This window comes from Equus caballus, chromosome 3, assembly GCF_041296265.1.
Source record: "Equus caballus isolate H_3958 breed thoroughbred chromosome 3, TB-T2T, whole genome shotgun sequence".
NCBI classification, from domain to species: Eukaryota; Metazoa; Chordata; class Mammalia; order Perissodactyla; family Equidae; genus Equus; species Equus caballus.
The window spans coordinates 46,296,938-46,369,026 of record NC_091686.1 but is presented as its reverse complement, the minus strand read 5'-3'; the positions used below and the strand labels follow the sequence as shown (position 1 = coordinate 46,369,026).

At 37.3% G+C, this 72,089-nt stretch overlaps 1 protein-coding gene across 3 annotated transcripts; it reads right to left on the bottom strand.

The window, feature by feature from the left end:
- Positions 1-32,917: 32,917 nt before the first annotated feature.
- On the bottom strand, positions 32,918-71,280 carry EIF4E (eukaryotic translation initiation factor 4E). Of its 3 annotated transcripts, none has more exons than XM_070263396.1 (8): positions 70,773-71,280; positions 69,765-69,811; positions 47,676-47,782; positions 40,644-40,739; positions 37,467-37,530; positions 36,641-36,754; positions 35,274-35,413; positions 32,918-34,004 (listed from the first exon to the last, which is right to left on the bottom strand). In XM_070263396.1, the coding sequence occupies exons 2-8, from the start codon at positions 69,780-69,782 to the stop codon at positions 33,890-33,892; spliced, it is 654 nt and encodes a 217-aa protein (XP_070119497.1). In that variant the 5' UTR covers positions 69,783-69,811; positions 70,773-71,280; the 3' UTR covers positions 32,918-33,889. The 3 variants fall into 3 exon arrangements, with proteins under 3 accessions (XP_070119497.1, XP_070119496.1, XP_023493442.1); XM_070263395.1 differs by lacking the exon at positions 70,773-71,280 and adding an exon at positions 70,070-70,679; XM_023637674.1 differs by lacking the exon at positions 70,773-71,280 and having other exon boundaries at positions 69,765-69,890.
- Between the last annotated feature and the right edge of the window lie 809 nt (positions 71,281-72,089).

The following is a 72,089-nucleotide window of genomic DNA, read 5'->3' as shown; positions in this document are numbered from 1 at the left end:
ACACAACATGACCAGTGAACACCTGCCCAGCGCCCGGGGCTCACCCGAGGTGGGCGAACACCCTCATGGATGCTGGGGGTGAAGAGCTCGTGTTGACCAACATTTACCATGTTAGAGAATGTCTTTTTCATGTTCTCCTCACCTTGCCAACTGGGATTGGTCAGTTATAGTGTGTCTGCCCATGCAAACACAAATGGACTGAGGCTGGTCCCCATTTCGTGCCTCTTCGGGTTAACTCTTGAACACCGACCACTGAGAAATGGAGATACAGCTCGGGAGCTCCCACCTGGACTCTGCTATTTGGGGTGAGAGAGGTCTAGGTTTTAAGACTACTCCCATATGTAAAAATCTATATGGGTTTGTTTATTTTCAGGTTAGTTTTCATACCGTTTTCTACTCATGTATTTCTCATAGACTCTGAAGTGTCAAACCAGGCATATTTTTAAAACAGGTACTATAAATAGGTCATGAGAGGCAGCCAAGGAAAATGTCACCAACTCACAGTGACACTGAAAGTAATGTTTCAAAGAATAATTGACTCCAAGTGGTTCCTTGCTGGGCATGCAAAGGCTGAGGCAATGGTGAAAAAACGTTACCATACCAAATTCAAAAAGTACGTTTAGGACACCCATTACACTGTGCCCTCGCTCTCGTCTCTGACTTCCTGCCATGGAGAAATCCGCGTCCAAATTGCTTTGCTGTATTGGAAGGGGTATCATGTAATTTTGGTTCTGAGTTTTCCAGTTAGGATAAAGGAAGCAAAGGAATAAACTATGTGTCAATGAAAAAGGGCAAAGGGGAAGGAAAGGGGTGGTGAGAGAAAGTGTGAAAGAAATAACGAGGGATGTTAAAAAAAAAACCAGAAACCCAAACCCCCTCTTCTCTCAAACACTGCAGGGTAGAAGTGGCCTCTAAAGCACTGGGTGGCAAAGCGCTGCCTGGGGGTCACGTCCCTGCCAGGACCTCAGCCTCCTGGCCAAGGAAGCCCCTCGCGCTCCATTGGAAGGAGGCTGGTCCCTGGACAAAAGGAGTTTTGTTACAAATTTTCCCTCGTCCGTGTGAAACTAGGGGAAAAGGGAGTGATGCAGTTGACTTTTTATGAAGCTAAAACTGAGGTAACTCTTTTATTCTAAAGTTATGTCCCTTCTAAATTTGTGATATTAAGATGTTCTGTTTTTGCCTTATGGAGATAGTAGATGCTAGTTACTTTGTTTGTTTTGGGTGTTTTGTTTGTTTGTTTTTGTTTTTGTTTTTTGCTGGTTGGCTTTTAAATTTCCAAGCAGGAAATACATTATTCTGGACTTTCTCAACTTGCCTGACTATACAACTCTTTTACTGAAAAACGCTTAATAGAAACTATTTTTCTATTGGCTATTTTTGCTAGTTGCTTTTATTTTGCCCCACTTGGCAAAATAAAAAGATTGGGGAACTCCCCTCCCCGATTTTAGAAATACATATCTTACTGACCCATGAACTGTAATGACCTGGGAAACATTGGTCTAAAATGTCTGCCAAAGGGTCACCAGAGGAAGTTAAATCCTGTCAATAAAGTATGTTCAAAACAGATATCATTGTGGTTAAAATGCACCTCAAAGGAATACTAAAAATAGCTTGACAGTGGAACAGCTTAACGGGGTAAAGATAATTCTTTTAAATTGCAAATGATTTGCAAAGATGTCACTCCTCAAAAAATTAGACAAGAATGAAAAGTCTATTTGTTATTAAAAAAATCTCTTTGTTGTTAAAAACTACTGGCTTCATAAATCTTTCTTTTTGCTTTAATAGTTTTAACAATTACCCTTTAAAAAACCAAAATAGCAATTACTTTTATTTCAACAACTTCAGTAAAAAGTCAGAGCAAAATATTACTGCAAAGTCTAAAACTTTTCATTCTTGTGGTTGAAAAAATTGTGTTTTACCCACAAGTGGTAAAAATATCAGCAGTGGCATAAGTCTCTATTTTTCTCTTCTGATACATTTTAGGATTTAAGTCTGCATTACTGAAAATTTTGTAAACCCATTTACCTGCATCTCTTGCTTCCTGGACAAGTTTCTAAGACAGTAGACCTAAAGTCTGATACCCTAAGACGTTGAGTGTGGTGCCTAAAGAATCGTGGCCTGGACTTCATTAAAGAATCATGCTACTGGATGGTAATTCAGAAATTTCTCGGTTCAGCGTTTCTCAATAGTGTTTCTATTAAGTGCTTTTCAGTAAAAAAGTTGTATAGTCAGCCAACTTTAGAAGATCCTGAATAATGTATTTCCCCCGTGGAAATTTACGACACATGTTGGCACATTAAAGTTTCTGAGAAGTCCTGCGCTAAAAAAAAACCTCTTTAACTTGGTTTAATCTGATTTTCCCAAACTTTCTTTAGCATTTAAAATTCATGAATGAAATGCATTTCAGGAAACTAATGCAACCTAATTTATTGGCTGAAAAACTGGGACCAGAAAAATGTTAAGAGACTTTTTCAAGATTACCCAAGTAGGTATCAGCAATCAGAACCAGAACCCAGACTCTCTGGATTCCAATACAGGGCGCTTCTATTATGATACACAGCCTTTCTTTCACCTTATAAAAACTCGGGAAATTGTTAAGGAAAGCCACTTAAGAAAAGGAGATAGAGAAAATCCAAGTGGATACGAAGTGTGTTCTTACCAATTTCCATGCCTTTCCCGTTGGTGTTCCCCGAACATTTTTAAAAACTTGGAGGTATGTGCATAACCAAGGAAGAAGGGAGGCTTGTACTTGGTGGATGGTGGGGAAGTTACTTTTTCCTCAGGCTACTGTTATTCAAATTATGTGTTTGTACCTATGAAAACTTGAGACAAAGACGTTACCTTCTAATGATCAAGTGATAAAGGGCTGGGCTAGTGCAGACTCGGGTACTCTGTGTCAGAGAGCATTTCGGGCACGTGTCTGACAACTGATCCCTAGAATGCAGAATAATGCACTACGCAGCATCAGCTCCCCACAAAACGTGTTCTTGTTTATTTAGTAATCCCTAATACTTTACAACAGATTTTTTCATTTAGAAATTTCTAAACCTGAATAAACCCCAATTTAAAAAAAAGATTCTTTAGAAATTTTTAAAAATAATTGTCAAATAGCATTAGTGTCCCATATCAGAATAGAATTAGTCACACACTTCCTGTTAGTTTGGAATTGTGAGATGGCTAATTATAGTGTACCTGAATGATTTCCATGGGTCCCTTGAAAAATGTTTTAACTCATTTTGTACCAATAGGTTAAGAGAAAGAAAAACAAACATATTCCCAATTTGATAGTTCTTTGTATTGTGTAGAAACCACTTCTGTGAGATAGTTACTAAGAAAGTTTTGTAAAAGTTTTTAGGAAATACATCTCCAGATTATCCCACATAAAAATCTTGTGATGGTGAGAGAATAGAATTTCAGAATAGTCTTCATATAAATCATATACTTAATGATACAAGTGGTTAGGGACACTTTGTTAAAAAACTGTCAATCTAATATTTTTAACTTAGCCTTCACTTTTTTTAGTCTTTTAGCTCTTTTTCTTCGTGAGAACAACTTTTTCCTACTTAGCCTATTTTGAAATTACAGAGGAAGAATCACGTCATTAAAATTTCTCAATAGCCTCCTGTTATTTCTCTGTTTACTTATACACTCCATCTTCAGAATCCTGTCCTTGTTCCTCTAAACTTCCATTGCACACAGAATTCCAATGGTCTCCATGGTCTCTGCCCCCTAATGTTTCTCCCGGGATTATATCAATGACATGGCAAAAAGATTTTTCAGATGTAACTAAGGGTACTAATCAGTGACCTCAAGATAGAGTATGCAAGTGGGCCTAACCTAATCACATGAGCCATATAAAGCATAGAGTTTTCTCCAGCTGGTGGTAGAAGTGGGAGTCAGAGAGATCCCAAGAGTAGGGAGGATTTGACATGCCATTCCTGCCTTTGAAGACAGAGCAGGCCATGTGGTGAGGAATACAAACAGCCTCCAGGAGCTGAGAGCTGCCCCCACTGACAGTCAGCAAGGAAATGAGAACCACAGTCCAACATCCACAAGGAACTGAATGCCTCCAACAACCTGAAGGAGCTTGGAAGAGGCTTCTTCCCCAGACCTTCCAGATTAGAGCCCAGTTCAGCCTCCACGTGTGTTCTAAAAAATATGTTACGGAAATCTCTACCAATTCTTATGTTATAGGCATTTTTTCTTTAAGTCAAGAATAGATGTCAAATTTTATAAATGCCTGTATGCATCTACAGAGATACTCCTATCATTTCTCTTCTTTTATTAATCTGGTGCGTTATTACTGTTTCTTAGTGACTGTCCTTTATTCCTGGTATGAATCCAATGCAGGCGTAGACTATAACTGCATTAATGTGCTACTGGATTCTAATTGTCAATATTTTATTTAAGATTTTTGCATTAACATGTGAGATTGCCCTCTAGCCTTCCTTTGTGATGCTAGTTTTGTGAGGTATATTAACTGATATTAATATACCTGTTCCAACCTGCTTGTGCTTATTGTTTGCATGGTATATCTCCTTCTATCCATTTGTTTTCAACCTTTCTGTTTCTTTATACTTAAAAGTTTATCTCCTGTAGATAGTATACAGTTGAGTAAGTCTTGCTTTTTTAATCCATTCTGATAATCTCTGCCTTTTAATTGGAATATTTAGTCCATTAGTATTTAATGCAATTATTAATATGATAGGATTTAAATCTACCAATGTATTATTTTTCATACATAGATTCTTCTCTTTTTTGCTGGACTTTTAAATTTTGGGGGACTCTCTGTTGATCTGGTGAGTGTATGCTGCTATCTCGTTATTGTTTTACTTGGCATTTTCCTAATTGCTAAGTAGATTCACCACTTTTTCATAGTTTATTAACTATGTAGATATCCTTTTTGTGAAGTTGATCAGGACTTTTGCCCATTTTTCTATTGGGTTATCCTTTTTTTCCTTATTGATTTTGTAGGGTTTTTTTACAAATTGTGGTTACAAGTTCTTGGTTGGTTGTGTTTTTTCTCGCTTTCTTCTTCCACTCTATACTTGCCTTTTTACTATCTTAATAGCCTTTTTTGATAAACAGAGACTCTTAATTTTAATGTAGTCAGATTAACCCTTTCTTAACATCGGTGCTTTTATGTCGTGTTTAAGAAATCTTTCCCCATTGCCAGAGGCCGTGAAGATATTATCTTCCAAAAGCTTCATTGTTTGGCCTTTCATTTAGGTCTTTATCCCATCTGCAGTTATTTTTTGTGTGTATGATATGAGTATGGGTCTAAATTTCTCTTTTTCCACAGCAATATCCAATTTTCCCTGCACACTTATTGCAAGACTATTTTTCCCCCACTGATATTCAGTGTCAACTTTGTCATGAATCAAGTGTTCATACATGTATGAGTCTATTCTGGGTTTTCTATTCTATTCCACTGGTTTATTTTCTGATCCTTGTAACAAAAGACCATATTTTTTAAGTTCCTAATACTTAAAAATGTCTTGCTACTTGGTAGATAAAATTCTCTCAATAAATTCTTCTATATGAGTGTCTAATGTATTCTTAGTCTTTTATTTCCATATCAATTTAAATCACTTTGTCAATTTACGTGCATAATTTCTGTTCCACTTTAACTAAAATTACATTGAATTCTTAAATCTATGGACCAATTTTGGTTAATCAATAGCTTTACAGTATTTGATCTTCCATTCCATGAACACAGAATATCTCTCCACTTATTTAGGTCTGTTAAAATTTCTCTCAGTAGTGTTTTTAAGTTTTTTGCATAAAGGTCTTTCAAATTTTTTTCATTATATCTGTTTTATTAGATTTTTTTATGCTAATGCAAATATTTCCTATTTTAATTTAACTTTCTGCTTGTTAATGATATATGAAAATATAATATTTATAAACTGCTTATGAATCTAAGAACTTTGCCAAACTCTAAGTTCACAATACCAATATCTGCAAATAACGACAATTTTATTTTTCTTATCTCCTACTCCTATGCATTTCTCTTTCCAGACTTACTGCTGTTGCTAGGACCTCTAGTACTGTGTTGAAAAGAAGTGTGCTATTTTTCATGCTCCCATTCATAGAGGGAGATCTTCTCAGTTTTTCTGGTTAAGCATAAAATAGGGTAGAAATTTAAGTAGATGCTTTCTATCAGATTAAGGGAGCTTCCAGCTATCCCTAATTTACTAAGAGAACTTTTTAAATCATAGATATTGAATTTAATCAAATTCTTTTTCTGCATCTATTGAGATAACCTTATGATTTTTCTCCTTTTAATCTACTAATTGGTGAGTGATGATGATAAATTTTATGATCTTAAACCGACCTTGAAATTCCCACATAAATCCAATTTGGCTGTGATATAATGTCCTTTTTACATATTGCTGAATTTGTTTTGAAATTATTTTGTTTAGGATATTTGCATCCATGTTCATAAATGAAACTCCTCTTTTCTTTTCTCATTTTGTCCCTGTTGGGTTTTTGTATCAAAATTTTGCTAGACTTATAAAATGAGTTGGAACATTTTTCCTCATTTTCTATTCTCTGGAAGCCTTTACAAGATTTGGATTGTTTCTACATAATTGGTAGAAACTCATATTTGATACCATCTGAGCCTGGATATTTTTGTTTGTGTATAATAGATTTTTAATGATGGACTCAGTTACTTTAATAGTAATATGACTCTTCCAGGTTTCCTTTTTCTTCCATAAGTTTAGTAAGTTGCATTTCTATGGAAATTTGTCCATTTCAATCAAAGTTTCAAACTTTCTGGCATGAAGTTGTCAAAAATATCCACTTTTATCTTTTTAGTGTTTATAGAATCTAAAGTGATACCCTCTAAATTCCTGATTTTGATTATTTGTGCTTTCTTTCTTAATCTTATTGAGCAGATAATCAATTTTACCAATCTTTAAAGAACCAATTTTTAACTTTGTCCATCTTATCTTTTGTGTATTTGCTTTCTGTTTCATTAATTTTTGCTCTTATCTTTAACACTTCTTTTCTAACTTCTCAAGATAGATACTTAGCTTATTAATTTTCAGCCTTTTTCTTTTCTAAAATGAAGTTTCCTCTAATTAGTGTTTTAGCTGCATCCCACAAATTTAAAAAATATAGTATTTCCGTAATCAATTTGAAACATTTTCTAACTTGCATTATGATTTCTTCTTTAGCCCAAGGATTATTTTAAAGTATGTATCTTAATTTGCAAATATATGGGAATATTTTCGGTGTTTTTGTGACTTACTTCTAGCATACTTATGATTAAGGAAGATATTCTGTAGGATTTTAATTCTTCAAAATTCAGTTGACACTTTTTTTAATGTATCTTTTAGAGTTCCTTTAGAGCAGGTCTCCCAATGGTAAACTCTCTCAATTCTTGCCTGCAAATGTCTTTTCAGAGCTGTAACAGAGGACCCAGACTTGTTTCTTCTATCTTTTTATTCTGCGTGCTTAGTATGTAGCGTCCAAACTCAGGATCACTCATAGTCCTAGAAGACTGCTGGAGTTCCAGCCATCCTGTTTGAATTCCAAAAAGCATGAAGAAGGAAAGACGGAAAGAGCAAAAGAGCACAACCAAGTTATCTGTCCCTCTTTTAAAATACTTTTCTAGAAGTTTCCACCAAACAACCTCTGCTTATATCTCACCAACTAGAATTTAGTTACATGATCACACTGAGGAAGGTGGGTTACAAATTGTGGTCTTTAAGCTCAGCATTTGCTGTTTGGAATGAATAAGTTTTGTTACTAAGGGAAGGGAAGAACGATCTTGAGTAAGCAGAGAAAACAGTGTTTGAAAAATTCATGGTTTGGGCTTTATGTAGCAATGAACTACATGCTGTATGTGTACAATGAGGTCATACACTGGGGAGACTGTCAGGTAGGAAGCACAGTAGAGAATTTTCTCTCTGCACTTTCCCATAGTGAGTAAGTCGGAATGGAAACTCATGGGAGGAAACACAGCAGACAACTCACGGCCTGGCTTCTGGAACCATTTATACAAAAGCCCACCTCTAATATACCTGTTGCCAGTTTGTAGACTTCTTTTCTTGAACAGGTCATAGCCGAATACTTTCAGTGTGTAGTTTACTCTATCTTCCTTTATTTCAAGTGTCGAGAAAACAGTAGCCAGAGTATGAGTTTTGCTTAGTTTTAAAGAATCGGCTATGTTCCTGTTTGAATAATCTCTTAATTTTTCTGGACCCTGAATAGAACAACTTGGGTAAACCCAGTGAGAAGAGAAGGCTAATTTCACTCTTGTCTCCTGTAGGAAAGCTCTTGGGTCACAGGCAAGTTGCTAAGGTTATTTTATTATCCTCTTGTGTAGAATAACTTATAACATTGTGTTGACTACAGATGTGGAAAAGTAACCTCATCAACCAACAGGGGCAGGCCATAATGACGACATCCCAAGTGTGGTAGCCAGTCTCCAAGATGGCCCCCAATGACCCCTGCTTCCTTGTGTTCATGACCTTGGGTAGCCCCCTCTCATATTGGGTAGCCAGAGGATATAGCAAAATAATAGAGTGTGACTTCTGAGCTTAAGTCATAAAAGATATTGCGGCTTCTATCTTGCTCTCTCTTGGATCACTTGCTCTGGGGAAGCCAGCTGCCATATTGTAAGGTCATGCAAGCGGCCCTATGGAACGGTGAGGAACTAAGGCCTCCTGCCAACAGCATGTGCCTGAACCATCTTGGCAATGGATCCTCCAATCCCAGTGAAGTTTTCAGACAACCACAGCCCCTGTCAATGTTTTGTCTGTAACCTCGTGAGACATCCCAAGCTAAGCCATCCAGCTAAGCTACTCCTTTATTTCTGACCCACAGCACTTATACAATAATTAATGTTTGTTTTTTAAGTCACTAAGTTTTGGAGTCATTTTTTCCCTCAGTAGCTAACTAATACACCAAGTGTCATATGCTTTTGTCCCAACAGAGTTGCTGAGAGGTAGCTGTCCAAAACCTCTCTCCATAATGGATCTTTTCTCATTACTTTAACTGTAGGATTGTTGCCTCTCACCCAGATTCTGAAAGTGAGAGCTCCTCTTCCTGAATGAGGGTCTACTCTCACTTTACCTCATGACTGTTTTTCCAAATGATGCCCACTCAGTGGGAAAAGGCTGGCCCAGAAAAAAAATCATCCAAAAACCTAAATCTTAGAATATTTATCTCCCTATGATCATCTCTTTTTTCTTCTCTGTCAGGATATATGTATAATGTGAATAAATTATTAGAGAAAGAAGCAAATCCACCATTTCCCTTGGTTCTGAGACATAATTACCCTTTAATGTAGTTATTCCCATTTGGTTGTTTTAGAATAACCTGGAATTTTATAAAATACAGACCCTGGGCCTAGGCCTTACTCTAATGGCTCTGATTCAATAAGTCTGAAGTGAGGTCCAGGTATCAGTGTTTTTTTAAAAAGTGCTAAATCATTTTGATGATCATCCACTGTTAATTTGTTTTTGCTACTAAAACTATATGATTTCCTCATTATATTTATCTGCCTCTTCCCTCTAGAAAATAAGCTTTATGAAGGCAGAATCTTTTTTAAAGATTGGCACCTGGGCTAACAACTGTTGCCAATCTTTTTTTTTTTTTTACCTCCCCTGTACACAGTTGTATATCTTAGTTGCAGGTCCTTCTAGTTGTGGGATGTGGGACACCGCCTCAATGTAGCCTGACGAGCGGTGCCATGTCCGCGCCCAGGATCCAAACCCTGGGCCGCTGCAGCAGAGCGCGCGAACTTAACCACTCAGCCACGGAGCCGGCCCCTATGAAGGCAGATATTTTTGTCTATGTGGTTCATGATGTATCTCTAACAACTAGTAGTGTGCCTGGCACACAGCAGGTGATCAATAAATCTTAACTAAGCGAACAACAATTCTAGAAGTTGATAAGCACTTTGGAAAGAAATAGAGCTGGGTTGAGGAAGTGCAACAGGGGCATTTACAACTTAAAGAGCCATAGTAGGTAGACTCCACTGAGGTTAAGGAATGTGCCCTACGGATATCTGGAGGAAGAGTGTTCCAGGCAGATGAAAAAGCAGTGCAAAGGCCTTGAGGCTGGAATATTCCAGAAACATCAAGGAAACCAGAGGGGCTGGAGTGGAATAAGCAAGGAGAGCACTAGGAGATCGGAAATCAGAGAGGTGAAGGGGTGAATCAGATCATGTGTGGCCGTATAGATATGAAAGAACTTTTGCTTTCAGTTTAAGAAATGAAGAGCTACTGCAGTGTTTTGCACAGAGGCATTGCACGTTTAAGCATCGCTCTGGATGTTTGCGCTGCGAACAGAGGATAGAGGAGCAAGGATGGAAGCAGGGAGACAAGTTGGCGGCAGGCTAAGGCCTTACTGAAGTGACTTTAAGCGAAACTCAGAAGAAAGAAATTAGATACAATGAGCAAACACAACCTTTTTGAGCTTTGCTGAAAAGGGGAACAGAGAAATTATTCAAGCAAAGGTTTTACTTTTTAAGATGGTAGATGTAACAGTGTATTTGTATACTAACGGAAATGATGCAATAGAGAGAAAAGCATGGGTAGTTCTCAAAACCTGAGATTCTAAACTCTGGAAGAGACAAGGAACCAGTGAAGGAGAGGGAGGGGAAGACCAGGAAAGATAGAAGGATGTATTGAAGAACAAGTCGCAGAGAAGACTTACGTAGACACTAGCTCCAAATTGTAGCCACCAAAAAACCACTTCCCTGTGCGAAGTGTGAGAGTAGGGCGGGGGGTGTGTCTCCATCCCATTCCACATAATAAATGCTGCAACTGCATGTCAGGAGTGAATGGCTTCCCAGAGGAGAGAAGCAGTTTGTCGTTTCTCCAATCTCCATGGGGGAGGTGCTGTTGACCCCCTTGTTCACATTACCACCATTTTCTCCTTCAGTTCTTCATTTTATCCTCTTGTAAACTGGATGTGGTTTATCTTAACGTTAAATCCTACCTCTCCACACCCCACCCCTGCACCATATTCACTCAGCAAGGTACATGCTGGCTGCACTCTTTAGTTTGATTTTGCAAATACCGTAGCAGAATAAAATGGGTGGGTTATTTGCCTGATGGTCTTTCTGTTGGAGAAAGTTGTCATCATCTAGGTCAGGGTTTCTTAACTTCTGAAGTATGACATTTTGGGCTGGAAAATTCTTTGCTGTCGTGAATGCTGTCTGGTGTGTGGTAGGGTGTTGAGCGCTTGGCCTTTACCTGCCTGAAATCAGCAGCACCTTCCTCTTTCCCCCACCTCCTGCCCCAATGGTGACCAAAAAAAATGTCTCCTGACATGGCCAGATGTCCCTCAGCAGGTAAAAATCATCTCCAGTTAGGGAACACTGATGCAAATGTAAAATTTCTCAATATATGAATAGATCCTGTTGGTGTCGATGATGATACATGGGATAAAGCTGGGGACTTATGACGTATATCTTTATTCTGTGCTTTTGTCACAGATATCATGGTTCACCCTCCACTTCTTACCAATGTTCTCAAAATGAACATTACGGATCTAGCATAAAGCACTAATTTCCCTCTCATTTTAAAAACCAGCACCTTTTCACATGTGATTGGACTGGGGAAAATGAAGGAATAAGAATAGTTGGACTACGGAAATTTAAAACACTGTTGGTGAGATTTTGCCCTCTGAGTCTTTTAAAAATATTTTCTTCAAGCATCATATAGGGACTTTTTTTCTATCAACTGATTGCTGATAACCTAAAATTGGTCTTATCTGCATTGGGTCCATAAATATGTATTACTTTGACTTTGAGGTTATCAAGAAAACAGGACCAGAAGAGCCCAGTCAAGCTTGAAAAGGAACATATTTGAATTCGAGATTGAGTGCAGTTACGGCAGTTAAGACAATGTGGGATTGGCAGAAGGGTATACAAACAGATCAATGGAACAGAATAGTCTGAAAAAAGTCTCAGTTTATGAGAGATATCAATGCAAGCCTATAAGGGAATAAATGGTGTTCCAGTTGGTATTGGAACATTTGGATATTTTATGGAATAAAATGAAACTTGACCCCTACCAAACATGATATACGAAACTTAATTTGAGATATAGCACAGTTTTAAATGTGTAAAATAATAAAGCTTTTGCATAAAACGAGAAAATTTCTTCAAGATGGTCTTAAACAGATCACAAGACACGCTAAAGACTGACTTCATTAAAATTAAGAACTAAACTCATCAAAAGACTCATTTCGATCTCTTTTAATTAAGCATGTAAAAAGGCAAATCACATGGGGGCCGGCCCAGTGGCGTAGTGGTTAAGTTCATGTACTCCGCTTCAGCAGCCCAGGGTTCACAGGTTCAGATCCTGGGTGCAGATCTACACACTGCTCATCAGGCCATGCTGTGGCGGCATCCCACTTACAAAACAGAAGAAGACTGGCACAGATGTTAGCTCAGCGACAATCTTCCTCAAGCAAAAAGAGGAAGATTGGCAATGGATGTCAGCTCAGGGTCAATCTTCCTCACCAGAAAAAAAAAAAAAAAGGCAAATCACAGACTGAGAGATTTTCATGATACATATTCCCAACAAAAGACTCACACCTAAATCAGTAAAAAGAAAAGAGCAAATAATCTGATTTTTTTAATGGGCAAAAGACCTGAAGAGGTCTGTCACAAGAGGCTATGCAAATGGCCAACAGCATATGAAAAGCTGTTTAATATAATTATTTGTCACAGAAATAATTAAAATATAATAAAATAACACGCCTACTAGAATGGCTAAAATTAAAAATACTGACAATATCAAATATTAACAAAGATATGAAACAACAGTTGGAACTCTCATTTATTACTGATCAGAAGGTAAATTAGTTCAACCACTTTGGCAATAGGGAAACTGATGGCACTATGTGTCAAAATGAAACACACACCTACCCTATGACCCAGCAGTCTTACTCCTAGCTGCATACCCACAAGAAATGACTGCACGTGTCCACCAAAATATATGTTTTAAGAATGTTCACAGCAGCATTATTCATAATAGTCAAAAGTAGAAGCCACCCAAACGTCCATTGGTAGAAGATTGAATCAATTAAGGTATAGTCTCACAATGGAATACTACACAGTAATTTTAAAAAAACACAAAAACCTGTTAATAGTTGCAACAAAATAGATGAATGCTACAGACATATCAAGTGAAAGCAGTCACAACAGTACATCCTGATGATGCATTTATATGACGTTTAAGATCAGGCAAAACTAATGCAGAGCGATAGAAGTCAGAAGAGTGATTATGTTTTGAGGGTGGTATTGACTAGGAAGGGGCATGAGGAAGACTTCTGCAGAGAGAGAATGTTCTACAAATTTATATGGATGATGGTTTCATGGGTCCTACAGAAAACACAGATAACTCATTTGAGGAGTTTTGCTACAAAAAAGAGAATCAGGGTATTAGCTGGTAAAGAAAGTGGGGTTAGGAGAAGTTTCCTAGAAGATGGGGAAATAACACATTTATATGCTGATAGGAATAATTAAGTAGTGAGGGACAACGGATCATGATGGAGAAAGAGAAAGATGGAGTGATATCGCTGAGCAGAGTGGGAGGGGATGAGATGTTCTGCTCACGTGGAGGAAAGAGAGGTTCTAGAGCAGCGGATGAGAAGCCAGAATACATGAGGAATTGTAAGGTGGGTAGATGTGGTGATGGGAGCCTAGGAAGTTCTTTTCTGGTTGTTTCCATTTTCTCAGAGAATTGGGGGGCAAAACCATCAAAGTGAGGATAGAGGCAGTGACTGGAAAGTGTGAGGAAAGAGGAGTGTGAAATCATCACGAGCGCAGCACAGAGAACGGGCCAGGGATCTGCCCCTCTGAGGTAGCGCTGAGGCCCACTCAGGGTCGGGTGATGAACTCAGTTAATGTGCTTGTAGTCTTTCTCCAGTTACAACTAGCTGCACAGGTGCAGGCATCTGAGAGGCGGGGCACTGGATTTAATCAGCTTGACAGTTTTGCCATAAAGTAAGTATAAATTTTGAGAGTGAGATCATATATACCTGGGAATCTTATTTTTACCACTTGGGGCATCATTAGCTTTAGGCTTTTTCCATGGGCAAAACTAGAAAATATTCTTAAATTTTTATTTTTACTTTTTAAATTTTTGCTGAGGAAGATTAGCCCTGAGCTAGCATCTGTGCCAATCTTCCTCCACTTTCTATGTGGGTCACCACCATAGCATGGCTGATGAGTGGTGTAGGTCTGTGCTCAGGATCTGAACCTGCCAACCCGGGCCACCAAAGCAGAGTGCACTGAACTTAATCACTGCACCGCATGCCGTGCCCCTCTTAAATATTTTTAATTGAGTCCATATTAGCATTCATAATTCATATTTAATATTACAGGGATCTTTCTGAACTTTTGGTTTTATACTTGTATTTCTTTTCTCTGGCAGTGAAAATCTTGGGTGCTGATCATTCTAATACCAATATTCTTATTGGCAATAAAATTGCCTGGTGAAGTTTTAAGATTTCTTTGCAGCTCTTTTTGTTCCTAGAATATATCCCATTAAGGATGTACAGATGGAGTATTACATTCAACATTCACTTCGAATAATTATTTTCTCTGTATGAATCCTTACCAATATGAAATAAAAGTCGGCTTTTTAATTGTTGGAGTTACATTTGGATACTTACATTTTACACTCCTTCTAAGTTAATTTTTTTAGATATATAAAACACATTGGTAAAAGAAAATCAAAACCATACAAAAGGTTAAACTCAGAGGAGTCTTGCTTCCATCCTTCTCCTCTCCCCAAGCCCTCTTCATCCCTTATAAGTAACCATTTCTTTACTCTGTTTAGGAAAACATTAAACACTTTTCTTGCCCTTGGGGAAGAACTAAAATTTATCTCCTACTGATAAGGAAAAATTCTTCTTTATAGAGAAACGTCTGCTAATAAATGTAGAAGAAATTATTTAATTGGAAAAATCTTTCTGCAAATCTTAGTGAAATAATTAATTGACAAGGATGTTAACCTTTGGGTAAAAGGCTGTTGAAGAAGATGATCTCGGCACAGAACCAAAGTATCACCTCACGAGATTAGCTGCTTATCACAAAGGAAAAGCCTGTCTTAGAGTTAAGAGAGCCGGTATTATGATCTTAGCCGAGTGGTCAAATTTAACATTATGTGCTCCCTGATGGGATGCAATATGAAACACACAGCATTAACCAGGAAACACTCTTGCTAAAAAGGTTTAACATAATTCTTGCCGAACTTTTGGGCTAAAGCCCCAGTCAGTGGGAATTTCGGAGATAGAAGAACAAGTTAAAGCAGTCAGACAAATCCAGAGCGTGGCCATCCCACAAGACAATCCATCTGGTTTCTTCTAATAGGCAACGTCCAGGGGGAAAAGTGGCAGTGTTCTAAAACAGACTAATGAGAGCAGATTTTTAAAAGACTGACTCACAAATAGTAAGGTATTCACACCAGGTACACAAAGTGGAACACTTCGTGATATTATGCAACTCATTATTGCGCTTACGTTTGTGCATAAATAGTTGTAGAATTAACATGTTGAGTGTGTTACTGATTCTTTACATTAGCAACAAGACGGACATTGAACATTAGAATTGCAAAGAGTTTTATTTACATAAACCACTTAATAACATTTCGTTAAAGTTTCAAAAAATTAAGTTGTATTTAAGTTTTTATTTAAAATTTAGACATTAATTATATTTGTATTTTGCCGTTTATATGATCACATCAGATCTCATGACTATTCCCTTTCACATCTCCAGCCCTTGTGGATACGTAGGGAACTGACAAGTTGACTGAACCCTTCTTGCCTCAGAATCTGAGGAGTCAAGGGAGCAGAGAGTTCTCAGTAGGGGATAAACCACCTCTGGCTTGAGTACCAGAGGCCACAGGACAGAAAACGCCAGTGCCTCTCAGAACTCGTGGAGGGACGCTGGAGGGACCAGCAGCAGGACCCGAGTCCTGAGCAAGGGTGGAGCCCTGAGGAGCAAAGGAAAACAATGAAGTCCCTAAGCTAGCAGCCAGAGAGAGGGAGAACCAGCAGAACCCCCAGACCAAGATGACCTCCTGAAACAGAACTCCTGAAGGGCAGAGGTCTCCCCACAAAGAGAAAATGAAAGCGCTTAAGGAGACGTGATTACATATCATAAAGCATGAATTTACCATTTTAAAAGTAAGTGGAGAAATCAGAGCAGAGAAAGGTCACTATTTAGACCTCGATTAATTAAAGGTCAAGTCCGAGGCCTCCCTCCAGTCATTCAGCAAGCATGCAGAAGAACAGGACCCAGAGACAAGACGACAACGGACCTGGACAGAGCCACGGGCAGCACTCATAGAAATCATGGGAGCGCCAGGAGATTCTATAACCAATATAGATTCTCTATTCATTCTATAACAAAATATAGATGAGGGAAAGGCAATAAACAAACTAAGAAAAGAAAAGTTAAGTCTATACATTGAAGGGCTTGGAAGTCCCAGTCAGGATTGTTTGAGAAAATATGCACACCTGGGTTCGCTTCACGAAACTATTTCAGGGATAAAATCATATGAGCTTCCAGACTGAAAGAAAAAAGAATGAGAGAGAATGAGGAAGAGAGAAAAAGTATCGTCTCTCCGCCCAACCCCTCAAAAAGACCAGTATTGGATTTTTTTTAATCTCATAAGAATGTAAGGTAAAATCAGTTTAGCTTATTTCTTAATCAAGTTTGAGTCCTTTCTTGTGTATTCTGCTAAGATGGTGTAGGCGGCTGGTATAGTCTCTGAATAGGTCCCTATCTGGGAATATTTTTTTTCACTCGGCAAGTGAAGGATACCTTGGCTGGGTGACAGACACTTGTATAATATGTACTGTGCCAGGCACTGTTCTAAGCACTTCAGAAGTATTAACTCTTATCCTCATAGCAACTCCATGAGGCAGAAGTCGTATAATCACTGCTTTACAGATGAGGAATGTAAGTACAGAGAGGTTAAAAAACTTGCCCAGAGTCACAAGTTGGTTAAGCGGCAAAACATTTTCTTCCTGCCAATATCAGCCAATGTGCAATATAATATTAAAAGCCATAAGCAGAATAAAAGGAGACATTATATAAAAAGTAGGAATTCATGCAGATATAATGGTCATAAATCTGAAAGCACTAACAATATATGTAGATAGATTTGACTTCAAAAAAATTCAATTTGTGGATGAGAAAAAAATACCATAACTCAAGTCATTAAATGATATACTTCCAGAAGTATTTATAATGTGAAACAAATAGTTAAATAGCTCTTAGAAAACAATAGTAAAAATCAACTTCCAGAAAAAATGGACTAAAGCTATAAATACACAGAAGAGTAAATATCAATAGGCAGAAGAGTAAATTCAAATACATATACAAAAATATTTTCAAAACACTACTATACAGAGAAATACAAAGTAACAATGACCTATCACTTGACATCCATCATATCATCAAGAATTAAGAGCATCAGTTAACACCTTACCAAAGTTCTTACTATGTCTGACAAAGCTGTTGTAATCTTGCCCTAGACTGTCCCTTTTGACGTCATTTCCTTCCACTCTTCCCCTATGACTCCACCCCAGCCACACTGTCCAGCTAGTGATCCTCAAACACAGAAATACTGTCCCCTCTGCCTGAAACAGTCTCTCCTTGGATATTATCATGCTTGTTCCTTCATTTAAATCGGGTCTTTGCCCAAAAGTCAATGCTCAGAATGCTGCCCTCATCACCTAACCTAATTTAACAACCCCTCCTGTAATGCTCCATCTGCATTATTTTCCTTTACAACATTTATCAATTACCTAGTACAACTGATTGTTTTATTGTATTTGTACAATATTTATTTTTCTGGATCGTATTAGTTTTGTTGTATTTGTTTATAACCTGTCTGCCTCAGTAAACTCTAGTCTCTGTGAGGGCAGGAAGTTTTTCATTCTCGTGCCTGCAACAGTACCAGCCACATGGCAGAGGTACTCAGTAAAGATTTGTTGACTGCATGAACAAACATACAATGAGCAAAAATCTACCACTAGTAAAGGTACTAATAAAGTGGGACGCTTCTACACTGTGGGGGATATGTGGATTTATAAAAGCATTTTTGAATTTATGTAAAACTATGCAAGTGCATGACAACATTCCTTTTAACCCAGCAATATATGTCATCAATCCCATAATCTAAATAAAACTCCGAAATGCAAGGACATATGCATAAGAAAGATGTCTATAATGGCAGTACTTGTAGAGGAAAAGAACTAGAAACAAGCATGAATGCTCATCAATAAGAATATGGTTAAATAAAATGTGGTACATACACAGTATAAATTATGCATGTTTTAAAATAACTGACATTAGATCTGTGCCTGTTGACTTCGAAAGACTTGTACTACATAGGAAGCAAGAAAAGCTAGATTCAAATAAATGTATATAAAGAGAGCCAATTTTATAGAACAATGACTAAACCTTCACTCTATACGTGTGTGCATAGATAAGCGTGGTGAAAGGTGAAGTAACAGACTTTTAATAATGGCTATGTGGGGTTTGGGTATGGTAAGGAAAAAAAGAACTCTATTTTGAAAAATGTCCACATCAAAATAAACACAAGATATGGCCCCTTATATAAATTACACGTGGCAGATACTGTAGGTTGTCTATCTAACAGCCATTCCTCATCATTCCTTCTTGCTATCAAAGTCTACTTCTCAATATAGAAGCAGAAAATGCCAGAAGCCCTCTTTCCCAGCCTCCCTTGCAGGGGAGGCATATAACCATGTAACCTGGCCAATAGAAAGTAAAAATCTGCTAGGGTCTCCAAGGAAAGATTTCTTTTCTCCTTGAAAAGAGAGACACAAGGAGAAGCAGCTTATTCCCTTGCTTCTTGTTTTTGAACATAGCTATCTGAGGAAGTTATGGCAGGAACTGTGAGAGCCATTTTGCGACTATGAGAGGAAAGCCAAGAAAACCAAGAGAAGCCAGTCCAGACCCTGACTTTGCTAAGCTGCTGTGAATTCCACAACTGTTGACTTCTAGCCTTCTTATTATATGTTACAGAATTAATTAACAAACCTCTATTGTTGATAGTACTTTTAGTCAAATATTTGGGTCAATTGCAGCCCAACATCTTAACTAGCCCTTTGTTTATGTGGATATTATGTATGCATGAAAGCTTGACCACCAAAATATTAACAATAGTCCTCATACTTTTATAAATTGTTTGAATTTTTAATGAGCAAATATCATTTATATAGTCAAATCAAAATAATAAAGATGATTTCATTGTTTTAAAAAGATGATGAATTCAGGTTCAGGCAGTAAATAAGACAAAATAGAGGTAAATTTACATGCTGTAAATGTGATTATAAAACAGTGCAAATTGTCAAAATTACTACTCAATGAGAAAACAGATGTTGTAAAAAAAGAAAAAGTATTAAAAATAATCTAGCCTTTAAAAAAGACCAAGAATTGTAAGAGTTGAAGCATTTTCTTACACAAGAGGGGCTAAAAATATTATGTCATGAAATAGCTAACACTGACAAATAACACAAGTTAAAGAATGCTTTGAAGACTTAAAATACTACAAGAATCAAAAATAAAATACACATTTTAGAAAAAGAAAAGCAAAGAAATAGCTTAAAGCAACACACTAAAAAAAGCAGCAATAAAGCATTTAAAAAACCCAAAAAGACAACTATCACCAAAGATATAAAGTTTAACAATAAATTAATCTTCTGTATTAAAGATAGATGATCTCAGAAAAGACTAAAAATGACCAAAATCTGGTTTCCAATTGAAAATAATAGAGTGAGGACAAATTTACCTCCCTTCCTTCCCATAATCACAATGAAATAACAGTGAAGAAGAATAAGGACTTCTGAAGTGAAACAGCTGTGTGAATCAGCACCTTTCTGTATCTCCTCCTGGAAACTGGAGAAAAACAATATAGGAAGGAGGAAGACCTTGTGACCTTTCTCAATGAAATATAGGGAAAGTATAATCCACAGACACCAACACATAGATAAATATGGCCAAGAGCACCTGAGATTGCGCAGAAGAAATGAACAGAGATGGTCCAGGAGTGGCAGATCTCAGAGAGCATCAGCAACAATATACTTGCACCCTAAAATGCATGACCTTCTTTACAACAACCAGTGCAAGAACTAGAGTGAGGGCTCTCCCAGGCAAAGGGCAGTGGAAAGCTCAGATGGTATCAAGAAAGCCCAGCAACAGAAAATGTGAAAAATGTCAGAAAAGTACACTTAAATTGCAATTTACTAAGTAACTTTTTTAAAGCAGGCACATCAAAGATACTATCAGAAATAAAATGAAAAAACAGCAAAACTGACCAACAGGGGCCAGCCCTGTGGCCAAGCGTTCACACATTCCACTTTGGCAGCCCAGGATTTTGCCAGTTTGGATCCTGGGCACGGACATGGCACTGCTCATCAGGCCATGCTGAGACAGCGTCCCACATAGCAGAGCCAGAAAGACCTACAACTGGAATAGTCAACTACACACTGGGAGGCTGAGGGAAGAAGGAAAAAAAAAGATTGGCAACATATGTTAGCACAGGTGCCAATCTTAAAAAGAAACAACTAACCAACAGAGGAAGAACATACTTCCAGAGAATATGAAAAATTATAGTAGAAAAGAATAAAATGGTTATATTCTTCAGGCTATTCTGGTAGCAACCTAAATACAATTAACTTGAGTAAAAAAAAGGGAGCAAATAAGACCTATTTGCTCACAGAATGCAGAAATCATCAAACAAAAAACAGGAAGAGTAGGGAAATATATGAGCTTTAGGAACAAGTGGAACTAGGAACCCCAAAACATCAGTTCTCACACTCTCTTTATTGTTCTTGGATGTGCGCACGCATACCTCCCCCTCCCCCTCCTTGGGAAAGGACTATGTGGCCACAGTGGAGAAGTTTCATAAGGACAAAGAAACAATTTTCCATCCTGACTGCACATTTAATTACCTGGCGACTACCTGAAGACCTGTCAAAAATATTAGAATGGAAAAATTTAACAATAAAACAGGTAAAAGATATGAACAATTTTTAAGTGCACACACACACACACACACACACACACCCCAGCCCTTAAAATATATTCAACGTCACTCAAAATAAGAGAACATTAAAAGTATACCAAAATACCATTTCTCTTCTTTCCATTGGCAAACATTAAAATATTAAAAACATATTCTGTTGGTAGCAATGCACATTGATGTAAATCTTAAGGAGAAGACTAATAAAACTACATACACACTTACCTTTCAATCAAACAATACCATTTCTAGGAGTTTAAGCCAAAGATACATGAAAATTTAACTGCACAAGATTATTCATTTCGGTATTGCTTGCGATTGCTTCTATTGGAATGCACATGGTCATACACAGGAAAGTGGCTGAATAAACTATGGGACAGACAACAGAGTACTCTGTAACTGTAAATAAGAATAAGATCTCTGTGCAATGATGTGGACAAATTTCCAGGATACACTGTCAGGTGAAATAAGCAAAGTGCAAAAGATATCCATAGCATGTTACCCTTTGTGTTAGAAAGAAGAGGAAATAAGAAAATATACATGTATCTAACTCCTCTACACAAAAAGAAATGAAGGAAAGATATCCCCAAGATGCATGAGTTTGGTTACCTACAGGAGCCGGGTTGGAATGAGGCAGAAAGGACAAAATGAATTAGGGTGGAGGGGATGATGTCATTTTTTTGAGTATAACTTTATAAACCATTCTGACTTTTGGAACCATGTTAACGTTTTACACATGCAAGGAAGAACAGAGGGAAGTACGAGTGGGGAAAAGGGAGGGAGGAGAGTGGAGGGAAAGGGAAAGGAAGAAAAGAAGGAAGGGGGAAGAGAAAAACGGAAAGGAAAGGAAAAAGAAAAGAAATGGAAGGGAGGAAAGGAACAAGGAGCGATGTGGACGGGGGATCTAAAATGGGATACAAACAGAAACAAACGAACAAAACAATATTTCAAATGAGAACCTAGTTACACAGAAGGGATGGGTGGGAGGGACAAATGAAGTTTTGAACACAGTATTTGAACTAAATGCCCTAAATCTAAAGTAAACTGTAAACATATGTTGAATTCTTAGGTTTCTTCTTTGCACAGGCATACACTGGCAATTGTGAAACTATTTTGTTTATTCTAGGATTTTGAAAAAATATATTGAGAATGATATCCTGCTTTCTCACTGTACATAGAAAAGAATTACACACGTGGAAAGAGAGAACAGAGGCTCCTGAGATGTTGGGTTGGAATTAGAGATACCAGTGCGAACTTATGGATTCAAGGTATACACGTATAAAGGATTACAGAAATAGAGATGCATGTATACATACATATTTCTGTTTCCTAGCTCTGTCTGCTCTGAGAACTTAGAAGCAATGACATCTGGTAGCAATAAGTATACCAACTGCCCTGATCTTGTTTACTAAATTCCACTTTCCACTAAAGGAATCAGGGCTCCATGGAGAAATCACCAATTTCAGGGCTGAAGTTAAGAAAGTACAAGACAAATCAAGATAAGCCGGGACATCCTTTTGTACCCAAAAATAAATTCCACTCAAAGAATGATATGAACATGTCAAAAGGATAAGGAGCCAGCTTGAAGGGTCAATCTGTGTCAATCTGAGCACCAAGATAATGACAGTAAAGGATTATCAATTGAATAAAATAGAAACCATCAAACTGCATTGAAATAAATAATTTAAACAAACAAATAAGGGAAAGCTCTTTCTTACAACAGGAAGCCAACGAACAAATACAGAAGGATGATGGAAGTAGAAAAATCACCGTTTGGTAATCATATAACTGAAGGTGAGACCATCAATGGGCACTAAAACTTTGTGGGTAAAATTTGTGGAGAAACAGGAAGTTCTACTACAAGATACTTAATTACAGAGGGAAAATTACTAAGTTTATAGTGGAGAAAGCTACAGACATCACCTTGATCAAAGTTAACATCACCACTAATAGAACAAATTGCTATCATGTGCTCCCTGGTATGATGCTCTGAGGAAAATATGTGACTTCTGTTGTATACTTGCCAAAAGTTCATAACTTGATTCTAATCATGAGGAAACATGATTCAAACTCAAATTGAGAAATATTGTACAAAATAACTGGCATGTACCCTTCCAAAGTGTTAATGTCATTAAACAAAAAGGACTGAGGACCGGTTCCAGAGGAAAGGAGACTAAAGGGATGTGACAACAATGCAAGGTATAAACGGAGGTTTTTATTTGCTATCAAGGAAACTAGTGGGACAGACGTTAAAATCTCAGTAAGATCTATAAATTATACTAATGTATTAATGCTTATTTCCTGGTTTTGATCATTGTATTATGATTATCTAAGACAGTGTCCCGGCTTTTAGGAAATATGCACTATTTTAGGAAACACATTGAAGTATTTAGGGCAAAAGAAATGTTGGCTTACTCTCAACTGGTTTAAAAAAATTAGAATAAAGTAAATATGGTAAAATGCTAACATTTAATGAATCTGGGTGAAGTATATGTGGTAATTCTTTGTATTATTCTTACAACTCTTCTGTAACTTTGAAATTATGTCAAAATAAAAAGTTAAACAAATCCTAATCTGGAGTTGACACAGAGAACTCCAGTTACTGGTGTGGAGTGAAAGCTGACCACTGAAGGTTCTAACCTGCACTAGAGCCATCTGGACTTGAGGGAGTGTGGCAAAGTGTAAGTCCCTAGGGGGCAAGGTTCAAGGCAGGTCACACCAGTGCCACTACTGCAATGGAGAAATGTTAGCCACCTCTCTGTGATAAAGCATGCAAGTAACAATGAGAACTGTCATCTTTTAGCATCAAATAACTTTGTGTTGAATTGTGTAAGGCAAAAACTGTTAGAAATGCAAGGGGAAAATGAACATATCTACTAATCTGTTAGAACGAAAGCTTGACTAGGTAAGAGATCTTTGCTCTGCTTTGTTATTAATATAAACTATCTTGGCACATAGTAACCACTTAATAAATGCATTTTCACACAATCACATTATATAAACTCACAATATAATCACCATGAGGGTGGAACCACGTCTGTTTTGTTCTCCACTAGCAATGGCCAGCACACAATAGGTGCTCAACAAATACTTGTTGAATGGCTAAATCTTGAGTCTGCTCTTCTCCACTTGCAGGCAATTGAGTATAAAGAAACATCTTTAATAGATCAGAATTCCAGTGGGATAAAAAATTAATGTGCATATTCTCTCCACCTTCTTTTTAATTTGCAACTTACTAAGTTGACACGACACTTGGAAAAAACGAATGTAGGCTCTTTTGCTATACAAGGATAAGTATTCATGTCATCAAAGATGACACAGGTGGGTGGCCCGCCCCATGGCCGAGTGGTTAAGTTCACGTGCTCTGCTTCAGCAGCCCAGGGTTTTGCTGTTTTGGATCCTGGGCGCGGACATGGCACCATTCATTAGGCCATGCTGAGGCGGAGTCCCACATGCCACAACTAGGACCCACAACTAAAAATACACAACTATGTACTGGGGGGATTTGGGGAGAAAAAGCAGGAAAAAAAAGATGGGCAACAGTTGTTAGCTCAGGTACCAATTTTTTTTTTCAAATGATACAGGCGTATTATCATGAACTGCGTGACTTTAAATAGACAGCTAGTTGTGTAATGTTATTATTGCTCCTCCTCTCCCCCCAAAAAACATTCCACAGATTACCTACCTAAAGCCAGCATTGCCACTTTCAGCAATGTCTTAACTATTTAACTCATCAAGAGTTAACAGTGCCATGTGGCAAGATAACTCATTCATTTATCTAGGAACATGTTTTGTATTTATGTGTTAGAGTCTAGTTAAAAATTAAATTAACCAAGTGTAAACAATGAAGGCTTTAAGACGAACTTTTTTATGGCCAATGTGGCCAACTGGTATAAACTGCTTTATAATTTCAATAGGCTCACATTACTGGGGATACTTTTTATGGTATTTTTTCAAACTGCAGATTGTGAAGGACTAGATGAAAAGGATTGAGACCAGCATAAAATAGAAACTGACTAGCACAGAAAAATCTGAGCGCATTCCCTATGGTAAAGTTGAGTACACTTTAGTGAAACTTTTGTTTTAGTATAACATATATATACATACATATACACACACATAAACTGAACCACAATACAAAATATTTTTCTTCTTGTAGGTTGCAATAAAAAATATTTTGAAAAATGCTGTGTTATGCTTTAGAACTCTGAGTAGAACCTAGACCCATCTCTGAAGATCTGGTGACATCCCATTCTGGTACGTCTTTCTCAAACTCAACTTTCACAAAAAGAATGGCAACCTTATTCTAAACTCTGTTCCTAAAGCCTATGATTGCACACATAACTAGTTCTTCAGATACTTGTCCACAAGTGAAACTGCTATTTGAAACTTATTAAAAAGCTCACTTCCAAAACTATGTACACAGCACAGCTGCCTAATAGAACTTTCTGTAATGACAGAAATGTCTGATTTCTGAGGTACCACTTTGGACAATGCAGATACAGAGCATTAGGCCTTACAGTGTGGTCCATGGATCACAATAATCATCTCAATCATTTGGGAGCTTCTTAGAAATGCAGAATCACAGGCTTGACTCCAGGCATAATCAAGCAGAATGACCAGCTGATTCATGTGCACAGTGAAATCTGTAAAGTACTGTCTGAAGCACTGTTTCTCAGTGGGTACAGTACTACTGAGTACCACCACACTAGTGGACATTTATGGGATACTCTGGTTAAAACAATTACAGAAGGAGCACTTCTGGCATTATTAGGGAGGAGTAATACACATCTACACACCTAAGAGCAGGTAGCCCAATGACAGTCAAATATCCTGCCAGACGTTCATGCAATTTTTTAAAAAACCTATTTATAATACTGAAGTTTTGAATCTAACACCAAGTAATTTCTGCACTTTAACACACTGAATATTCCAGAAATACATGTAAATTGAGAAAAGATACTCTTTTCATTCAGAAATTTTACTAAGTATTGTTCACCATGTCAGAGTAACTTAATAGCTTGCATTTTGAGTTGCCACATTCACACTGATACTAGGTACAGGTTCAATTATCAGACTACTTCATTATGTAGTTATGCTTTGGCTAAAATAACTTTACTATTTCCCTCTAATTTCCCCTTCTTATTATTCTATTTTTATCTCTATTATTCTCTAGTTAGGGAATTTATTGATTTTCCCTAAAAAGTGGGTAACTACAAATTTCACTTCAGTATATTAAGAACGTGCGATGATCTATTTGTTTTTACATAGGGAGTGCTGTGTCTGACAGATTTAAGCAGCACTGATTTAAGAATTTATGCACCCATTACCATACTCTAAGATCAAGGGCCCTTAATTTGGGAACATAAGGACACTCAGCCCAAGGAACCCATGGAGTGGCTCCAGATCAACAGAACTCCCAAACAGCACATACAATTTGTACAGCCACCCTATGGAAAAACACATCACTTTGTTTCATCAAAAACTGTTAGATTTAGAACCATTACATTACACCCTGAGACTGTACACATTGGGCTGGCTTATAAACTTGTATCTCAAAATGTGGTCGAGCCCCCATCCCCCAATTACATTTATGGAATTGCAATTTGCATCACTTCATCAGCCTACAGTGATGAGCTATTTTTAAAAAACTCCCATAAAAGTTTAGAATTACTACAGAATGTCAGTCATTGCATTATGGACAGAACAGGTGTTCTTTGTAAGACCCACAGAAGGCAGCTAACATTCATCACACACTTGCTACCTACCAGGCACTGTGCTATGCTCTGTCCAACACGACCTCATTTAAGTCTCACAACCGCCTTCTGGTATAGGTATCACTCTTTGTTTCACAAATAAAAAAACTGGCATAGAGAGCTGAACTAGCTTGACTAAGTTTATATATCTAATAGACGGCAGAACCAGAATCTGAGCTCAGGCTGGCCGACTCCAAAGTGTGTGCGCTTTTCCGGAGCAGATGGCTATCTTTTCTTTAATCTTACTGTGGAATATCTACCAGATCCTGTCTTCCTTTGGCATATAGATTACTTACAGCAAAAACTGGGGTCCACAAATGGCAGTTGCACAAGCATGACATTAGCATCTTGGAATGCCTTGCTTTTTCTCTTTCATTTGGTCACTAGATTGGCTTTAGGCAAAGCATTGTGCACGCTAACCTTACTTTTGGCCTAATCTTTTCTCACGTTTTCCCCCTTTCTTCATTTTTTTCCTTCCTGTAATAAAACAAGGAACAAATAAATGCACACCCCATGCTGCTTTAGGTAATACAGGAATTAGTAAGATGGTCCTACAGAGTGAGTACAAGCTTTGTTGGATGATTCAGAAACCACTTTGCAATCATCTTTATCATTAAGAACACCAACTATCACTTTGATAACAAGTACTTAATATCCAGTATTTTCCAGTTTGAGAGAACTCTGGTTACCTTGGCTGCTTTCTAAACAGCAGTGAAAGAAGTCTTAATACGATAAACAATGAACATCTGAGGGCATGGACAAAAAGTAGGAAGGTCAATTGTGGTATCTTTGAGTATAGGAACTGAGAAGGTAAGAGGGACGATCAGGAGAAATTGCAGAGGACTCAAAGGCATTATCTAAGTGGAAGGTGACAAGAAGTAAACAATGTTGCAAATCACTCTGTTTCTACTGATATAAAGCCATCTGGTGGGAATGGGGTTAGGGGTTTGCTGGAAGTAAAAAGGAAGTGTAAAGAGGATAAGATATTTGGTTTTTGCCAACAACACCGTCACTAAAAAACGAGTAAGAGTCACCAAAGTTTTTCTATAAAGGACCAGACAGTAAATATCTCAGGCTTTGCAAGCCAGATAGTCTCTATCACAACTAGCCAACTCTGCCAGTATAGCACAAAAAAAGCTATAGACATATGTAAACAAATGGGTGAGGCCATGTTTTAATAAAACTTTATTTACAAAACAGATTGCAGGCCAAATACGGCCTATGAGCTGTAGTCTGCTGACCCGACAGACGTCCAGTAGGCAGGGAGAAACATGGATCTGAAGCACAAAAAGGTGGTTAAGGCTAAGAACACAGATTTGGAAGTCACTGTCACAAAGCGACAGGATGGATAACCTAAGGATAGCATAGAAATATATGAACATTTAAAGACAGAATCCTTATCAATAGCAGCACTTTAAAAAAAAAAAGCATGAAAAGGAGGCAAATAATTAATTGTTTCCTGAAAGGAGAAAAAGTGTGTGGAGTAGAAACCTTATGATTCCCTTAAACATCATTCTGGCTCAGTTACAAACCCCTTATGCTTGAAGAAGTGGACACTGCAGTATTTAACCACAGTTATTATCTAAAAGGCAGTGCTGCAACACAGAAAATGCCCCAAATGTGTATATAATACATTTAATTAACACTTTGACATAACGAGACAATGCAGAGCAGGGTCAAGGTGGGACAAATCTTATATGCTACATATCTTACGGAGTATCTTACAACAAAACAAAATGTCAGGCATCACACATAAACCATTCACCCAAAATGGAGTGAAAGTTGAAGACAAAAATAAAGCAAAAAATAATACCCTTCAAAACAAAACAAACGCCAAGAGAAACTAGTTGTGACAATAGAAAGATGTGTTTAGGAAATGCTCTCATTTCAAAAGTTGTGAAGTTAAATTCATTACAAGGCTTAAAAACAAAACTAGGTCCAGTACCAATGTGTTTGATTGAAGCTTCTCCAACGTTTACTAGCTTACTGCTTGTCTTTGGGGAAAAGTACATCTAGCAAATAAACTATTTTACTTGTATTTCTAACAATGTTGGCTCATTAGAAGAAAATAAAGCAATCAAAAACCAATCAGAAAAATATTACGAGAACAAAACCATAAAACTCGCAAAGCAGCACTGTAGAACACAACTACAAAACTGATGATGATTCATCTACGTAGATCAGAATGGCCTAGGTTTGCAAGTGGTAGAGAATGAGTGCCACTTCAGTACTGCTAAAGAAAAGCAAATTTTGTTCTTTGCATGTACCAAAGAACTACAGTGTACAAAGATTACAACTTACACTGGGGGACCGTAAAGGCAAAAATATATAAGGCAGGCAGGCAGACAGGCAGTCTTCCAATAAGCCATTCATTCATATAATGGATCACTACACAATTAAGAAAAATAACGTTTTACATGTGCTAGAACATGTAACAATGTCCAACATTATTAAATGAGAAAACAATGCTAGCAAAATGATTTGTGCCCAAAGAAAAAGGATAGACACTATATATCTGATGTATGCACAGAAAACTTACAGACATTTACAAGAAACTTGAGTGGTACCTTGAAAAAGAAGAGTGGGATTGAAGAAGACAGGAAATTTTCACCTCTACCTTTCTGTAGTGAAAATAAAGTATGCATTATGTTAGGTCAAACTTTAAAGAAAAAAAACACGATCAGTAGTTTGGGAAGGTGGCTGGACACGGGACTACTAGCTGTAAAGCCACGTCAATGAAGACACAATCGCATTTAAAAAGTTCCATCACATAACCAAAAGAGAGCCAAAGAACTTTACTTGAACAATCAATAGAGTTCAGTAATGTAAAGTAAAAATTAAGTCTTGCAAAAGCTGTAATCTGCATGTGAGAGTTTGGTCCAGTCCTTTTATAGTTATCTGTTTAGACTCAGTGCTAGAGCTGCATCTTTAGAGCAAACCACCTCATTTTATATTTACCTCTACACTACTAATCCCTAGAAACCCTAGGAGTTCTATTTCAGTTAGAAAAATGATTTGTAGAACCTTATGGAACGACTTGTTTTGAATATATGCCTGCTTTTAAAAGTCTAGAGCAGGGGCCAGTCCATCTTGTTTTCTGCCATATGCCCAGCACCTACAACATAGTAAATAGAGGTATTCGATGCATATTTTTTGGAGGAAAGGCAGGGAAATAATTTTGGTGTAAAACTGGGGAATTACAAGTTCTGGAGTAAAATTTTGAAAAAGGAGCAAGACTAAATCATGAAAATCGCTTCCTCTCAATTGGAAGACATGGTGCCACATGTGATCACATGCCCACAATTTCACTTTTTGCTTCTAGCAGTGAACAGTCCCAGTAATATTAAAACCTAAACTACCCGAGGTACTAGGAAGGCTGCCTAATGTCTACTTTGGAGTTCACAGTAAGCAGAATACCACAGAGTACTACTGAAAGATGTTACAGATTAGAACTGAAATTTGGACACCAAGTCCATCAGCTGTGAGACGAGGAGTGGAGAGAATAAACCTAGTCATTTCAGGGATTGACAGGCAAATAAGTAGGCTGGGCTACCAAGTAAAACAATTTAAGAGTAGGTTTTTCAAACTGTATGTGCCAAAGGACCAGTTTTAACCCCTAAAGTGCACTCCATCAAGAACATACTTTTGTAAAATATATTTTTAAAAATTACTAGAAAAATGATCACATACTTTAACATCAAATTGCTGTAGAAGTTTCTAGACACTCTCAATTTCTATACTGGTCCAGACAGACACTGGATAGCACTGACCTAGAGTTGTGTTTTTTAATGTCAATCTAACCTAACATCTTGCATTTGTCTACAGGGTCTGACTCAGTGAGAAAATATACTAGTTTTTTCCCCACTACTCAATAATGAAGACAATCTTTAACAATTAGAGATAAAGAGTAGCACAGAGACTTGTCATTAACTTGTTTTAATTTTAAAATGTAAAACATCGCATTATCACACTGCCTTAGTAAATTGAAATTATCCTTTTAAATGCAAACTTCACCATTTAAGAATCTCAACTCCTACCAAGTCGAAAATTTGCTATATTTTGCCTTTTATCTTAGAAGATAACAGGATATAGACATTCACAATTGTATATGAAAATATTTATTTAACTTATACATCTATAAACTCCTGTACCTTGGTCTCCATGTGCTCAAAATCCTCCAAATGCTTAGTTTAGGTGACTGCGAACAGAGTGAGCCTAGGGGGACTCTCCATCTAGTGTAAGTTTTGTTACCAAAGAAAGTAAAATGAAATGCTTATATGCCTGGCCTATAAACTGACTACAGTCTGATGCACTTTACTACAGCCTGTCAGACAGGCTTTACATTATTCAGAGTATAATGTGATTTACAGAGTCTCTGCAACCAAATTTCTAGGATTCAAATCCACATTTTGCAACTTACAAGGTGTAAAGTGACTTAATAAAATCTTCACTGCTTCTTGTTTCTTCATCTATAAAATGGGGAAAACAGCACTTATGTCAAAGGATTACTGTACAGGGTAAAGTGCAGTAAAGCCCTCGGAACATTGCCTGGCACATAGTAAGTACTACAGAAGTATTGTAATTATTTAATTCTTACATAATATGCCTCAAATCCTTCTGCAGAATTGGGGTTATTAACAATTAAAGTGGTTAAATGAAATATGTCACATCCCTACAATGAACTACTATTCATCTGTTAAACGTTATTTTAATTCTCTATTATGAAAATATATTCATTTATAATATCCTGTTGGACAGGGAGGAAAAAGTAAGAGAATTATATACAGTCTAATTTTTTATTTAGAAAAGATGCTAATGAAGTCATGAAAAGCTGCAAGTCACTGTAACATTTAAGTGGCATTTGCCAACAGTGACTCAGTAATTTATCATTCCTCCCCATCCACTGGGAAAAAAGACTTAAAACTGACTGTGATTCTAAAATGGTAATGACAGGATAATCAAATGCTATAAATTTGGTTTTTAAAAAATTTAGAACTGTGTATATTTAATGCATTATTCCTCCTCCACTCAGGAAAACTAATGCTTCTTAAAATGGACTGCATCTTAGAAATAAGGAAATAGAGCATTAATTTCTAATAGATACACTACTCTAAACCCACCCATTACCAACACCATCACTTTCAAGCAAGCTCTTGAAGTGCTCACAACTACACATATCAACACTGACAATAAATCACCTTAACCAATCACCAAGCTTAAACAGCAGATATTAGGTACAGTAAATTGAGACTATAAACACAAAAGATTCTGTATTTCTAAAATACTGAACAAGAGGTGTTTGTGTTATTCAAAGTACTCAGCTGGTAGCCTGAGGTACTCTTCAAATTGCTGTAAAATTCTTCAGTAAAATAAATACTACTAAGTTCCTGTTTATTTTACATAGGATTTTTGTCAAGCTGATCAGTTCTGAAATGATTAATTCATGACCATTTAAAAACAACTAATGATTTTCATTTTATCCATAGTTCAGCTTACCCTTTGGTCTATGATAGCCATTTCACTGGATCTGAAATACACAATTACGTATTACAGACAAAATGCTTTCAAATTTGCTTTCAAATGAAGCCTACAAAATGTAGATTAAGTTTTCAAACTTACTAAAACCATACTACACCAAATTACCAACATAAATATAAATCTTCATATCTGTTTATAACATTCTATTTAGACAGCAATACTAAAAATTTTTAATGCATGTCCCACCTCCTATATTCTTTCCCTATGCTATCACTTGATACGTACAAAAGAACACCTCTATTCAGCAACCAAGTCTTACAACTATTCCTACCAATCAAATGGTGATGCAACGAGATTGCAATTCTCATGAGTCTTAACATATGAAGAGTACATTATTTACCTAAGACTGTAGGACTGTGCCTTAGTTTATAAAAAACAAAGATAGCCATATCAATTTAATTCCATATATATGATGCTACCTATTGAATTTATTAAAAATCGTAATAAACACAATAATCAAACTAGTGCTCCAAACTTATGCTGTTCACGTGGAAGACACTACAAGAGAACACAATAGAGACTGCCCTGCAAATAAGAGGTACAAATTCCTTCTATAGAAATGGAGAAATAAAAGGACAAATCTAGTTGTCTAAAAGACAATTCACTGTACACATTTTATTTACAGTTTTGTACACTGTCTTAATATGAATGGGACCGCTTTTCTACTTGAGCCATTTTTTAACCAAAGCAAAATAACCTAAGTAATACAAAGTGTTAAAATACAGCATAAAGATACAAAAACAGACATACTAATTCTAATTAGGAATGTAATTATGATGTTACATTTTTTATAATCCACAATTATGTTTAGGAAATCACACAAACATAGATCACTGATTTGAATGAAATGCATAAATTTGTAGCAAAGCGTTGTAGTTACAAAAAAACAAAAAAATTACCAAAGAATGCACAAAATTAATGTTTATTCCACCTTTGTGTCATATTCCTGGATCCTTCACCAATGTTACATGAGGAAAAAAACAAAAGCAAAACAAATGAAAAACTGAAATCAGAATCACTAATGTTATCAAGTAGGGAAACAAATAAATTAAAATCTAGCAGCCATCAGCAAGAGTACAGCAAAGACAATGCTGTAAAAAGAAACAAAGAAAATTGCCAGAAAACTCTATGCTCTTTCAAACCAGCAAAATATGCTCCTGCATACAATGGAACATAAACAGAATTTTTTTCCTGTAAGGTATAGAAATGCAAGTTCTTTTTTTAACATTGTGGATGGGTAAAATGTGTTTGTAATGGTAATTCTACTAAGCTATTACAGAGTGGGCCAGGAACACATTTATGGATTCTGGGGACAATGTGTACTGTAATTCTTTGATTGGGATAGTGTGGACACTCTAGCCAAAATTCAAAAAAAAAAAAAAAATGAACACAGAAGTACAAGACAAAGGCGAATGAGACTTCTCTTATATCTTAGCAACATTTAGATGGAAATCAAATTTAAATGCAGTCCACTCTGCTTTGAAGAGGCTTTGGTTCAGCTCCCAAATCTCGATTGCTTGACGCAGTCTCCTATGAGAATACTCAGAAGGTGTCTTCTTAAACAACAAACCTATTTTTAGTGGTGGAGCCGCTCTTAGTAGCTGTGTCTGCATGGGACTGATAACCAATCACTATCTTTGGAGGAAGTCCTAACCTTTCCTTGTATACCCTCCTAGAAGAAGAAAAAGAAGAAAAGTAGTCATTAATTTTTACTCACATACACACACACCAAATTCCGTATTATTATTCTTTAAATAAAAAAATATCTAGAGAGTGAAATAGAAAAAAATTGCATACCCCTTCCTTTTAGCAAAAGTTACTCTTCATTTTCACAACAATCTTGGTTAATCACTTAGCCAATATCTGAGAGTCTACTATGTATGAGGCACTGTAATAATTACTAATAAAGTGAGAATAAAGCAGGGACGGTCCCTGGGCTCAGTGTTTATAGTATCTGATTATTTACAAACAATCACAAATACCATGAGGTGGAGCTGTAACACATGCATAGTTAATTTACATAAAAATAACACGCAAATGTATATTTTAATTCTCTAATCCAAAATCCTAGTTATATTTTACATATAAATCACAATGCCGTATGTTACGGCACATTTACATTTATCATACCTACTACTGACAAGAGTGTACACTGAAAAATTAAACACTTAAGGGGCTGGCCCCATGGCCGAGTGGTTAAGTTCGCACGCTCCGCTGCAGGTGGCCCAGTGTTTCATTGGTTCGAATCCTGGGCGCCGACATGGCACTGCTCATCAAACCACACTGAGGCAGCGTCCCACATGCCACAACTAGAAGGACCCACAACAAACAATATACAACTATGTACCGGGGGGCTTTGGGGAGAAAAAGGAAAAAAATGAAATCTTTAAAAAGAAAATCCTAGCTAACACTGACCAATGCTGGGGGACGGGGTGGACAAAATAGGCAATTTTTGCAAAGAATAATTACAAAAAAAAGTTCAAAAACTCACAGGTGGGTATAAATACGAACAAAACCAACATAATGTCACCTAAATTTCAAAGAAAAATTTATGTACAGGGTACACACATGCACAAAATACACATAGACTATTTGCCAATACTCACTGAATTATGATGAGTATTATATATTAGCACTATGATTTTAAAGAAGGAAAAAAGACTTATATTCTCATTTGATAAAAGAATAAAATGCTATATGCCAAAATAGAGTGCTCTAGTGATTATATACTCCATTACTGGGAAGAAATTTTACAGGCATGAAAAAAATATGTACAAGGCACACTGAATACCGACAGAGCAGTCCAAGATTATAAAAGTGTTCCTGAAACAAAACAAGGAAAATAATGATCTACAAATCCCAGTATTTCTAAAGTTATAAATAATAGTACTTCTGCTGTTAGTTAACTCAATATTTTAAAAGTACTGCAAACAAAACTTACCCTATATGTGTAACAGCATCTCTGTTTTCACATTCAGTAGTCCATATTGCTATCTTATCACCTTTAGCTCTAACATTAACAACAGCTCCACATACATCATCACTGTAGTCATCAAAAGATTCTCCAATAAGGCACAGCAGCTTTAAAAGAAACCCAATCCCAAATTACATACAATAGATTATACACAACTTATTAAAGAGCAAATGTCTCTCATATATTTGTATACATACAAAACTGAAAAATAGTTTTTGAATCAAGGGTGACTTTTTGAATGTCTAAATTATATTTATGCATATAGTTCTTTGTCCTGACTTTTTAAAAAATTCATTTGTTTGTTTAATATCAAGAACATGACAGTTGTTTTAACTTTTTCAGCAAATTGGGCAATTGATGTCAGGGTACATAAAAAACATGAATTATTTTATTAATATTCATTTGGTCTGCTGCTACTTAACCTTGCCAAGCAAAGAAACACTTATGGAATAACTGAAATAGTTGTTCATGGTTAGATTAACTGCCTCTTGTTCTTGCTGTTTCTCATTAACACCCTCTAATGTTTTTTTTTCAATTGAGTAAATATACATAAAAATGGTTAAAACGGTAAATTTTATATTGAGTGTAGAGTTCAGTGGCATTAAGTATATTCACAATGTTCATCTCCAGAACTTTTGTCATCTTGCAAAACTGAAATGGCTTTCTAATGTGCAATTCTAAAGTGGTATTCACTGATAATCTCTGCCTAAAGGAAAATTAAGTCTTTTCTCTTAAAAGAAAAAAAAAATTCATTCAAATGTTTATTAACTGCTTAATTTAATAAGTGCTAACTATAAACCAGACACTGTGCCAAGTGCTGGGGATACAAGAGACTGTGATCCCTGCTCCTAAAAGCTTGAAGTTTAGAAACTCTCACTATAGAAAACGCCTATTATCTCATATTTAATATATGTCTTAAGCCAAAAGTTCTAGGGTGCAACACAACATAAAAGCTGAATGATATCAAGTTACAATTTCATTGATCTAAAAAGCTTACGATGGAAAGCAATACTCTAAGAGGGTTGTAAAAACTTACATCATACAAAATGTGAAGTTCTATAATTTTGAAGTTAATGAAATGACCAGGATGAGCTTATTGTGGGAGGTGAGTCAACTGTCAATCACTTTATACTTGATTTGCAATGTAGTAGGGGGGTTTCACTACGCTAGTATGTAAAATACACAGGATTCACCTGATAGAGCAAAATTAATTGCTGGCCTAGATTTTCTAGAGTAGGCACCCTTATGTCCTCTTCAATTAAGTAACTGATGTAAAATGTAATATAAATTAAGTTGTAGTATTCCAAAACTACTTTATAATTTTAAAACCTTACTGTCTCTAGCCAAAAGCGATCCAGGTCACTTCGTCTCTGCTGTTTGTTCAATGTAATTAGCCATCGTCCTCCTCTTTTGTTTTTCTCATCTTCCCACATAGGCTCAATACCATCCTACAAGGTTAGAAGACAACAATATTAGATAATACTGTTACTTTAACTTAAGTGATCATCACCAGAAACAACAAGTGACAACCGTGTTAACTTTTTACTTTATTCTCCGTGAAACTGCTATTGATGTAGTGGGAAAAAAAAGCACACAAGATTTAAAGCCAAAGGCATGGGATTGCAGAATTAGGGTCCTGACTGAGGCACGTATTAGCTATCAAACCCTGGGTTTCATTTAATCTGGAGGTTCTTAAACATTCTGAGTAACAGACACCTTTGAGAAGCTACATACATATACCTAGACAATATATGCAAAAATTATGCAATTTCAGGGAGTTAATGAGTGCCCTACCCTCTACCATCTGACAAAACCCATTTATAAATATCTCAAGGATCCACTCACCCCAGGGTAAGAATTCCCGACAAACTCTGCACGTCTGTCTACTCAAATATATTAAGAAGAGATTGGATTGGATAATCAAAGCTCTCTTCAAAATCAATCACGCTGTGTGCCCACAGAGTGAAACTCTCATTTAATTTCAATTATTTATACTAAAATAGGGCAAAACATATTTATGCTAAAGCCTAGTAAAGCTACTTTTATTATTTTCCAAGCATCAGAGCATTAACTATTCCTAAGTTTGTGGCAAGATTTCTTAATGAATACCTGAATGGTCCAATCTTATAATAAACATATGAAATCACCAATTAAGCATACCTTAAAAAGTGAGTAGTCACAGCCAGGCATTAAATTACTAGACAACTGGATATGGTTGTACAGACTAGGTAAAAGAAAAGGACAATTATAATCACAGAATATATAATGCAGAGTCTAGGTGCTTACATATAAGTTTAGAGAATATGATAAAAATAAACAAGATAAAAGTTCATATTTACTTTTTTTTCTATGGAGCCAATTTCTGAAATGGACCAAACAGATCTTAATAATGGTCAGTTCAAAAATCAACATTTGCTGATTTTCAAGAAAAAATTTTTTTTTGCTTTTTCTCCCCAAACCTCCCCAGTACATAGTTGTATATTTCAGTTGTGAGTCCTAGTTGTGGCATGTGGGACGCCACCTCAACATGGCCTGATGAGCAGTGCCATGTCCGCACCCAGGATTCGAACCGGCAGAACCCCGGGCCGCCAAAGCAGAGTGCACGAACTTAACTACTCGGCCACGGGGGTGGCCCCAAGAAAATATTTTCAATGATTTTATTTTGACAAAAACATATTTTCATCTATTAGTTAACTCAATGCATACATATGTATATATAAGAAACTGAGAATAGAGGTATGAGGTAACGTTAAGCAGATGAAAGAATTATGAGGCTAATGAGCAGTTTTAGATACACAAAAAGATAATCCAAGAGAAAGCAAGACAAACTTCCTGACCATTAGGATTGCATGACTGTAATAAGCCAACATTATTATCCTTGAAGGTATCCAAGACCAGAACAGACCAACGGTTCCCAAATACCACAGAGTGCTACTAGTCAGTCAGTACAATGATCATTTGGGGAGATTTTAAGAAGAAAAAAAAAAAACAGTTCTAGGCCTACTCTTTGGGATTTTAATCCCTCAAATATAACGGAGGACCCTGGAATCTGTATTTCTAAGCTCCTTCCAAAGTATCAATGTAACAGAATAACATTTGGGACGACTCAGATACTCACTAGCCTAAAGGCGGTAGGATCATTTGATCTCCTGAAGCCTTTTACAGCAACATCGTTATAAAATTGGCAACAGAGTAAGAATGCTTTGCCTATCTCCAACATTAGATGCTGACATCATGATTTTAGCTATACGTCTACTGACTACGGATGATGCTTTGATCCTTAGCCAGATTCTCTTGGTGCTCTTTCAATCCAGTTGAGGAATACTTCAGGCACAGTTTTAAGAAAGAGTCTGGCATCTTTTGGATCACATTCCACAAGATAACACACAAACTGAATCTGGGTGAGACAGCCTAAGACTGAATAAAGCTTCCTGGCTGTGGAGTCACTTTACCTAATGGTCACTGTTCCTAAACTACATTATCACTGACAGCTTCCACCAGGCAACAAGAGAGGCCTGCAGACTAACAGTAACTATAGAATTAGCACCAACACTTTCATAAAATTCATAGTATGCAAGTGACCTTCTTCAATGGCATTTGAGGTAGAAAAGAGCAATGCCTCTTTTTGCTGTTTTCTTTCTCTTCTACAGTGCTCGAAGGTCTCTATTTCATAGTAAGTTTATAATAAGAATTTGTAATGATACCTTTAAACAGAATCCTAACAGTACAGAAAGACTGGATATATGCAGAAGGACTCAACCAGAATCCTAACAGTACAGACAGATTGGATAAATCCAACAGGACTCAATGGCTGTTTACCACAAAATTTGCCAGGAAAAAAAAAAAGAGAAATTAAGAAGTGACTTAGATATTTACAGAAAGCTGAAGGATGCCCTCACATCTCTAAATTATGGTATAAAATTCCACTACATAGTGAGACTGCTTACACAAAACTAGAAGGTGGGGCCATGTTCTAATCAGAGGTCCACTTAGAAACACAGTTATGTAAAGTGGGGAAAGCCCAACAAACTAGATAAATGCAAATCTGAATCAGTGGGGGAAATGGTTAAAGACTCTTACTCCTCCTTCTCCCGGGGAGACTAGAGACTTTCCATGTTTTAGAGGACTCTTACATAAATACAATTAGAGAAGAAAAACACTTGATGTTCTGATAAAGGGCAAAACAGATTAAGCCTAATTTAACTAGACTTATGAATTGCTGGGGGCTTAAATGTAGTTTTATTACTTAAAAAAACAAAAGCTTTCAATAAAAAGAGACCACTCAAAGTTTTCTCTGATTATTCTAGGTTTTGTTTTTTTCCAGTGAGTCAAATGCATACTAAATGCCTATAAAGGGCAAAGCACTGGAAATAATACAAAAGAATAATGTTTCTGCCCTGGAGGAAGCATACATGTATGAATTTTCTGATCACAAACATCTTTTGTGTGTGCAGAATACACTCAGGGGGTTACATTAAAACATAAAAGCATCACTGATTCAGCATAAATATGATCCAAAAGAATACCTGATGTACAAATTACAATATTTAGATAACTGCTAGGTAATTTACAGCTCTTAAAAATGTTTTTAAGAAGTTATCTTTCAAGTTCTCAAATAGTTTCTCCCTATACATTTTTCAAGTAAATGACATACTAAATCAACTTGTTTTCAGAGAATCAATATTCTAAAAATTCTTGATAAAAACTTTACAATTTTAAATTTTATTTTGACATCAAGCAAAGGTTTATGATCCCCAAATCTTAACTTTTTGCTAAATCTGAAACAAAATCTCAAAGATATTTCAATTATTCTTCTTGAAGTTGATCACAAAGTATAATGAAATTAAAAATATCATCACAGATACTGTCATTCTTGGACAAACCCTGAATTTTCAGAATTTCAGCTTTTGAAATAAGAGTCCCTATAACAGGAAATCCCAGAGGTTATAATGAAAAGAATCTGCAGAAATAGGGGCCTAACAAGTTGCTCTGGAATACTGAAGTCTGGGGCAAATATATCTAGGCAACCAGGAAGGGGACAAGTTCCAACAAGGTGTCAGAAGTTCTAGGGGCAGTAAAGGATTCTCATGAGAAAGATATCTCAGGACAAGGAATAGAGAAAATGCAGGGCTAAAAGATGACAAGACTGAAGCTTTCTAAACCTGATAACGAATACTCACCAATTCAAACAGCTGTGAGGAGATGGACAAACAAAAGGTAGTTCCATAGATGAATATTTATTAACTGTTCACTTTCCCCTTCCTTTTGTGAATGCGACTTAAAATGAAAAATTACACAACTAATAACAGAAACATCCTAAAACGAATGATTACTTACGCCCAAAAGTCTTCAACAGTATCAAACTTAGAGATCAGCCGAAGGTTTGCTTGCCAAGTTTTGCTTTTATCATTTTTGAAAAACCAGAGTGCCCATCTAAAAATAAAAAGCCAGTGTCAAAAATACAGCAGTTTTACATTCGTGTTCATAGCAGCATCATTCACAACAGCCAAAAAGGGGAAGCAACCCAAACGTCCGCTGAAAGACGAATGGATAAACAAAATGTGGTAAAAACATACAAGGGAATATTAATCAGCCTTAAAAAGGAAGGAAATTCTGACGCTTGCTGCAACATGGATGAATCGTAAGGACATTATGCTAAGTGAAATAAGCCAAAAAAGACAAATACTGTATGATTCCATTCTATGAGATACCTGATCAAATTCACAGAGACAGAAAGCATAACAGTGGTTACCAGGGGCTAGAGGGAAGGGGAACGGTATAGAATGGGATGGGTACAGAAGGGGAATGGGATGGGCTGTTTGATGGGTACAGTTTTAGTTTTACAAGATGCAGAGAGTTCTGCTGGAGACTGGCTCCACAATGGGATGTACTTATACTGAACACTACAAACTGTACACTTAAAAAATGGTTAAGACGGTAAACTTTATGTTATGTGTATTTTACCACAATTAAAAATAATTTTAAAATGGTAGCTGTTACTACAGCAGCAAATAACGAGTACTTTTCCTTCTTTCTTAAAGTACGTATTTTGTGTCTACTACATAATAGATTCTCCACTATACCTAGAGATTCACTGAGGCTCATCCCTCAAGGAAGTTCACAGAGACGTAGTATACAGACTATTACAGTGTGCTAAACGGAGAGAGATAATCAAGCTTTTACTTAAGAAAACAGAGCAGGAGCACTTAACCAGAAAGGAAAGTGGGGAATAGGAAAGCTGACTTTTTCAAAGAAAGAAAAAGGTATTAGCCGAGAGGGAGAAATGGGAATGCTAGAAAGGAAGGAAACTATTAAATGTGATTCTCTATTTACTCAAACACATAAATGAGGAAACAACAAAAGAATTCATTGAGTAACGACACCACATATGTTTTAAAATAATGTATACCAGTTTCTATATATCTGTATACATCTCCGTTAAAAAAGTTTTACTCTAATATCTTGAAGATAAACCCATGTCACATCAAAGTTACACTTAAATGTTATCAGCCCAAGATGATTCATCTTTAGTAGAATCATATTCTCTAAATTACTACTCCAAAGGTAACTCAAAGGGAAATTTCATTTGCTCATTGATAAAAATGTTATCTGAAGACAGGTTTCCAAATGACATACATTTCCTAACTCTATGATTAATACTTGATAATCTCAGACATAATAGTGAGATGCATTTCAATATCTACTTCGTAATTTGTATTTACCAACCCACCAGCCAAAAAAAAAAAAAGCAAAGGCAGAAAACTATTAAACACACACAAAGTCAAGTACTGTACTGTGGATTTCTAAAATTAACTCACTCCTTTGAAAAATTAAAAATAGAACCACCATATGATCCAACAATTCCACTTCTGGGTGTTTATCTGAAGAAAATGAAAATGCTAACTCTAAAAGATATATGCACCCTCATGTTCATTGCAGGAGTATTTACAATAGCCAAGACAGGGAAACAACCTAAGTGTCCAGCAAGAGATGAATGAATAAAGAAAATGCACAGACACACACACACACACACACACACACACACACACACACAGGAATATTATTCAGCCATAAAAAAGAAATCTTGCCATTTTTGCCATTTGCCACAACATGTATGACCTTGAGGGCATTAATGCTAAGTGAAATAAGTCAGACAGAGAAACACAAATACTGTACAATCTTACTTATATGTAGATTCTTAGAAAAACAAGCTCAGAGAACAAATTGGTGGTTGCCAGAGGTGGAGGGGTGGGGTGGGGGTATGTGCTTGAAATGCATGAAGGGGATCAAAAGGTACAAACCTCCAAACTTGCAGTTATAAAATAAATAAATAAAGTAAAACATGGTGACTACAGTTAATAATACTATATTGCACATTTGAAAGGTGCTAAGAGAGTAGATCTTAAAAGTTCTCACCATAAGAAAAAACATTTGTAACTATGTATGACGACAGATGTTAACTAAACTTATTGTGGTGATCATTTTGCAATATATACAATATCAAATCATTATGTTATATACCTGAAACTAACATAATGTTATATGTCAATTATACCTCAATTAAAAATAATAATAAAATGAATTAGGCTTGTTTTTTTAACTGCATTCAGCCATTAATTATATAAAGATTTATCCTAAGAAAAAAGTTGGAAGTCTAGGCAAAAATGTTTGTACAAGAATGTTCCTAATTTTGCAAAATTTGGAAACATCTTAAGCACCTACTGACAACAGATTATTTAAATCACAGTTCTCAAAGTGTCGTGTGCAGAACCTAGAGAACCCTAAGAACCTTTGAGGAGCTCTGATGAGTAAAAACTATTTTCATAATATGTTTGTAAGAAATTTCAAAATAATTTCATAAGAAATTATTTTACTTTTCACTATATAGACATTTGCATGAATGGTGCAAAAGCAACAGTGGGTAAATGTGCTGGTGCCATAGCAAGAATCATATAATTGCCCCAAACTGCACTAGTAGTCAATGTATCCTTTATTATCACCAACTCTCACAGTAACAACAGTATCAGTTTCAGTTAAGAATGCAATTGATAAGGCAGTAAAAATTACTGGTTTCATTAAGTTTCAATCTGTGTACGTGTCTTTTTCATATTCTGCAAAAACAACACTTCTGTATACCAAAATACATTTAGGCAATTGAATTTTGAGGTGAACTAGCCACATTTTTCTTGGAACATCAGTTTTACTTGAAAGAATAGCTGGTAAACCATGGTTATTTCTTGAAAAATGAACAGTTAGCCTATTGCTTAAAATTTGAGCTTTCGGGAGAAAATCGGAATTTTGGAAAGCCTGCATGTGCCACTATGAGCTTGACAACTCAGTAAATTAAAGACATTTCTGATGAGTTTAGTAGTGATGTTAATGAATGATATTGTTTTGATACTGTATAAGGAAAAGTGCCAATATTTGGAAGATCTGTATAACCCAGTGAACTAATATTTTCCAAATGACCAGTAGTGTTATAAAATCATGCATGGGTAAAAGATCCATTTCAAATGCAAGAAAGAGACATGGATTTTAATGTAACAGGTTAGGAAAAGTTCTTGGTTACGGTTTCAGATTCCACACTGCAACTAACCTATAAGAAACCTAGTATCAAAGGAGAATACCTGGGGCCCGGCCCGGTGGCTAAGTGGTTAAATTGGCACACTCCAGCTTCGGCGGCCCAGGGTTTCACAGGTTTGGACCCTGGGCGCAGACATGGCACTGCTCATCAGGCCATGCTGAGGTGGCATCCCACATGCCACAACTAGAAGGACTCACAACTAGAATACAGAACTAAGTAGTGGGGGTGGAGGGGTGCTTTGGAGAGAAGAAGAAAAAAAAGACTGGTAACAGATGTTATCTCAGCTGCCAATCTTTAAAAAAAAAAGTAAAGAAACAAAGGAGAATACCTATAATTATTTTAAAAAGCTATTAACAATTCTCCTCCCCTGGTGCTGGCCACGTGTCCAAGTGGTTAAGTCCGCACGCTCTGCTATAGCAGCCCAGGGTTTCGCTGCTTCGGATCCTGGGCGCGGACATGGCACTGCTCATCAGGCCATGTTGAGACGGCGTCCCACGTGCCACAACTAGAAGCACCTACAACTAAAAATATATGTATATACACAACTATGTGCTGGGGGGATTTGGGGAGAAAAAGCAGAAAGAAAAAAAAAAAGAAAAAACAAGACTGGCAACAGTTGTTAGCTCAGGTGCCAATCTTTAAAAAAAAAAAAACAAACAATTCTCCCTTTACCAACCATGTGCCTGTCTGAGGTCCTATCTTCTTATACTGTCTCTGAAACAACTTATCTCCACAGACGGAATGCAGAAGCATCTATGAAAATTCAGCTGACTTCTATTAAGACAAGCACTTAAAGAGATTTACAAAAATGCAAAAATGTTATTCTTCCCACTATATATTTTTTATGTTGAATAATGTTTTTTTCATTAAAAATATGTATTAACATGCAATGGATTTTTTAAATGTAAATATAATCTTACATTCTCTCAGGTTTACTTTCTAAGTTCTAATATAGTAAATGGAAATAGATAAAAATCTACATAACCAAAGCTCTGTGGGAGTCCTCAATAATTTTTAAGAGTGTAAAGGGATCATGAGAACAAAAGTTTGAGAACTGCTGATTTAAACAAAATATAATACATCCATACAAGAGGCAACTGTGCAGCTATTAAATAGGATAATTGCATAAAGTCTTCCAAAGACTTACATGAAATCCAGAAGCCGTGGCGGAAAGGTGATATTCAACTACGTGAAAATCAAAAACCATATAATCCCACACACAGTTAAAAGACAAATGATTTGGATAACTCATTTTCTCCCTAAGCCCCCTCTTGGATGGGTTAGCATCCCTAATATACAATGCTTGGAAATTAACTTAAAAAGATAGCCCAAAAGAAAAAACAGACAAAAGAGCTGAACAGACTGTCCACAGATAAAAACACAAATCACCAATACAATATGAAATTGTTTTGAAACTTCAATACAAGAAATGCAAATTTAAAATGACAAGACATTGTTTCACAAATCAGAATAGACCCAATCCAACTGGAAATAATTAAAAAGATTGATGTTAAGGTAAGGATGTAGAAACCAGGAACTCTCAAACGGTTAAAAGTCTAAGATGATAAAGGAGGATAATTTGAGAGTATCTACAACGTTGTTAAAGGGTAGTCTTTACCCTAGGAAATTTGAAATTTTACCCTATAAATATATTCACACAGTAGACAAAAACAAATAAGGATGCATACACTACAACACTGTTTGTAAACAGAAAAAGAAATCTATATACCCATTAATGTAAGCCTAATAAAACAACTATGTAAAATACTATATATAAAGTGACTATATATTCATTTAATATAAGGCAGTAGTTTAAAATGAGAAAAAATCTGCACATACAAACAAAAAAAGTCAATACTATGGCCACCTGTATAAAACAAAAGTGTATATATACGCACATGGCAGTTTTGGAAGAATACAAACCAAATTTAACACTGACTACTCCAGGGAGCAGAGAAAACTAAAATGGGCAGGAAGGCAGAGAACTTCTACTTTTATAGACTTGTGCCCTGCTGCTTTCATCTTTCCTATAATTATTACAGATTCTTTTTAAAGAAAGCATAGCAAATTCTGCAATATTTACGAAAAGTAAAAATAAGGAAACTATCAAAATTTGAACCATAAAGCATCTTACAATATTTTCCAAGTGATATTTATTATTTTACACAGGAAGTAGAATTTATAGAGAAACTGACATCCTCAGAGACTCCCTTATAGGATTTAATCAGTCTGTTGACTGATGCGGACACTTTTCAGGAATCTCTCAGACTTCATTCAAGCTGTGAGGGACATATGCTTTGATCACCTCTCCCCAAAATAACAGCAACACTAAGAACTGTAGTTCACAGACAGCTAGAAGGCATACAGAGTTAGTTAGCTTTTATAAGATACCACCGAAAAGATGAAAAAATACTTTCAGGGTTTTGGTGCCACTGTTTGTTAAGCTGAACTATATGAAGTTACTATTATCAATGATTCAACTTAATACCTTTGGTACAATGCTTTTCGGAGGAAGGATTTTATCCTTTATGGACTATTTAGCTTTTGATATCTCACTCACTAGCAGACGATCCCCATTGTCTAGAGAACCGATTTGTTCCTCACCGGAGATATGCTGAATCACAGGTCTGCTATCAAAAAACTAAACATGTTTGGACTATTGTTTCAGTTGGTCTACAGTGATAATGCAGAAATGATAAAAAAAATATTCAGGCCATAAAAGGAAAAGACTATTTTTTAAATAAATGAAACTAAATTACAGACAGGCTTGTGGGATCTTTAAAGTACGTAGAGTAAAAGGTCTGGGGGTGGGGGGACAATGAAAACAACTGAAATACTTAAATATCTTCCGAAGTTAATTCCAATTTACTTTCTTCCAGATTCTTACAATGTTACTGAGTTGCCATTCTCTTCCCACCATCAGCTCTCAGACAATTTATGTTAATTTTCATTACATAAAACAGAAAGACAAGTAAAAACACAAACACACTGGGAAGGGGTAGGGTAAAGCTGGGGAAAAGCATATAATGAACTACTACTCAACTACTATACTCTTAACTAGGAAAACTTAACTCATCTTAACCTCTCCTCTTTTCCTCTCCTAACTTGTCTTAAATGCAAACCAACCAACCTCTAGACTCCGCATCCCCAGCTCTCCTTTCTCCTTCATAGCCCAACTTCAAGTTGCCTATTCTTGCTCTATACATTTGCATACTTTCTATTCACTCTTCAAACTACTTGATCTTTTTCCATCACCTGCACTCTATTAAACTTTCTCCTACGTGAGCAAGGACGTTATTGTTCAACCAAATGGTCATTTTAAGACTTTTTATTGCTCAACTGAATGGATATTTGACCCTTTAGTGACACATACACTGTTGACCTCCTGTCCTTAAACAAACCATCTTCTGGGTTTCCATCACCACCACCCTGTCCCTATACCTTTCACAGGCATTCTTCCTCAAAAAAGTCCCCTAGATACTGGTATCCCAAGCCTCTGTCCTGAGTCAAGTTCAGTTCTTAAGAACTCATTTGCTACTGTGATTTCAATTACCACTAATTACCAATTACTTATTAATTTCAAAACAATCTCTCAACCAGCTCTCCTTTCTGAGCTCAAGAGTCACACATAAAACTTCTTGCCAGACACAGTCATCCAAATAAAAATGGAATCCTCAACCTAATCTATCTAAAAATAATTTCATCTAACCTTTTCCTGGAAACCTGCCCTATTCACCATTTACCCTGTTGCCTAAGTCAGAAAACCCACATGACAGAAAGCTTACCTGTTTTGTAAAGGATGTTTAATATAGTGTTCTGGGTTAGCAACCTCCTGATTAGATTCTGTTTTCTCTTCTTCTGTAGGTGGGGGATTAGGAGTAGGGGTGGTTTCCTAGTGGAAAACAATAAAACATTATTTAAAATTTCTTACGTCTATGACAGCAATACTCTAAACAGACAAACTAATATTGCTCATATTATCTTTTTAAGGAAAAGGAATTATAGCAGAAGCATTTCATAAAATAGACCACAGACCAACCTCCAAGAGAAGCACCAACTCTTCATTAAGAGCAAAGAAACGGTTTCTTTAACAACTCAAAGAGATTTATACACCCCTATGTTCATGGCAGCATTATTCACAATAGCCAATACATGGAAGCAACCCAACAGCCCATCAACGGATGAAGGGATAAAGAAGATGTGGTATATATACATACAACGGAATACTACTCAGCCATTAAAAAAAAATTGTCCCATTTGCAACAACATGGATCAACCTTGATGGTATTATGCTAAGTGAAATAAGTCAGACAAAGACAAATACCATATGATTTCACTCATATGTGGAAGATAAAAAAACAAACACATAGATATGAGAACAGATTAGTGGTTACCAGAGGAAAAGAGGGTGGGGGAGGGCAAAAGGGGTAAAGGGGCACATGTGTATGGTGACACATAAAAACTGGACTATTAGTGGTGAATACAATGCAATCTACAAAGAAAGTGAAAATATAATAACATACCCCTGAAATTTACACAGTATTAAAAGCCAATATGACCTCGATAAAATAAAATAAACCAAAAAAACTAATATATTGTAATAGATTGACTGTAGAAGCAGATGTGGAAATCCAACTGTTTTCTATTAAGTAGATATTAAAGAAATTTGTAAAAGTGTAAGAAAAAAGAGGGAACAAAGTGTCTCTCAAATTTAAAAATATAACAATAACATAAATACTTATCTTTCACTTACACATTTTACATTTTACTATCAGAAATCTCGTAGAGACCATATAACAAAGTTGGGAAAATCAGCTTTCTTAACATACTATCATACTAAAATACTGTGTATGGTATTGGGGTGGGGGTAGAGGAGAGTACAACTAAAGATTGAAGAGTGTAAAAACTATAGTACGAAGATTAAAAAAAAGCTTTAGGGGCCGGCCCCGTGGCCGAGTGGTTAAGTTCGCACACTCTGCTTCGGCGGCCCAGGGTTTCACTAGTTCAGATCCTGGGCGCGGACATGGTACCACTCATCAGGCCATGCTGAGGTGGCGTCCCACATGCCACAACTAGTAAGACCCACAACTAAAAACACACAACTATGTACCAGGGGGCTTTGGAGAGAAAAAGGAAAAATAAAATCTTAAGAAAAAAGAAAGCTTTATAAAGTGATCAAGCCAATATTACACAGGTCTTTGTCTTCATGTCATACTGTTATTACATATAGTAACTAAAAGTTCAGCAACTTCTGTCATTTTCAAATGGCCCTAAGCAAAAAAGCTGGATATTGGCTTGAACTTAAAATCTTCTTCTAGGTTGACATAATACTGTCATCTAAAAATGTCAGAAAAAAAGGGAGCCTGGGAATAATAGGTGTTCTCCACATTACTCCATGTAGCTCTTCACCCTATTATAAATTGGATCAACAAAACAGATAGCCAAGGAAAGACACCAAAAGCTGAAACAAAAGCTGATACCAAAAAGAGGGCACTGCAACGAGAGTGTGGGTATCAGATTTAAATTGAACCTTATGTACACCAGAGATGTATGACATAAAAGATCTCAGAGCAGATAACTGCTAAATGCTCATTTTACAAAATACATTTTTCTTATCAACATGACATGCCCAGGAATTACCTTCTATTAGCCTATACAGTCACTTACAGCACAGGCTATGTCTTGATTTTGCTCATAATTGTAATGCCAACAACCACAGTGGTACGTCCAAAAGGAACTTATTGGCTTGATTACGTAATTGAAAAAGTTTAAACGTTTATAGAGTAGTTAAGACCTAAAACTTACATCTAGTAATCAGTCAATGCCTTAAAATCACCAATCATTTTTATCTGCATTTTCCCATCACAGTAAATTTAAGTCTTCAAGAGATGATAATTACCAAATACCATTCCTTATCCCACTAGTTTAAAATTAATGACAGTCTCCAGACACAGGCGGTCTCACTGGGTAGACAAAACGGAATAGTTAGGGACTGCCAAGGCAGGTGGGCTTTGGGGGACAGGGTAACACAGAAAAGTGAGTTGCAGAGGAGTGAGACTCAAAAATCTGGGTAAAAGTCCCTCACAGGTCCTTGCCTGACTCCTAAACTGAGGTGTTCAGAGTGGCAACTCTGGGTGGCCTAGCAGAGAACAGCTGAGCCAAGACTTCTGAGTATGAACACCATTAGGAAGAGTAAGTTCAGATCCAGCCAGAATGGGTGGGCAAAAATCCTCAACTTTCAGTTGAAATTCTAGAAAGGCCTTACCCTGGGAATTAAGTGAAATACATCTGCCTAACAAATCCTAAAACTAGTCCTTGACAGAATCAAGGTATCTACCCACAAATTAACTGCCTCCAAGAACCAAACTCTACACTCTACAGAGGAAGGTAACATAATCCTGAGCCTCAATGAATATTATCTACAATACACAGCAAACCACCAAACATTACCAGACATGCAAAGAATTTTTTTAAAGTGACTAATAATCAAGAGATTAAACTGTCCATAGAAAGATACCCAGACAAGATCCAGATAATGAAGTTAGCAGACAAAGACTTAATAACTATGATTACTAGAAAAAATAGAAAAAAAGATGGGGGAAAGGAATAAAAAATGGGAGAATTTGAAAAGGAAAATGAAATCTATTTTTTAAAAAAATCAAATAGATATGCTGAAACTGCTAACTACAAAGCCTTGAAATCAAGAGCTCACTGAATGTGTAACAGATTGACCTGAGCAGAACGACTGGTGAACCCAAAGACAAGTCAATACAAAATATTCAAACCAACAGAGAGAGGGAAAAAGAGATGGTAAGAAACATGTGGAAGATGGGTAAAACGTTTAAGGACAAGATGAGAATGGGACAAAAGCAATACAGAAAGAAATAATGACTAAAATTTACCAAATCTCATCAGAAACTCAAGTCCCAGATTCAAAAAGCTCAGGAATTCCAAAAAGTAAAGACAACACTACACCTGAGCACATCAGACTCAAACTACTGAAGACTAAAGATGAAGAGGCAATATTAGCTAAGGTCCATCTATGTTATCAGAACTGGCAAGATTTCATCTTTTCATGACTGAGGAGTATTCTATTGTATAGTATTCCACCATATACATATATTATAGAGAGAGTAGAGTGTGAGTGTGAGTGTAAGTGTGTGTGTGTGTGTGTGTATACCACCTCTTCTCTATCAATCTGTCAATGGGCACTTAAGTTGCTTCTATGTCCTGGCTATTGTAAATAATGCTGGCTGCAATGAGCACAGGGGTCTAAACAGACGTTTTCTCCTATATAGATGGCTAATCAAGCCCTCTTAAGAAAGCAAAATTGTTTTAACAGCCAACTGTTCCCAACATAGAATATAAAATACTCAAATACTCTATGAAAATACTCATTCACATGGTACAGACCAAATCTAGTAAGACTTAGATATTACTTCATAGTGGAAATTACTTACAAAAAAACATTAATATTAAAAATCATAATACGGGGCTGACCCAGTGGCATAGTGTTTGAGTTCGTCTGCTCTGCTTTGGCGGCCCTGGATTCGTGGGTTCAGATCCTGGGTGTGCACCTACGAATTGCTCATTAAGGCATGCTGTGGTGGCGTCCACATGCAAAGTAGAGGAAGACCAGCCCAGGTATCAGCTCAAGGACAATCTTCCTCAAGCAAAAAAAAGAGGAGGATTGGCAATAGTTAGCTCAGGGCTAATCTCGCTCACAAAAAAAAAAGGGAAAGGGGAAAAACAACCATAATAAAAGCACATATTTTCTCAGTAAAAATTTTCTCATTTAGGTCATATTTCACTATGACATCTACTTATCTCAACACTCCATTATTTTTTTTAATTTTCTCGCCTTTTTAAAATTTAATTTAATTGTATTTATTTTTTTGAGGAAGATTAGCCCTGAGCTAACATCTGCTGCCAATCCTCCTCTTTTTTTTTGCTGAGGAAGACTGGCCCTGAGCTAACATCCGTGCCCATCTTCCTCTGTTTTATGTGGGACGCCTACCACAGCGTGGCTTGCCAAGTGGTGCCACGTTTGCACCAGGGATCCAAACTAGTGAACCCCAGGCTGCCAAAGCGGAACGTGCGCACTTAACTGCTGCACCACCAGGCCGGCCCCAACAATACATTCTTAATCAACAGAAATTTAAACTGAAAGCTTACTATCAACCATTCAACCTGTAAGCTTCTTGATTTTGCAATTATGTTGTAAATTATTGCAAAAGAAAAAAAACCTGTTGAGACGTCTCATTATAAAATCATTTCCTGTTAATTTTTCAACTAATTGTTTTATTTGTTATAAAACCTCTTAACAGTGATTCAAATAATCCAGACACTTTTTTCTTTCTTATCTTCAACTTAGATCAAACAAAACAAAAAATAATTATCTATATAGGATGCTATTTAAAACATTCAGGCTAATTCCACGGGGGTGGTCCATTCTGTGGGGAAGTCCAATTACTACACCTTTTGAATCTATGGTAACATATACAATGAGAAATGATGTCCAGAATGATGGCCAAGCTGTACTAAATTCTTTGATCAAACAATGATTTATAATTATGGGCATATGCCAGATCAGAACAAAAAATATATTTTATTTTCAAAAGAATCACATTAAAAATGCCTTCAGATCTCTCAGTTAAGCATAAACCTCAGTTAACTAAAACAAATCTCCAAATTACTCATTATTTGCCTTAATTTGAGAAGTCCTTTTAATACAAACTGAATTTAAGGATAAAGTATTTGAAATTACATCTCAATATTCTTTGCAAAGCTACTAACTACTGAGGTATCTGAGACTTAGGATCACCATGAATAGATACAGGAAGATTGTGATACTTATAGCACCAACTTCACAATTCTCCCTGAAAACCCCATCACAGATGTTCTCATGGATGTTTAAAAATTAATTCCATCAGATAGTTTTTAATTATATAAGACCATCAAAGAAGCAAGTAAATGAAATAAGTTTATCCTATGATCTGTATGGGAAGTAAAAATATTATTTTCCAAAACTGTCATTTTTATGGTTGCTTCCTACAGAGCAAATAGTAAAATAGTTTTAAATTTACATTCACTTTAAAAACAAAATTCTTTACTGCAAAGTCCCACACATCCCTCTACCTACTCTCAGCTTGGTGGTCTCCCCCAGAAGTAAATTTCATTGGAAATTGCATCTTAAATATCCATGTTTTCCACTACGTCTAAGTCTAAAAATTATCCAGACAAAAATTATCCAGGAAAGGCTAATTTAAGATTATGGCTAATCTCAAAGTAATCAAATACATTTTTAAAAATTATTTTATTGAGGTCATATCAGCTTTTTAACACTGTAAAAATTTCAGGTGTGCATTACTATTATTATTTTTGCTGAGGAAGATTCACCTGAGCTAACACTTGTAGCCAATCTTCCTCTTTTTGTATGTGAACTGCTGCCACCATAGCATGCCCGTTAACAGATGAGCAGTGTAGGTCTGCACCCAGGAACCAAACCTGGGCTACTGAACTGGAGTGCACCAAACTTAACAGCTAGGCCACTGGGGGTGGCCCTCAGGTGTTACTACGTATCGGTTTCCATGTTCACCATCAACAGTGTAGTTTTTATCCATCACCATACATAAGTGCCTCTTTACCCCTTTCACCCTACCCCCATACCCTTCCCTTCTGGTAACCACTAATGTGCTCTCCCTATCCAAGTGTTTGTTCATCTTCCCCATCAGTGAACTCATACGATATTTGTCTTTCTCTGTCTGACTTATTTTGTTTAGCATAATACCCTCAAGGTCCATCCATGCTGTTGCAAATTGCATGATTTTGTCTTTTTTATGGCTGAGTAGTTTTCCATTCTATATATACACATCTTCTTCATCCCTTCATCCACTGATGGGCACTTGGGTTGTTTGTCTTGCTATTGTGAATAATGCTGCGATGAACATAGGGGTGTATAAATCTCTCTGAATTGTTAATTTCAAGTTCTTTGGATAAATACCCTGAAGTGGAATAGCTGGATCATATGGTAGTTCTATTTTTAATTTTTTGAGAAATCTCCATACTGTTTTTCATAGTGGCTGCACCAGTTTGCATTCCCACCAGCAGAGGTACGAGGGTTCCCTTTTCTCCACATCCTCCTCAACATTTCTTATTTCTTGTCTTGATAACTACAGCCATTCTGACAAGCGTAAGGTGATATCTCATTGCAGTTTTGATTTGCATTTCCCTAATAATTGGTGACGTTGAACATGCCTGTCCATCATCTGTACATCTTCTTTGGAAAAATGTCTGTTCATGTCCTCTGCCCATTTTTTGATCAGGTTATTTGCTGCTTCTGTTGTTGAGTTGTGAGTTCTTTATATATTTTGGAGGTTAACCCCTTGCCAGATACATGATTTGCAAATATTTTCTCCCAGTTGGTGGGTTGTTTTTTCATTTTGTTCATGGTTTCCTTTGCCTTGCAGAAGGCTTTTAGTCTGATGGAATCCCATTTTTCTATTGTTTCTTTTGTTTCCCTTGCCTGAGAAGACAAAGTATTTGAAAGATCCTTCTAAGACTGATGTCAAAGAGTGTACTGCTTATGTTTTCTTCTAGGAGTTTTAAGGTTTCAGGTCTGACATTCAATTACCATATTTTTGTGTATGGTATAAGATAATGGTCTACTTTCATTCTTTTGTACTTGGTTGTCCCATTTTCCCAACACTATTTATTAAAAAGACTTTCCTTTCTCCATTAGATGTTCTTGGCTCCTTTGTTGAACATTAGCTGTCCATAGATGTGTGGTTTTATTTCTGGGTTTTCAATTCTGTTCCATTGATCTGTGTCTGTTTTTTCTGCCAGTGCCATGCTGTTTTGATTACTATAGGTTTGTAGTATATTTCAAAATCAGGGAGTGTGATACCTCCAGCTTTGTTCTTTTTTCTCAGGATTGCTTTGGCTATTTGGGGTCTTTTGTTGTTTCATATAAGTTTTAGGATTCTTTGTTCTATTTCTACAAAGGATGTCATTGGGATTCTGACTGGAATTGCACTAACTCTGTAGACTGCTTTAGGTAATAAGGACATATTAACTATGCTTATTCTTTCAATTCCCAAGCATGGAATATCTTTCCACTTCTTTATGTCTTCTTCAATTTCTCAAACTAATTAGATACATTTAACCTAAAAGACAATCTGCACTTGAAAAGCCATGTATAATACACTTCAGGTGGGAAGAATGGAGAGTGCGAAGCCATGAGATGACGCAGTTTATTTAGAAGATGGTAAGGAACCAGTGAGACTGAAAGAGGGTTCAGAAACCAAAGACAGACCTAGAACGGTAGGCAGGAATGAGATTGTGCAAGGCCTCAAAGGTCAGGCTAAAAGTGTACCTTTCACCTTTAAGCAATGAAAGCCATTAACTGACAGGTCAAAGGGATTAAATAAAGATGACAACTAAGTAAAAAAGTCAGCCAGTTTTAGCACAAAAGATTAAACCTGGCTTTGGATTTGCTGAGCTTATGAGATCCAAGTAAAAATGTACAACATTATAAGTTAGTGATCCCAGGGTTCAGGAGCTGTTGCAGCAACAGAAGACAGCTGAAGGAGAACAAAAAAAGTCAAGCAAGGGTAGGACAAGTCTAACAATCGGGGGGCCAATCCTACTCATATTATAAAAACCAGATATTTCCCAGATCTAGCATCACTGCTGTGGGGTTTTCTCTAATCTGACTGAAGTTTAGTCTTTCTTCTCACCATGTTCAAATCTATGCTATTTAAATTCCAAAACCAAGGTGTGTTTCTCCATGGTTATGAACATTCAAGATTTCTCATCAAGCTTCAACCAAAACACATCTACAAACTCTCTCTTCTAGAAATAATAATGAGCCTTCCTCTCAGAACACCCAATTTGTGTCCTCCATTACTTCACTGAACATATTTAACCCTAAGAATTTCTAGGATTTTTTTTCCAGGTTAGGACATCACCTAAGCCTTAATTTGAAGTATGCAAAGATCAACAGTTCCCCCGGCACAAGTAACAGTTTGAAGCAATAACTCAAAATGGAGTCCAGACTTCCGCTGGTTATAGTCTACTGCCGGGTTAAGTGTAGAAATGGGAAGTTAACATTTAGAAAACTTTACAGCAATTTGACAGTATTTTTATGTCAATAAAAATACGTGTGGCTGCGGATTTTGCAGGTCTTCTTCCTTGTCTATTTAAATAAAGAACCAAAATGGCGACCTTCGTGCCCTAAACTAAAAATCTGAAGTAGGAAAACAACATATGAAGATCTGGCAAAATATAAACCTTTTAAATATAAAGCACTTCTCAAATGCAGAAGTTTTTTTCATGTAAAGGACTGTGAGGCCCTATATATCAATTTTGATTCAACAAACAGTACTTTTTCACATTCTTTTCAACTAATGTAAAGTGACATCTAAACAACAAAAAATAGTGGAAGCTGAGATATAGAGGGGAACAACTGTGATGATCTGTACAAGTTGCGATGTGTCTGAAAATACTGCAAAACTTAATAGCTATTCAATCTATTTAAATACTATTTACTTACTTGACTAAAACTAATGACTAGTACTAGGACTCTTAAGTGAACAGAGTTAAGTTTGTTGCGCTATAGCTAAAAATGGACACTTCCGGATAGACAGCAAGCTATACTTAATTATCTTTTACTAAAATAGAAAAATCTCTACAAACAAGCCACACTTGAATTTCTGATCCTCCAGAATAAAGTTTTAAAACTTGGATGTACATATCCTTAAATCTTAACTACTAGAAAGAATTGTAGGCATCTTGTTAGATTTAAATAAACTAATTCTTCAGGTAGCACTAAATCCTGTCAACTAAATTACTGCGCATCTTACCTAGCTTAGGACAAGATTACAAATCCGGAAAGGAAAATGTGATGATAGAGACATAAGAAATAACAAACAGATCCCCAACATTCTCTTTCATCTTTAGATGAAGATGGTATTTAAGGTGTGGCTTCTGCCATTTTGGCAAATTACTCAGTTTTCCTGGGTCTCTCCTGTGTATACATGTTATTAAACTTTGTATGACTTTCTCTTATAAAAAAAAAAATAAGAACATGAGTAATCTAGAATGATAATAAGGCTAACCATAAAATTTAAATGTCAATGCTACTTAAACCAAAGGCCACCAGAAGACTCATATTTAAAGGTAAAAATGGAAAGATTTACATAAGTTGAACATTACACAAAAGTACAAAGTGCTTGAAAACTGTATCAATAACCTTGGGCCAGCCACGATGGCCTAGTGGTTAAGTTCGGCATACTGTGCTTCGGCAGCCCAGGTTCAGTTCCTGGGCACAGACCTACACCATTGTTAGCAGCCATGCTGTTGCACCAGCCCATATACTGAAAAACAGAGGAAGAATGGCACGAATGTTAGCTCAGGGCCAACCTTCACCAGAAAAAAATAAACGTATAAATATATATATATCAATAACACTATAATGACATTAGGACTAGCATTTACACTGCACAAAATTATACGGGTTCCAGTTAAATGGTAATTTCTTTTTTTTTTTTTAAGATTGGCACCTGAGCTAACAACGGTTGCCAATCTTTTTTTTTTTTTTCCTGCTTTATCTCCCCCAAATCCCCCCTGGTACATAGTTGTATATCTTAGTTGCAGGTCCTTCTAGTTGTGGCATGTGGGATGCCGCCTCAATGTGGCCTGACAAGCGGTGCCATGTCCACGCCCAAGATCCAAACCGGTGAAACCCTGGGGCACTGCAGCGGAGCAATCAATCTTAACCACTCAGCCGTGGGGCCGGCCCCTCTATTTTAATTACCTTTCTTTTTAAATTTAAGCAGAGTAGTGACATTTTATGCTTTTTCTTTTTCTTTTGTTTTCTTGGTGAGGAAGATTGGCCCTGAGCCAACAGCTAACATCTGTTGCCAAGCTTCCTCTTTTTTTTCTCCCCAAAGCCCCAGTACATAGCTGTATATCCTAGTTGTAGGTCATTCTAGTTCTTCCACATAGGATGCTGCCACAGCACAGCCTGATGAGCAGTGTGTAGGTCTGCGCCTAGGATCCAAACTGATGAACCCTGGCCACTGAAGCAGAGCATGCAAACTTAAGCACTCCGTCACCTGGGCAGCCCCCTATTTCAATTATTCCTTAAAGCTTTATAATTATAATTTGAAAAGCAAACATTTGAAAGAATTTAACTGCTGCTTTTTATTCCTTTTAAAATTTTGAAAAGCGTAACTAAAGTTTAATGATACTGATTAAATGTTGGTTTAAAAAAATCAGTCTTGGGGCTGGCCTAGTGGCACAGCAGTTAAGTTTGTACATTCCACTTCAGCTGCCTGTGGTTCGCCGGTTCAGATCCCAGGTGCAACCTACGCACTGCTTGTCAAGCCATGCTGTGGCAGGCGTCCCACGTATCAAGTAGAGGAAGATGGGCACAGATGTTAGCTCAGGGCCAGTCTTCCTCAGCAAAAAGAGGAGGATTGGTGGCAGATGTTAGCTCAGGGACAATCTTCCTCAAAAAAATTTTAAAAGTGCTAAAAGAAAAATCAATCTTTACAAGTCACAGTTAAACAAATCAGCAGTTGAATTCCTTCTCAATTCTATGGGTTAGTTTCTTTAAAGTTCTATAATATTAGAAGTTTAAGGTTAAAATTTCTATGTTAACTATAATTTTAATAAGAATTAGATTTGTCCTTTTATACTCCAACTATTTAAATAATCTCTCAAAATAAATCAACCCATATTTCGTTAAAAAACTAGAAAACAAGGTATAGTCACTATTTCAAATGTCCCCCGGTTTACAGAGTAGGTTATATCCTTCCATTCACTGAGCTTAAGTTAATGAATTATCATGCTTACAAATATAAAAAGATTTATATTCTTTAATCCAGTAATTATACTTCTAAGAGATTTCTTCAATGAAACTGTCAGGACACTAATAGTTTTATATATTTTATATTAACAAATAAAAATGGAGACAATATATATACATCAAAAGATACAACCAAGAGGTAACAGATAAATTAAGGTGTTCCTGACTGGGGCACTAAACATGATGTTCGGAAAATTGTTTTAAAACACTAATGTAAACATGAGAGAAAGTAGATTACAGAACTGTATAAACACTGAGCACTTTACTTTTTTGTGGGGGGACTTTATTGTTAAGAAGTCCTAAATAAACTGTCATACATCCAGACAATGGACTATTATTCTAAACTAAAAAGAAATGAGCTATCCAGCCATGAAAAGACATGAAGGAAGCTTAAATGTGTATTAAGAAGTAAAAGATGACAATGTGAACAGGCTACATACTGTGTGACTCCAGCTATTTGACATTCTGGAAAAGGCAAAACTATGGAGGCAGTAAAAAGATCAGTGGTTGCAAGAAGTAAGGAGGGAAGATAAACAAACAGGCAGACAACAGAGGATCTTCAGGCAGTGCAACTACTCTGTATGATACTACAATGGTAAATACATGTCATTACAAACCCACACACAAGCAGCCCTAAGGCCAGTTTGTGGACCCCAGCACAATGTATAGTTCCCCAATCCACCTGCAAAGATTTTGGCATTTTGATTGTTAATAGTGAATTTAAGTACTAAATTCAAGAAAAATTAACATCTTTCCAACATCAAATCTTTTTCAAAAGCAAATTATGATGCTTCAATTATTAAAGTGCTCCATTGTATTTCCTCAGTAGAGTTGTACAGCCTTTATTTATGAATCCTGAAAATTACTTACTAGGTTTATAATTCCTGGGCATTTGAAGGCACTGGCACTAGGATACGTGAGTACTGCACATTACTTGCTAGGTTTATTATTCCTGGCAGTTTTTGCTCAGTTATAGGAAAACTAACACTGTATTCCATAATCAGAATGCAACAATAAGTGACTTTCATATCATAGTAAGTGTTACTTCTTTATTTCTTTCCTATTCAGTAATTCAGTAACTTTAAGATCAAGGGAGAGCTGGGTTAAACACTTAAGGAGTGCCTGGCACATGACAGGCATTCATAAATGTTTTAACAAATGAATGATTCCAATTTGGTTCCCTCTCAAAATCCCACTAAAACTATAGTAAAGAGGTTTAAAAAAAAAAAAATCCCACAACAATGGAGAGAGCAGAGGAAAAAAGAAAGAGCTGGAATGTAGATGGAAAAGTGGTAAGTGATCACTGTACACAGCTAGATCCTGAAGTCTCAGAAGCTGGCAGGAACTTTAGAACTGGGAGTGAAAGAAGCGGGTAAGTTAGAGAATTCAGGGCGAGCAGTTTCTGAAATAACTGGATCCTTCAAGCCCTCATCTGTTCCCCCTAATCCAAGTCACTAGTATTGCTGCCATCCAAGTTCAAAAAGAAAAAGAAAATAAGCAACTTGGAGGAACAGACAGGCAGGGAAAAGAAAATGCCTTTAAAAATATGTACCTCTATATATCCTCAAAAGGATGTTAAGATTTTGCATGCATACAACTACTACAGCAAGCTACAAAAGTGAACATTCAGAAGACTAAAGAGAAACAGAACATCTGGAAATTAAATTATAAGACAGACAAGGTTGGAAAATAAATGAAATTTCCCAGAAAACAAAGCAAAAAAAGAAAATGAGAGCAAGATTTAAATTTTTTAAAAAAAGAGAGAACCAATCCAGGAGATCCAATATCTGAATAACTGTTTCAAAGAGAAAAAAGAGAGGAGGAAAATGACGAATTAATCTGTCAGAAGTGATGGATATGAGTTGTCCTATTAAAAAAGTCCAATGACTACCCAGCACAATGGATGAAAACACTCATACTAAAGCATGTCGTGAAATGGGGACAAGGAAAAGCATCACAAATTTCTGGGGAGTGGGAGGTGAACTGGTCACATAAAAAAAAAGAAGAGGGGCCAGCCCAGGGGCATGGTGGTTAAGTGCCCACATTCTGCTTTAGCAGCCTGGGGTTTGCTGATTCAGATCCCGGGTGTGGACATGGCACTGTTTGGCAAGCCATGCTGTGGTAGGCATCCCACGTATAAAGAAGGGGAAGATGGGCATGGATATTAGCTGAGGGCCAGTCTTCCTCAGTAAAAAAAAAAAAAAAAAAAGCAGAGGATTGGTGGCAGATGTTAGCTGAGCGCTGATTTTCCTCAAAAAAAAAAAAAAAAGAAAAGAAAAGGACTAGCCATCAGAATAATTTCTGACTTATCAACAGTTACAACAGAGGATGACCACAGAACAATGACTTCAAAATTCTGAAGTACACCCAGCCAAATGACAGATATGATGTTGTTTAATATACAAGGTCTCAAAAATCTTTAACTCTCATGTATGTTTTCTGAAAAAAACTACTGGAGATGTTAGCTACCAAAGTGAAACAAGAAACCAAAGAAGAGGGAGACAAGGAAGACAGAAAAGAAGGGAGTACAGAAGTCAGATGAGAGGGAATCAGGAGCACAGTAAAAGGAGATCCAAGGCAGACAGGTGTTCACCAGACGTAAGATCTTGCCCACTGGTTTCCCCAGGAGAGGCTCTAGTAGAAATTCCAGGAAGCCAGAGTCAAACTAGAACCCAGAAACTGTTTTCAGCTTATCTTCTCTTAGGAATGAACCTTCATCTAACAGTAGCAATACCATCCTTTCCTTAGCTGAAAGATACATATACTGGAGATTAAACTCTAAAGAGAATTAGACCGTAAAAATAAGATCAAGGGAATAATTAACACAAAAGTAAGGATAGTGGATGGGGGACGGGCCAAAGAAATACAAATGAGATAATGGAGTATGAAGCTGAGGTAGCAATGATGTCTTAGATGATGGGTACATGGGTCTTGAGTTTGTTACTCTAGAACTTAGGCACATATGTATTTTATATTTTTTCTCTATAAATACATTTCACAACTAGAAACAGGAGAGCCCTGAAAAATAAAATTGTAACCTGATAGCCAACTACAGTCACAGAAATATTTGAACAGTAGAGTTTTTAAATTTTCAATTTGTTGCCAAAAGACTCACCTTACATTTACTACATTATCTCAGGTATGAAATGGTATACATAAAAAGTTATTTATCACAGTACTGAAATAGCAAACGGTTGGAAATAACCTATATGTCGATCAACATAGAAATAATTATGTTTAAAACCAAACCATGTAATATATACCATCACAAAAAAAGCAAAAGCTTTATGTGTTGATATGCAATGCTCTAAAAGACATGCTACAAAGTGAAAAACATAATGTGTCAGAATAGTGTATACAGTTTACATACTTGGCTACCATTTACTTTTTAAAAAGAATATACATCATATTTGCTTGTATATATACAAATTTCCCTAGGAAGATATAAACTGATACTGCTGGTTGCCTCCAGAGGTGATCCACCTGGATGGGATCATCTTGAGGAGGCTTCACTGAATACCCTTTTATCCAAAAATTTGAGTTTTGAACAATGTTAAGTACTGCCTATTCACATACACACTTCTTTTAAAACAGCAAAAAGAAAGGCCAGAGGACAATTTTAGTTCTATACAAGACCAAAAAATTATCTTTGAAAGTCTGAAATATAGAGAGAAGTTTTTCTAAGATAAAATTAAACTTATCCGGGGGCGGGCCCGGTGGCGCAGCGGTTAAGTTCCCATGTTCCACTTCTTGGTGGCCCGGGGTTCACTGGTTCAGATCCCGGGTGTGGATAGGGCATGGCTTGGCAAAAGCCATGATGTGGTAGGCATCCCACATATAAAAAATAGGGGAAGATGGGCATGGATGTTAGCTCAGGGCCAGTCTTCCTCAGCAGAAAGAGGAGGACTGGCAGTAGTTAGCTCAGGGCCAATCTTCTCAAAAAAAAAAATTTAAACTTATCCAACCAAACTGGTCATATCCAGTTGTATCTTACAAAGTTAAGCCATATACAATATGCATATATGTTTGTATACATCAGAATATGTTTAGATTCTAGAGTTATACTGTCCAGTTTGGATAGTCACCAGCTACATACGGAATTAAATTTCAAGCAATTAAAATTACATGTAAATTAATTAAAATTAAAGTTTTAAATTTATCTCCTTGATGGGACTAGACACATTTCAAGTGCTCAATAGTCATGTATGGCTGGTGGCTACCATATTGGACAGTACAAATACAGAACATTTTCATCATCACAGAAAGTTCTCCTGGACAGCCTTTTCCTAGAAGAATCCTCAAAAACTGGTTAACAGTGGATGCTTTGGAGAAAGGAACTAGGTAGCTGGAGAAGATAAGTTTTTCACACTAATAAGCTAGGACTTAGCCTGTACGAGGCAGCATCCTTAATATTTCCTGTTAACTCACTTAATCCTTACTGTATTTCAATGTAATTGATTTCCTTTGTAATCCTAATTATTTTATTTAATGCATTTAAAAGTATTATTCTGAGAATGGGGCCATAAGCTTCACCAGATTGCTAAAGGGATGGATTTGAATTTTGGACCATGAGCATGGATTACGAATTCAAGAAAAGTTATTAAAAAATGAATAAAAGCTAAAAACCATTATCTATAAACCAAAATCTAAGTGATTTTACAATGCTAAACATTATAAAAAAATTGTGTACAAGTTCAAATGAAAAAAAAAGGTATCACCCCTAATCCTACCATGCCACCACCCATAAATCATCCAGTATATCCTTTCAGAGATATAATTTTATATCTATGTCTAATGATGACCTATGCATCAATTTCACTCTTAAGGTAGGAGTTTTACTGAAAGTAAAGAGTTGGACTTTTTAGTTTGGGTTGAATTTTAGTTTCTTTTTTTGAACAGAATAGTAACAAAACATGAGGCCAGGACCTGGGTTTGAGTTCTAGCTCTCTCACTTAGAAACTAGTAACCTTGGTAGAAATTTGAAAATCACTTGACATAGGATTTCTCACCTATAAAAAGTATCCCAAATATTGAAGATTAGGGAAAAAAACTACAAGAAAAAGATGTACATTTTATCTTTGCATTAAAATACCAAATTTTCTTGCCTTAATACTTGAAATTATCATCACACTTTGTGGTAGCATAGGCTGTTGCCCTAAGATGACCATGTAAAACTCAAGAATTTTTTATAGTAATACTATTATTAGTTCACATTAAGTATTAAAATCTTACTGACTGCCGCTGAAATAAGCAGAGCACAGAAAGACTGTAATAATTCTGTACAGCATTCTGTAATAACAAGTTTAAAATATACAACTAAAAACACGCAAATGGACATTTTAGCCTTTAGGATTACTATAAAGCTATGAGTTTCAGAGAAATCTTACAGTCTTATTACTACTTTCCCCAAACAATTTAGTTTTTAAGATTAGCAACATATTATAACTGAAACTTCTTCAAAGCAACTATTTAACTCTTTGCCAGACCTTTTACCAAGATTCCTAAAAGTACAAAGGTAATTGAGAGTAAATTCCATATCTGCAAATTTTTTAAAATTTACTACACTGTTTTCACTAGAAAATATTTTAACTGGCAAATGGTTTGAATTGACATGGTCCAGAAATCAAAGGAAAAGGGGGAGAAGAGAAGCGACCATTTGCTTTCTTTAGAAATCTACCCACAAAGTTTTGGATCAGTTACTAAAATACGGTATATTTTATATAACTACTTGTTCCGTACTTGTTATCTAACTACTTGTATCATATAACTACTTGTTCAGTCCTCAGATTCAGACATTAAGGTTATCTTTTCTTATGATTCTGTACTTCGGTTATCAAACACCGTAGAAAAACAGAGCCGAGAAACACACGTCCACACATTTTCTTTGACAGCTGAAGGAAAACATCTATTAAGTTTATCAAATTAATCTTCCCAAGTCACACAAGGAAAGCACATTACATGTGGACTGAAAAGACAGTGTCATGGTTAAGAACATGTACTCTGGAACTTGGCTACTTTAGCTTGAACTCCACCCCACCACTTATTAGCTGTGAGATCTTGGGCAAGTTTGTCACACAAAGTTACTTAACCTCTTTGTGCCTTGGTTTCCTCATCTGTGAAACAAGAATGAAACCTACCTCACAGGGCTGCAATGAGGATTAAGTCAATTAATATACATAAAGCACTTAGTGTGGTGTATAACACAGAATAAGTGCTATATGTTAGCTATTATTAAGAAATAAAGATCTGCCTACATTACAAATTGCTGTTACCAACAGGTTGTGGTTAAAAGGTCATTTTTATTGAGCCAGTTGCTTAGAACTCTCAATCTGTATCCCTGGAAATCCAATGCTGGTTAGAGTTGTCACAATTCCTCAGAAACTTACTGAACACAGCGTGACTAAACTACAGCTTCCCACTATTTCTATGGAATAATGTATCAAAAGTTCCAACTGGGAAAAAACCTTATTTTTCCGACAACATTCTCAGGTTCTAGAAGTGACTAGAAATGACTACTCAGTAGCTAACAAATTGACTTTTCTCTTTCTTCATCAGACACCAATAGGAACTTCTAAACGAGCACTAGTGATTTTGACAGTAGGCAGAGCATCGAGAAGAGTAGCTGAGGGTTGTGGATCACAAAAAGCCAAGGACTGATAATCACAAGACAGCTGTGTGAACTTCCGAGCAGAGAGAGGAAAAGGTGGACACGTGTGTGCATGGATACACCTGCACGCAACACATTCATGGGGGATTAACTTTGTCTAGCTCTTCATAACTGACAAACTGTCACTTATTTCCATTATGACAACTAAAAATCAAAATCACTGTAGGATATATTCTTAATTTCCATTTTTCAGCTAGACTTAGAAATTTCAGTCTTCAGGGTCACACAGATATTAAAATTACACCATAATCCATGCTTACGTCCCCATCTCAAAAAAGTCTCTATGACAAAAATGGGGCAACTCACAGGTACCAGAGGATAAGGTAATTTCCAGTATCAGAGAGAAAGCCAAGCCGAAATTATCATTGCTAGAACAACTATGTCACAGGTTCCTTGTTACGTCCAGGCCTACTGGTACTTCTACTATATTCTTAACCTTATATAAATCGAATAGAATATTTTACAAAAAAAATTTTTTTCCTAAAATTTTCTATCCAAATTGGATTAAGCTTACGTAATTCCTTTTACATTTTATTCTCTGCAACTTCAATGTACAAACTTTGTCTGTTTCTAAATGAGATTTCTCTAAGTCAAATAATTATGCATAATATTAATTCAAAGCATACAATTAAGTGAAATTTGGAATATAAACACCCGTACCTAATTCATTTGGTTTACGAATGAACTCTGATATACTGGGTTCTTTCATTAAAGCAAAAACACACATATTAATTTGCAAGGTCTGCTTGTTAGTCAACAATCTTTACTTAACAAAAAACACTGAATTCTATAATAACATACTTGTCAATATGTATTTAAGCCTTATTTACTTTTAGTAAATAAACTCTTTACAATCTAAGGCATGTTTCTAAAGGATAAAAAAGGAAACATTAGATCAGCTGACCAAGCTGATTCCACTTACAAAATTAACTTTTAATTTATTAAAAAAATCCACAAGATACAATGTAAAAACAAGTAAAATTATACATCTTCAGTTTAACTAAAGGAACCAAAATTAATCTCTTACCTGGAAAAGAACTGCAAGTCAAAAAACAGCCCAATAATAAAGAACGTAGAATGAAGACACAGCTACGAAGAAACAAGACCCACTGAAGGCAAATGGCCTGGGGAAAGTGCTCTATCTTCATCAACTAACATTAACTCTAACTTGACCTAGCCACAACTCAAATGCCGAGAGAATAACAGGAGAGTACTGTTTATCCCAATGTTCAAAGTTTTGCCATATTACCTGTAAAGACGTAAAATGCTTCCTTTAATTTGTCCTGTCAAGCTTCTCAACAAATTTAGTATTTGTAAGCCACATCTTAATGTAACTAAACTCATACACACACACTTGAGAAAAATCACACAATAATATCAAACTGAAAACGACTGATATTTTATGTAATTTTCATAGATTAAAAATTCCCCATGGGCCAGTCAGGGCTAAGTGGTTAAGTTCGTGCGCTCTGCTTCGGCAGTCCAGGGTTTCGCCGGTTCAAATCCTGGGCGCGGACATGGCATCGCTGATCAGGCCATGATGAGGTGGCGTCCCACATGCCACAAGCAGAAGGACCCACAACTAAAAATATACAGCTATGTACCAGGGGGGGTTGGGGAGAAGAAAGAAAAATACAAATCTTAAAAAAAAAAAATCTCGGCGCAGCAGTTAAGTGCGCACTTTCTGCTTCAGAGGCCCGGGGTTTGCTGGTTCAGATCCCAGGTGGGGACACGGCACTGCTTGTCAAGCCATGCTGTGGTAGGCGTCCCACATATAAAGTAGAGGAAGACGGGCACGATGTTAGCTCAGAGCCAGTCTTCCTCAGCAAAAAGAGGAGGATTGGCAGATGTTAGCTGAGGGCTAATCTTCCTCAAAAAAAAAAAATTTAAAATTGTCAAAAAGAATCTAAATTACTAACTTGTGGACAAGGCTGCATTAAAAATTTGCATTTTCACTAAAAATAAACACTCCAATACTATTTTACATACATTCTCAAACTACTACAGTTTAATCTGGCGTTCCATGTTCACACACTTTAGGTTTTTAAGTTTCCTACTCCCCAAGTTTAAATGCAGTCTCCAAACCTCTGGGTCAGCACTAGAACAAATTCTACACTGTATCAGTGACCACATCAATGGGAATTAAGCTCTTTAAGAACCACTTCTTGCATAACTTTGTATCCTAAGGAACGCTTGGTTAAACTCCTAAACATCAGGGGCTATAAATATTTACCAACTCAAACTAATCCTTCAACTCTCTGTAGTTCTGTGTTGTTGAAACAAAACTGCACAGCTTTGCAAAATCCAAAGGACCTAAATGTCACTGAAACTTCACAGAGTACATTACTGTTTTACGAATTCAGGTCGGAGCCTTGCCCCATTACCAGCTGCAATGCTTTTTAGTGACACTGGTACAGAGGGTAGGAGAGCAGATCCAGTCAAGTGGACAACACCCTAACAGGGTTTTGAGTTAAAATTTTACATATTTATCCTACGTCTTTATCTATGTAACATTAATGTTCTCAAGTCAGTTAATTGCACCAGCAACTTAAGAGAGAGTTTTGCAGTCAACCTAATTTATAGGAACATAAATAAAAACTGGTACCGATAAAAGAACAAGTAACCAAGTAGAAAAGCTGCCTTAAATGCTGACAACAAGGTAAGCATAGTTTACATCAATGTAACGAAAAATAACTTTTTTGTATTCTGTAGGCCTTTCCATGACTACTTTCTGAAACAGTACAAAAGTCTTTAAAAAGCCAAAGCAAGGGGCTAAGTGGTTAAGTCCGTGCGCTCGGCTTCGGCGGCCTAGGGTTTTGCCGATTCCGGATCCTGGGCGCAGACAAGGCACCGCTGGTCAAGCCATGCTGAGGCGGCGTCCCACATGCCGCAACTAGAAGGACCCGCAACTAGAATACACTACTACGTACTGGGGGCTTTGGGGAGAAAAAAAAGCAGGAAAAAAAAAGTCAAAGCAAACTGGTAAGCAAGCCATTATCAAAGTCAGAAACTACCACTACAGATACACAAAATATCGGGGAACCAGGGTCTAGAACCGGTTCCAGAATGTCAAAGGTTCTCTGGTTATTAATACAGTCCATTATGCCTCTAATACAATGTCACTTAGATGTGACATTCCTAAAACGGCAACACAGGCCTAGAAGTTTCAGTGCCGGTGCTGGCAAACTCAAACTATGACAAAGATACTCTCTCCCTTGGGCGGTTAACTACCAACTTTCTGCTCCAGGATCAGCTTGTTTCAACTAAGTTTAAGACAGAGCCTAAACTGAGGACAGCAGATAGAAGAGAGAAAGAGAAAATAATCCAAGGGAAGATTAATTTTAAAAGTGAAGTTCCTGTTTCCAGTAAACCGTGCCTTAGATGTCTTTCAGACGATAAAGACTCGGAAGAACAGCTGGATGGCGACCCGTCCGCATCCTGAGGCGTGCGCACTGCGCGGAAAGGATGAATGAATGGAGGCGGCGCGGGTGAGACGCAGCAGGTCCGGCCGGCAACCAGACCCGCGGCAGCGATCAGTAGGCCTCGCTCCTCCCCCTTCCCTCCTCCATGACAGCCCAGTCTCCAGCATGGAGGGGCGAGGACAATGTGATCCCCCTGCTCACCACCACCACCACCCTGCATCCTACTCAGGAAGCTTCACCGCGTGACACGCGGCTCTCCTCCCTACCCCAAACCTCCCTCGCCTCGCGGGCGGCTGGAGTACCATGCGCTCGCCCCTCAGCTCCCCCGGCGAGGTCGAAGCTCCGCGCGTGCCGCGACGCCGCTCCCGCCCAGCCCACCCTCCGGCGACGCGCGCCACCCGCTCCCTGCACGCCGGTCTGACGAAGACCCGCGCGCGCCCCACGCCCGAGCCGCCGGGCTGGAGCGCGGGCGGGAAGGAGGGCTGGGCAGCCGGGGGCTCCCTCCTGCACCTCCTTCCAGGCCGGCTCGCCACCCACCCTCCCTGCGGATCCCGGCGCCCGCTCGGAGCCGACCCTGCGCCCTGGCGTCCCGAAGGCGCAGTCCCCGCACACCGAGCCCGGGGCCCCGGGCCCCGCCACCCCGGGAGACACCCCGCGGCCGGCGGGAGGCCGCGCCGCCCCTCCCCCACGTCTCCCCCCAGCGCCCAGCCCCGCCAGAACGTGTGCGCTCCACGCCGCGCCGCCAGCCTCCGGGGCGCCCCCGGTCGCCGCGGGGAGGTCAGGCCCAAGAAGAGGGGGAGGGGGCGGCAAGGGGCAGTGTGCGCGCCAGGAACGCCGTCCCGCGGGGTCCCCCAGCCCGAAGGGAGCCGGAGCGCGGGGGCCGGTGGGGGTGGGGGCCGAAGGCAGTACTCACCGGTTCCACAGTCGCCATCTTAGATCGATCTGATCGCACAACCGCTCCTGAAGGGGGGGGTGAGAGGAAAAAAATGAGATTCAAACCGGATTGGCCGGCTGCTGTCCACGTGACGGACGTGTCCGTTTGGCCCTGGCGGCGCCTGCGCAAGACTGCGGCTGCGTGAGTGACGAGAGGCTTCTGGGAAGTGGAGTCTCTCTCTCTCTCTTTTTTTTTCCAGGGCAAAGAAGTTAAAAAAAAAAAAAAAAGGCCAGGTCACGTGGCTGATGGGTAGGGTGCGCGGTTCCCGGCGCGGCGACGCTCACGTGCTGCAGGGTGGTTTTCAGTCCTCTGCGCTTCCACCTGGGTAGCTGCTGTCGCACTTACTGCCAGGCATGCCTATTGTGCCCTTTGTCGCCCTGGCCTCCCATCTTCCCCGGAAGGTTGGGTCCTGCAGGCTCAGCACGCACAGTAAGGCTTCATTTGCTTAGTTGCGGTCCCAGGACAAGTTTGGCTGTGTGTTTATTTAATTTTCTTTTGACTTCGCACCATTTTCTCTTAGTTTCAGAAGGAGGCGGCGATGGAGAGTCGTCGTTTAAGCGGTCGGCCCTCCCCCGTCCCCGGCTCCGCTAGCGCCGGCGGTCGCTGGTTGCCATCGCTGCGAAACGGGATGGCGGAACCGCCCACAGGACCCACTTGCCACAGGCTGGGGGAGGGGGAGTGCACCCGACTGCCTTTCCAGTCCCAGATCCTGAGATGAAGACCTCGGGGCGTGGAAGTAAAATTGCTTGGAAGTTCTGTGCTCTCGGTGCCACTATTCTGCTTTAACGTGAACGGAAACAGCCTAAGTCCAGGTGCCAGCCAGGGAGGCCACTCCGGGCCCCGCTGACTAAGCCCTGGACTGACCGTCAGGAGTCGTTAGGCCGGGTCAACTGTGACTCGGGACGTTGACTCATTCTCCCTAGGCGAGTGACTTAAGCATTCAGTGTCTCAGCTTTCTCATTTATGAAGCGCTCATGATACACTTACCTCACAAGGGTGTGCTGTGGTAATGGTTGCATCCGGCTTTGACAATGCATCGGACTCTATAAATGCTTTATAATAAGCAACCTGGTGCCTTCCTAAGGATCAGCTGCTTCCCCTGATGTTTTTTCAAACGATGTTTAAATTTTTCTTTTGTTTACTTTGTTACAATTATGATGTACACCAACGCAATTTTAAAGTTTCAAGACAATTTTTTTCTTTATAACTGTAGGTACCCTCAGCAGAAGCTTTAATGTTCACGAAAATATTGTTATATTCACCACAATCATTGGCAATTAGAAATTTATCCCCACACTGGCATCCTACATTTCCTTTCCCTCTAAGACAGTGTTATCTTTTCTCAAGACAGTGTTATGCTGCACAGTGTGGTTGTTAAGACAACAAATAGAGATAAATCTGGTAGAATACTACTATAAGGTTCTAATGAGGGAGACATTAGACCACTACTATTTTCCATGTTTCTTAAGAATGTTAACACCAGAAAAATCAGTATAAGCAGAGTGCCTGTGCCTGCCTGCTTATAGTGTTGCTGATGTCCAGAGCTGTGTCATACCTATTGTTGAGTACATAATGGTGGCTTGAGTTGACTAACATCACTGAAGCTGTATAAGAACTCAAAACCATGGCCTGTTCCTATGTTGTGGTTTACCTGGGTATCAGAGGTGATTAATGAAAGCTTTTGTCCAGTCAGCTTAGCTCTAGTAGGTTTAAAGTAGATGGAATTAAAACGAACATAGACAGATAAATGGATTTCTACTTCCAGAGACTATCTGTTGCTTAGACTACCCAAAGTAGCTACAGTTGATCTCAGTGGTATTTCCTGTTGGTTAAAAGTAGTATCTGGTTATCTTCTTGGAGGTGATAGCGTAGATGTACTCTTTTCAGGATGCTGCTAGATAACACAGCAAAGAATTAAGGAGATTTCGCTCCCCATATAGGACTGAAAGCCAGTGATGTTCTTAAAACTTTTTTTAATGATAGCCTCCATTTTATTAACTTTTCTCTTGATCAAAAAACTCCCCACTTTTGTCAGCCATACTAGTACTTCTACAATACTTATGTATGTTCCTATGCCTTATAGCTTGATTTCTTTCCATTTTGCATAGACTTTGTTGCATGTGTTTTATGGCACGTTCATGTGTTTGCCTAATATCACTATTAGATTCTACTTTGTCAAAGATTTGGTGATTAGATTTTTATGTGTGTATGTGGTTGTTTTGTTTTTGCTAATCTGAAATATACAGAGCAGAAATTTTATACTTTATTAATCCAGAAAAAATTACATTGTTACCTTGCTACCAC

Coding starts and splice junctions, on each gene's coding strand:
- EIF4E (XM_070263396.1), bottom strand. Junction 40,740..47,675: donor AAACATCCTTTACAAAACAG/GTAAGCTTTCTG, acceptor TTTTATTTTTAG/ATGGGCACTCTGGTTTTTCA. Junction 37,531..40,643: donor ACTGTTGAAGACTTTTGGGC/GTAAGTAATCAT, acceptor TCTTTTACCTAG/TCTGTACAACCATATCCAGT.